The sequence below is a fragment of the Rattus norvegicus genome, chromosome 7, assembly GCF_021556685.1.
Source record: "Rattus norvegicus strain SHRSP/BbbUtx chromosome 7, alternate assembly SHRSP_T2T, whole genome shotgun sequence".
In the NCBI taxonomy this organism is placed as follows: domain Eukaryota; kingdom Metazoa; phylum Chordata; class Mammalia; order Rodentia; family Muridae; genus Rattus; species Rattus norvegicus.
The window spans coordinates 131,065,776-131,137,864 of record NC_141540.1 but is presented as its reverse complement, the minus strand read 5'-3'; the positions used below and the strand labels follow the sequence as shown (position 1 = coordinate 131,137,864).

The window sequence follows — 72,089 nt, the reverse complement described above, 5'->3', positions numbered from 1 at the left end:
GTTCCGGGATTTCTTTTTCTTGATCCATTTTTTGACAATTTATAACAGCAGAGAGCTATTTTATCTCTGTGAGCAATAGAGAGTTTTCTGCCCTCAACTATCCCTTTAAATTCTTTCCACTATTTCTCAAATGATGTTACCTGAACCCCAGCAGGGGTAATGTTTAAGGCTCACTGCCATGGTCATTATCAATAGCACTTCTGACTGAGGCTGAGGGTAGCTGTAATCTGTGAGCGAAACCACAAATATTTGGAAGATGGTTTAACACCATGTCCATGAAACAAAGTAACAGCAGTAGATTGCTGCTGTGGCCTAAGACATGCCAAGCCTTGGGCTTCAACAAGACAGGAACTCCTTCTGTGGGTTGAGCTTTAAAATCAGTCACAAGGGACTTGGTTGACAGCCATGCCATTACTGCATGGGTGGGTACATCTTTCATTTCAGGTTCTTATCATAGCACATAGAGCCCAGTGCTGAGAAGCACTGACAGCCATAAATATAGCATGTGGCTCTCTAGTATCCTGAAATCTAGAAATCAAGAAGGAAGCTTCTAGCTCCATTCTAACTGATTTCTCAATTTCTTGTAACCAACTTGTGTGACCTCTACAGAAATGCAACCTTATCACCTAGTGCTGGCAAATGATCAAGAGAAACTGTAAGTGCACAGATTGTCTGGGGCCCTCTCTGACTAGCAGCTCTTGAGGAAGTATCTCCCACCAGGCATTGGGACATTGGGATGCTTTGTAAATAACCTAGGTCTTGTAGGAGCAACATTATTGAGACAGCAGAATATCTCCCTCAAAAAGCTTTTGAAACTTTTATTTTTAAATCAACATAAAATAGTAAAATTTCATAGGGGTTTCTCATACCACCTCTGTTTTGGTTAGTTCCTTTTTTTTTTTTTAAGATTTTATTTATTTACATGAGTACACTGTAGTTGTGTTCAGATGCACCAGAAGAGGGCATCAGATTTCATTACAGATGGTGTGAGCCACCATGTGGTTGCTGGGATTTGAACTTATGATCTGTGGAAGCACAGTAAGTCCTGCTATCTGCTGAGCCATCTCTCCAGCCCCCTTGGTTAGTTCTTTACCTACTCTCTACCCTACTCCATCCTCCACCCATCCTTACTGAAACTGTTCTACTCCCAGTATTCTCTCTTCTTACCTTCATATCTGTTGGGGTCTGAGAGTTGTTCAACAAACCATATAAACACCGATCTCAGTCAAACATGGGTGGTTTACTGAATGTACACCCTGATACTGGTAAGATCAGGACCACAAAAAGCAATCAGGTGCCTAATTGTGGTACCAATCTATTTTCAGAGTAGACTTTTTAATGGAAACCATGTCCAAAAATTTAAAGGCAAGGAAGGGAACAGTTGGCTTACTAGACAAAGTATTATGAGCCAATCTTTAAGCTGATTGGTTCTGAGTGAGGTAAGAAGGGAAGTGAATGGGGGTGAACAGGGAATTTCAGAATGTTGGGATAACAGAGCATGAGTATTATAGTCATAACTTTTGTCTTAGTAGTAGCATTCTTCAGTGTCAGCCACAAAAACCACAATGAGTTTATACATAGGTGAGGAGGTTCTGCCTGGTGGTCAGCTCTGACTTAAGCCATAAAAGTTCATAGTGACCTTTAATTTGATGGGTCCTATGTAAAGCCTTGTGGAATTCCCTAAGATTGACAAATCTCAGGACATACAGAACAGAACAGAACAGAACAGAACAGAACAGAACAGAACAGAACAGAACAGAATATGTGATCAGCATGACCTTGTTCTGAGTAAAGTTATTTTTCTATTTTCTATATCAATAACTGGCAGGCATGTTACAGCAATGAAATAGCTGGTAGGCATGGAACAAAATGGCCACAGCTAATGGGTAGGATGGTCAGACCACAACAATATTATCTATATTCTACTATACTCCTTCTTGTCACCTCTGTCAATGGTACCATTCTAGCTTTCTGGCAGCTACAGGTACTCCAAATTAAAGATGTAACCATTAAGTTCAAAGTTAAAGATCCCAAAAACATGCAATCTTTGTCTTTCTGGACCTATATTACCTCACTTAGTATAATAGTTTCCAGCTTCCTCATTCATTTGCAAATTGCATGATTTAGCTTTTCTTTACAACTGAGTATGATTTCATTCTGTATTTATACCTGACAAATGGGTGCATTCATCAGGTATAGACATCTAGTACAATGGCTAGTTTTGATGGTCATCTTAACACATTCTAGAATCATCTGGAAATTGGTTTTAAGAAAAGATTTGCCTAGATCAGATTGTCCTGTGAATGGAACTTTAGGAGATTATCTTGATTTGCATTTACTGAGGTCAGAAAACCCACCCATTTGGAGTGACACCCTTACTTAGGCAGAGAATTCTGAATTGTCTGATAAGAGTAGAGAAAGCAAGGTGAATCTATGTGTACTTGTATTAATTACTTTCTGCTCCAGTGGATGTAATGTGACATGTTGCTTCAGGTTTCTGCTGCTTTGACTTCCTGCTGTGGTCGGCTGCTCCAAGACTTTTGAGCTAAGACAAACACCTTCTCCCTACTGCATTGTATTTATACAGATTGTATTGTTGTCATTGCATCAAGAAAGGAGACTAAGACTTCTAGTCTGGTTCCATTTCATAGTTATTGTGAAATGAGGAGCAATTAACAAGGTTGACCAAATGTCAATGCCTAGAGTGTGTATAGCTAGATCCCATGGCAGCAAGACTCCTCCCACTGATTTTCATAGTTGCTACAGCAGATTAAAGTCTCAACAACAGTGAACAAGGACTCCTATCCCACTTCCTAGACAACATCTGTTGTTGTTTGAATTCCCAATGATGTACCTTCTGACTAGGGTGAGACGGACTCTCAAAGTAATTTTAGTTAACACATAGCTGAAAGGTAATGATTTGGGGCATTGAAAGTAAAATATTTACTAGCCACTTATATTTCCTCTTTTTAACAACTCTCTTCAGAGAGAGTTCTATAGGTTCTATAACCTATTTTGCAGCTTGCATTTTTGTTTTCTTAACCTTGAGTTTTCTCAGATTTGTAGGCAGCTTCTTCGTTCAATTAACTGTTGCCCTTGTTGCAGAAAAACCTTCTAATTTTGTGAATCTCACTGGTTAATTGTTGACTTTTATGAGAGGTCAGTGTCCGTCTAGAAAGTCCTTATGTTGCTACATCTTGGAGCATGCTCTCCCGTTTTGTTCTATATATTCCAGGTTTTGCTTTTAGGTCTTTGTTCCATTTAGAATTGAGCTTTATTTAGGGGAGAAGTAGAAGTCCACTTTCATTCCTTTATGTATAGACATTTAGTTTTGCCCCTAATGTATGTTGAAGATGTTGTATCTCCTCCAGTGTATGATTTTGGCATCTGTGTCAGAAACCAAGTGGCTAAAATTGCATGGGACTTGTATTTGTGCCTTCTATTTCATTCTACTGGTTATATAATATCTTGGTTTTTGTAAGCACATGCTGTTTTTATAAATTATGGCTCTGAAGTAAAGCTTGAAACTAAGTATGAAAATATTCTAGCCTAACACTTTTTTCTGAAGATTGTTTTGGCATGGCTAACACACACACACACACACACACACACACACACACACACACACACACAGACTCACAGCCTCTGTGTGTCTTCAGGAAGAATAACCAGTGCTCTTAAGGCATTTCACCAGACCCTCTATTTTCATTTTTACTTTTATTAATTTGGGTTTTCTCACTCTCTTTTTGTCAATTTAGCTACAGTTTAGGAATCTTTTTAATATTTTTAGGAGAATAAACTTTTTATTTTATTGATTCTTTGTGGATTTTCTATACTTTATCTTGCTATACATTTCTAGAGTTGTTTTATTTTTGAGTAAATATGCACTATGCTATTTTAGATCAATTTTAGAACCGGCCTCATGAAGAATGTATTTTATGTTGTTTGTGTGGAATGTTCTGTCAGGGGTTCAAGTTCATTTGCTCTACAGTGACATTTAACTCTATTGTTCCTCTCTTTACTTCTTTTTTGAATGGCCTACCCACAGATGAGAATTGGGGTCTGAAGTGACCGCTGTCACTATGTTGGGGGTTCATCTGTAACCTCATATCTACTACTTTTTAAAAGAAACTGGATACACCTGTGTTTCTCTCTCAGAGTATACATTGTACTTCCTCTCACTTCGTCAAGTAGTTTTAAACTTTTGAAGCTGTATATTGCCCAGCAAAAGCCTTTTAACTGAGTATCAGTAAGTTAATACTCTGTCTATTTTAAAACCTCATTTTCTCAGTTTACACTTTGAACTGGTAATAATGAAGGGCAAAAAATTTAACCCCACTTGTTAAGAAAGAGTAAGATAGGCTTCATGCTCAGAGAAAGTAGCGTAAGGAGGACAATGGTTATAATGGTGAGGCTCTGAAGCTGGGAGACGAAATGGACTCAACTACGGCAAAAGAAGAAAGGAGATTCATAGCCGAGGAATAGTGTGTTAGTTAGGGCTTTATTGCTGAGAACAGATGCCATGACCATGGCAGCTCCTATAAAGGAAAACATTTAGTCAGAGCGAGCTCACAGTTCAGAGGCTTAGTCCACTATTGTCATGGTAGGAAGCATGGCAGACATGGTCCCGAAGAAGGAACTGAGAGCTCTACATCTGGCTCCTCAGGCAGCTCGGAGAAAGAGTGAGCCACTGGGCCTGGCTTCAGTTCCCGAAAACTCAAATCTGACCCCAAGGCCCCAGCCCCAGTCACACACTGCCTCCGACAAGGCCACATCTGCTCCAACAAGGACAACCTCCAATACGGCCATTCCTGATAGTCTATGAGGAACCATTGTTATTCAGACCACCAAAACAGAGTAGATATCTATGGTGGAAATGTCTTAGGGTTCATAACAGAGATAAGAGGGTCCCGTTAACTGACATTTAGGATTCTTGCTCTAAGATATTCCAGGTTGAGCAGACACCTGTGGATGTTGGGGGACAATGTGTAGACTTCATAGAAAGACTGAGGGATTCTGATTAAGCTGCTGGAGAAGACTTGATTAGACTGAGCAGTCCAAAAAAAGCAGGTTCTAGTTAGGAGCTCAGAAGGATCTGATCAAAAATTGGTCAAAATAAGAGTATATTAGTGGGCAGAAAGGCAGAGATAAGTAAGGCTTCTAAAACACACATGGGGAAGTAGCTGAGTATGTGAATAGACAGCATTTCCTATGTTATGTTCATAACCTGTGTGATGTGTTTCTTTGATGTGGGCTCTTCTATAATATTAAGGAAACTGAAGACAAGGAATTGTGCGGGGTGTCTTTCTGTTTGTGTCATAAAAACTGTCTTTTCTACATTGATTTTATTTTTCTGAGGAAGCACTATGCCATATCCTGGACTGTGGTAGGTCACATATGCCAGCAATTCATGGTCAACCAAGAAGAAAATGTATGTTGTATGGATGTCACAGTCACAGCCACTGAAATCAGTGAAGGAAAAACATACTTCGGACCTGAGATGTAACCCCAGGACATCTTGCCAGCATGAATTTCACCTAAAAGATGAAGTGCCGTGAGAGAAGAAGCACATTTGTTGGCGATACCAACAGTTCGTCTCACTGAGAGGGGTTGGGCTGTAGTTAATAGCCGATCTGCTTTTGCTTAGGACCTACATTTAATGCTCAGCACCCAAGCCAAGTGGCTCAGTGGTAGGAGATCTGCTGCCCTCTTCTGAGTTTCTTGAGCAACTGTCCTCACCCTTGTGTAGACCACAGAGACAGACAGACAGGCAGGCAGGCAGGCAGGCAGACACAGGCATGTGTGTGCATGCATACATTCCTCAACACACACACACACACACACACACACACACACACACACACACACTAAAACTAAAACAAACAAACAAAAAAACCAAACAAAAAAACCCCCCATTTTTCTAAAGGCCTTTAAAAAATGAGTAGTGATGATTTATTTCTCCCAGCTGAATAAATTTAACACATCTCAGATATTGCAAAGACCCTAGGAAGCTTGATTAAAATATGCTGTCTTTGATAATTTTTTTCCTTTAATTTCTTTAATAAAAGCAAGGGGAAATTGACTAGAGAGATGTAGAGAAACAATTTGATGCCCAATCAAGGGCAACACAATTTCTTTGTGCTTGTTCCACACTTTCTGGAAAATTAATACAGCAATTTACTGAAGCAATAGTCACAGTAAGAATTTTCCGAAGAAAGACCATAAAAATGTGTCTTAAAAGAATAGTTGAGTTAACAGAGCATTAAGTACATCGGTTTATGGAACAGATTCCCCTCTGTGAATAAATATATGTTGATTAGCTAATTGAGTACATTGGCCAAACTGTAATAAAAGAGAATTAAAAAAACATAGTATGGAGATGCCAGATTAGGACAAATCCACTAAAAAAAATTAAACATATTCTATAACCCATGGCCACAAATACCAGGCAAATGAGGCCTGGTATTACTTCACTATTTATTAACATTACTGGAATTACTTCACATGTTGTAAAGAAAACATCCCAACTAAACTTTTCTGTGATCCAGAAATTTCTTAAAATCAAAGTTTGTTTTGTATTGGTTTCTTTGGTGTTTTTTTTTTCTGAGCAGATATTTAATTTTTTGCTACCAGGATATTGTTATTTGCACAAGACTGACCTGATCACTATGATCATAATTGTGTGCCAGGGATCCCAACTATGATTCTGGTTTTGTGAATTGAAAAGAAAGTGCCCGAGGCATGGCCTGATATCATGTACAGAACAGAAAGTAAACAAGAATGGTTTCTCAAAAAACTATAAAACACAATAGCACCTTTGGACTTGGTATGATATTTTAATATAAGATTGATGATTATTAAAATGTATATAGAAAGAATTTTAATATAGGTTTTTGAATTAAACATTCTTAAATTGTTGAAGGCAGGGTCACTCTGGCTGTATGATCAGGCACATTGCACTGTGGAGCTAGAGGAAGTGTACTCTGATAACTCTTGCTTATAAATATGAATACATATAAACCTGCACGGAACAACAGCAGAGCAGATGATGAAACACACAGTTCTTTCCACATACACAACAGGTGTATGTTTTCTGCTTTGTGTGGATGTTAGCTTTTAAAATGTTAACACATGTGCTTCTAACTGAAAACAACCACAGAGGTCAGGTTTTAAGTAAAGGACTAGTGGGGAGCTGAGAGTCTCTCAAGGAAGGAAAGATAGGACATATTGTTATGGAGAGACAAAGGAGAAACTAGAATAAGAGGATTAGATAGGGAGGGGGATGGAAGAGAACTGGCAGAGGAAGGAACACGGGGAGGCACTGCATTTAAAAACATACGGAAACCCACTACTTTATAAACATCCCAAAATCTATACATATATGAAAGAAATGTAAACGGAGTCGTCAAGTAATAGGGTGGACATTCCACAACTAGTCATCATGTGTTACCAAGTTTAATAAACCTCCAGTGGTAGAACTGATTTACATCTTGTTGAGTGTTTGGCCTCATGGAAAACCCTACATTTATGAGCTATTGGAAAGGCGATCAGTTACTCTCCACCACCCAATGGTAAGACCTTATTGCTGAAGACAATACTTCCGTATGTCATTGAACACAGAAAAGCAGAGCTGGTGTTAACTAGAAGGTTTGCTACTACTAACTAGCATTCATTGCATAGGAATGCCTTCTGCATGCTACCAGAGGAGAAAGGTAATCATCAATATTTTCCAGCCACCAACCCTGCTCACCTGTAATGGTGACTTGCCTGCAAGGTGTCCTGCTGCAACAGTGGCACACATGTTATGGAAGTAACCAATCATATTGTTGTTGAACTTAAGGGCCCACTCCATGTGCTAAAAGCCATACCTGACACTGGTAAAGTGGTCATTGGCTTAGGGGGAAACCTACCACTAGTATTCTGCTAAAAGAAATAGCAATAAAATGTCTCCTAAGGACATACCACTATATACATTGATCAATGCTTTGCTCAATCCTTGCCACATGAGTGGAGCTTTTTCTTACAGTAGATGAGAATCAACATGGAGATAAAAGGCTGGGTAATATGCAGGCAGTGAGGGACTTTGGAGCAATTGATCCTAAGTGGGCTGTCTTCATCAAAGCCTTCACCTCAAGACTCAGGGAGCTATGTAGAAAAGGAGGAAGAAAGCCTGATGGACTAGAGGTGATAGATGAGTCCAGGGAAACATTACCTTCCAGGTACAACAGGACTGATGCTCATATGAACTCACAGAAACTGTGGTAGCACACACAAGGCCTGCACAAGTTCAAGCCAGACAGAACCGCAGCACAAAGAGGAGGAAGGAGACATAGGCTCCTACCATTACCCAAGAAGCTATTTTTAATTGATACTCTCTGTAAAATCTATTTTCTTCCATGGAAACTCATTTCCATGGAGGGCATACTAAGCGCACTCAAAGGCAGTCCTCCTGCCTAGGAGTAGTTAGCCAGCATACTCAATGTCGTCTTGTAAAGTTTGTGCCTCATATCTGCTTTTAGAGGTGGGTACTTATATTGTCTTATTGGTCTTTTGCTTGTTTATTTGATTTCCATTTTCGTGTTTTAATAGGTTTTTTAAAATGTTTCTTTACTTTTTGTTTGTTTTAAAGAGGCAGGGTGTAGTGGGTTGGAAATTCCAACAACAAGGAGGAAACCAAGTTGGATGTTGGGAGGATCTAGAAGGATTTGCAGGAGGGAGAAAGATAATTAAAATATGGTTCATGAAGAATGTTTGTTTAAAAACAAGTCAAATAAGAACCCTCCCCATCCTCCAAATTTTAAGCATACTCAATCAGAAATTTTTGTGAAAAAATCACATTTTTTTATTAAATAAATATACTGAGCTGAAGAATAAAAATAAAAATGTAGATAAAACCGGTCACTTTTGATATCTTAGAATTTTAGTTTCTACGGCATCAAAGTTCATCGTACCAATACTTTGACTGAATAAATTCTCTTCTCAAAGATAATAGTATTTCCTCTTTAGCAAAAAGGAAAGAAAGTCCAGGGACTAAGCCACTACCTAAAGACTATACATGGACTGACCCTGGACTCTGACCTCATAGGTAGCATTGAATATCCTAGTAAGAGCACCAGTGGAAGGGGAAGCCCTGGGTCCTGCTAAGACTGAACCCCCAGTGAACTAGACTGTTGGGGGGAGGGCAGCAATGGGGGGAGGATGGGGAGGGGAACACCCATAAAGAAGGGGAGGGAAAGGGGTTAGGGGGATGTTGGCCTGTAAACCAGGAAAGGGAATAACACTCGAACTGTAAATAAGAAATACTCAAGTTAATAAAAAAATGTTTAACTAATAAAAGAACATAAAGTAAAAAAAAAAAAAAAAAGAAGGAAAGAAAGATGCTCAGCCACTGGCTCCAATCACCAACCAGCATTCATGGCTAACGCAATGATGTCGTCCCTCAGCCACAAGCACTGCGGAGCTTAGGGCCAGGTTTCCTTCAGTGATGGTCAACGTTCACTCATTGTTCAGTTTGTGCTGAGGTTTCCCCACTATTCTCATTCTTTCATGCTTTGATCTACCTTCATCCATTGCCCCTGTGTTGTTAAGAAAAACGGAGGAAGTCCTCTCAGAGTAGGACAACTAGAAGACCGTTTTGCCTACTCCATGGTACATAGAAAATGGAATGCAGAATAAAAATAAATACAGGTTCAAACAAGAGCTTACATCAGTGATATCTTTTATAGGTAGCCACATTGGTTTTCAGAAAAAAAGCAAGATTTTTAACTTACATGCATGTTCATAGACTATCAAGTCTTGAAATCAACTTCTCTTTTGTATAATTCGAAAGAAACTAAAGTTCGTCTTTAACCTCTACGCTTTTATCTGTGAGCCCACACTTTAATTATCTGGCTCGTAAGAAGTGAGTCAAGAGCATTTGGGGAAAATTCATATTGTTTATTTCCAAGACGTCTGGGAATATAAAAATGATTTAATCTGTTTCCTGGGGCAACATTTGCCAACATTTCCACACAGTAAGACAAAGAATTTCATAAACAGATGGGTGTTAAATTTGCCCAAATAAAGTGGTACATTAGTTCCAGAAAGAACAAGCTTCCTTAGGGAAAGGCAAGTGGGATGATGTCAAGCAGGTGTAAGGACCTCCATCCAGGTGAGATGGCCATGTCTTTGGCTGGGTCCCACGCTTACAGTGTGGTGTGAATTAAACAATTCTCAGCCCTGACCACAAACACACGGAAAGTGCAAAGATGACAATACGTATCTTATTCTACAGAAAAAACTACGTCCATTTCTAAGTGCCTCCTTCGAAGACCATAGAAATGCTTGGTGACGGTTTAAATACAGTAAAGTCACAAAATACAATTCGCATTCTGAGGTCAGATGACACAGCACAGAGCCTTAGAAGTACCGAATAAAAGAATCCTTCGGAAACAGGAGGCCACGTGCTGGCCTCGGATGGAGAACAGCAGAAGATGTCATTCCTAGTCAGACACAAAGCTAACAGCCAAGTAAAATAAAACCTAGATTTAAGCAACCTTAAGTGGATGACAGTTCAGTCTGTAGGTGAAAGGAACCCATTGCACCATAGGAGAAAACAATTTGTAAATTCTTATAACGTTCTGGTACTTTTTAATTATTTAATTACAAATTCTAGAAGAATTGCCAGAAAGAACGTAGTAACTTTTAGAATGTATGGAGTGTAAGCAGATGATGCAGGGTATGCTACAGAAATGCCACACTTACTGAAGCAAGGATCACCTACTCTTGATCGTAGAGAGAGTCACGTGTCTTTACCCCAAACGTTACATTTCCAAGTCTTTTCCAAAGTCTTATTTTTATCACACAGTGTATGCCAGGTCTTCAGAAAGACATGGATGAGGATTTATACTGAAGCATTCTTTGTTAATGCTTACCAAGGAGGGAAGAGTTTAATAAGCCAGGATATATGTATATGTAGAACCAGTAACATTTAAACATTTAATGTATAATCATTTAAATAAAGCAATAAAGCTCTGAATAGGCAGAATTTGTTTAAAAACAAATATAAATGGGTTGGAAGAAGTAAGAAAATCATAGATCAAGATTAAGCAACAATTTGGAAGTCGCAGTCAGTAGTGAAACAGGAGGGTGAAGACAGGGCTTCCATAGTTTACGGCACGTCCATACAGTCTGTCTAGAGTTTTATGGATGTTTCCCAGATTTTATTATGGGATACTTTTGTGATTCAAAATGAAACTTACAGTATGCTCCTCACCAAGAATGTTAACATCGATGATAAAGGTGGTAGTTTTACACTTTACATTAGTAGTACAGTTTGGAAAATCTTGACATTTGTTATTTGAGACCAGACAGTGGTGGGACACGCCTTTAATCCTAGCACTTGGGAGGCTGAGGCAGGTGGACCTCTGAGTTCAAGGCCAGCCTGGTCTACTGAGCTGGTTCCAGGATAGGCAGGAGCACAAAACAAACAAGCAAGCAAGCAAACAAACAAACACAAAATTCTCTCTCAAAAAATTGTTTGGCATACGTTCTTTCCAAATTTTTATATGCACTCCCACAACGATTTCAATTAATCTCCTAAAATTCTGTGGTACTATTTTCATCCTTGTAATGATTACAATTCTGGGGTTGACAGAGCAAGTAAATGACAGACCAGGCTGTGAACCACATGCTTAAGTGCCTTTAAAGTTCTAGAATACGATCCCAGGCTGCCCTGGTCTCTTTTGCCTTGTTTAGAAAGTTCCAGACCTTACATAAAGTTGTGCCCTGTTCACAGTAGAATGTGCACAGATGATGACATGTGCATAAACACATCACAGCGCTTTGCTAGATGCTTGGGTCCCACACACTGGCTACATGCAGATCCTTCAAAGTAGCACAGTTTTCTCTTCTTTCAATAATGTCACTACAAAGATTAAGTAAAGGTTATTATACCTGCCCAATATGAAATGTGGCCTCACTCCACTAAGTTCTGTGTCCCAACCTGCAATCCCAATAAAGAAGCAGGTAGGTACTTTTGAATGACAATGACCTTTGCTTATTGTTCTGCATGAATAAAGGCACATAGTGCTTTAATTTTCATAAGAAAATTTAGGTGTATGTGCTTCAAAATGACATTTTAGTGATCAATGAGACTCTAAACTCTTCATGTTACCCACCCTCACAATGTGTGTGGCCTATTCTTTTCTATTTTCAGTGTGTATATCCCTTCAGAAAAGCAATAAAGTGACGTTAAAAACATAAATTAAGGCAGACACTAGGCTCTGGAGGACTTTTCGATATTATATTTGACCACATTTCAAGGGAAGAATGTGCTTCAGGCTCTGAATAAAAGCAAATAACAGAAAGGCCAGAAACTAACAGAAAGGCCAGAAACTAACAGAAAGGCCAGAGGCACATTACATTCATCTCGTGGACTCAAGTGAGGATTAAATGGGTTGGAAGACGGTGGACACCCACAAAGACTCTGGTAATGAGAAGTTTTCTCTTCCAGGGAGCTGCCCAAGGAATTGGTGATTGCCTCACAAACAACTGAAAATATTCTACCTTCCAGTACATTGATGGCAGAATCACCACAGCGCATGCGTGCGCACTGTTGTTGCTGAGTCCTGGTGTCCACTGAACTCTGAGTTTCCAGTCTGCAGGGATGGCCTGGGTGAGAGACTAAACTGCTTCTCAGGTTTCCATGAGTGACACTGATTCTCATGAGTTACAAACTAAAGTCAAATTTAGGTGCTGACTGAATGACTATTGATAATTGGGGAGAGGTTTCTCTTTAATACGTTTATCCACATCTGTTCGTTTTTTATTTTACCTGGGTAATTGGGATATATATATATATATATCCATACACACACACACACACACACACACACACACACACACACACGTGTGTGTGTGTGTGTGTGTGTGTGTGTGAGAGAGAGAGAGAGAGAGAGAGAGAGAGAGAGAGAGAGAATGATTGTTTCATCCTTGCCAAGAAAATACCTGTGAAAGTCAACTTGGAGGGAAAAAAGTTTACTTTGACTCAAGATTTCATAGGTTTTTGTCAATGGTCACATTACACCATTGATTCTGGGCCCGTGGTGAGGCAGAACATCAAGGAAGGGAATGTGTGGTGGAGTAAAGTTGCTCATGGCAGGAGGGAGGGAAGGAGAGAGGAAAGGAGGGAGAGAGAGAGAGGGAAGGGAGGAGGGAGGGAGAAAGGAAAGGGATTGGGGAGGGAGAAAGGGAAGGGAGGAGGGAGAAAGAGATGAGATGAGAAATGTGTCCAGAGGCACAGGCAGCCAAATTGTTGAGGTATTCATAAGTGAAGCTCACAAGCCATTGCTGGCTGGGCCTTTGGCTCTTACGGACTTTCTGTCAATGTTTTCAGCGGTGTAACCTGGACCCTTCGGTGGTAGGTTGTGTCATGCGTGTTTCATCAAGGGCTGGGCACACCATGATCCTTTGCATTTTGACTAGTTTGGGGTCTTTGTAAAGGTTTATTCATGTCTGCTATATAAAGACATCTCACCGATTACAGGTTCTTACTATACCACCCTGGCTGGCCCGGAACTCTCTATGTAGACCAGGCTGGCCTTTAACTCATAATGATCCCCCTGCCTCTGCTTGAATTAAAGGCATATGCCACCATACCTTGCTAAAGAACAACCAAGGTGTTGTCTGGGAATTCAGCCTGGGTAATCTGCTTGGAAGGCAGCTATGCCTACCACCACACCAGCAATATGCATTCAATTCTTAAAGATTAGATTTAGTTTTGGAACTAATAGGTAATAGAAAAAGTGCTAGCAAACAGGCAATGCCATAAAATGCTGCATATACAGCAAAAGGGAAAACTCTCCTCTGAATAAAAGATAGAAAGTGGCACAGTAAAGAGTCCTTAGGAAGGCTGCGATGGTGCATACAGAACCCGGGTTTTAGCATCCATCATATCTGATGCAAACACTTAACAGTGGTGCGTTTAGATAGCTAGCTTTCATTATAATCTGGAGAGATTCTCAAAATTCAGGACTGATTGTCTCCTTTATTAAAAATGATACAATACAGTTGCATCTCACAAAGATGATTAACTAACCCAGAGTTAGTCATGGGCCAGAGTGACAGATACAGTAGAAAGGCAGGAATGCAAGTCAAGTAAAGGTGAAAGGTTTCCTTTTGGACGGCATGGGAAAGACAGATAAATGCCAAATATGTTTTAGGGATAAGGGAGGTACAATTTCATTAGGAAAAGTCTCACTTTTAAGGGGGCATTAGTGCTCAGTCTTGAAAGGGAAGGAAACCCAACTGTGAGACTTTCTGGCCAACATATCACAGCCTGCAGGATGTTTGAAACTGGGGACATGAAGGGAATGTATCGGAGGGGTAGTGTGACATTTGGTAAGAGGCTAGGTAGATCGTATATACAGGCTGATTAAGAGTTATGTACTGATGAGATGTAAAAAGGAAATTGGGGTAATGTCTGTTTCACAAGAGTTAACCTTGTAGAGAGCTACCACAACTCTAAGCAGAGCTCCTGGGAACTCCCCCCTCACACACACATGAACATATACATGCATACACATGCACTAGCACACATGTGCACACAGAAAAGACAACTAGAAACTAGAGTAATGAAACCCAAGCACATGGGTAACATCTGCAACTTAAAGGAGAGGACAAGGTTTTCACACACATCATAGTATGAGTAAATGCATAAACTACATTCACAAGACGATCCTCAGAGCGTCAGAAACTACTCAAAAAAAAAAAAAAAAAAAAAGAATTGAAGCCTGGTCCCGAAAACCCACACTTAGAAGATGCCTTCAATGGAAGATACAATAGGTCGATTTGAGGTAGGCATCTAAACCGGAAAATGGCCTCAACCAGCTCCTACTCAGGAATAAGAATGAGTTTGTTAAGAGGTGGATGTCTGTGGAGCTTGAGTATCCAAGCACTCATCTGAGGAATTGCCTCCCCGGGATCAGACTCTTTGCAGTGAGAAGCTACTGAGTAGCTGAGTCTGAGGTAAACAGGCAGTGCAGGAGATGGACAGCCCAAAGCAAAGAAGGTCAGAGTTTCCACTTCCAAACTTTTCAAAATGGCCGGAGAGGCATCGATGAGACGTAAGTGCTCTCCTGCCCACTCTTTCCTTTGAGGGAAATGAAGGCTCATTTCACTGAAGCAAACAAAGCAAGAAGTCTTAATATGGTTTGGAAAGAGGGCTGGCGTTTTCAGACTAGAAAGTCCTGTCTCCAGTTAGCAGCGTTCACTGAAAGTATGGAGAGTATTGCGAAACGCCCGATTCAGATTTTATATTTCCTCCCATGAGGGAGCAGGGACGGTTGAAGAGATGCTTATTCTAGTTCTACAGAAGGACAAATAAATCTGAAAGATTTGCCATATCGGAAACTTGAGGAAATTAAAATACATTAGTCTTATGTCAAAAATGACTGAAAAAGCAATTCTGTGAGGTCCTACTGGCTAACTCTGTCACAGCTTGAACATCAATAAGAATAATGACGCCAATAACAACCGATATGCTATAACGCGTGACAGACTTCATCAGGATTTTTTAAAAATCACTACAAGTTTAAAATTTGCTGGGAACCCAGAGATTGTTGTGCTACCCACATGGAAATGCACCATCTATAAGTCATTCTTGCTCAAATAGCAACGTTTTAATATTTTAAACTTCTGTATCTAACTACAATTGCAAGGGAAACTCTAGATTGAGGGACCTGTTACGCCCTATCTCAGAAACGCTGAGGCAAAGCTGGAGGGTCTGCTAAATCATAATACACAACGAACCCAACCCCTTTAAGGTACACTGTGAAAACTTGTTGTCAGAAACTCAGAAGTACATCACGAAAAGACATCACTGTAGTCCTCATTGGAGTCATGAGTCATGATTCACACACACTTGTGTGTGCCCTCATGTAGGAGTATATTTATATAAACATGCAGGCACATACATATACACACACACATGCCAAGGAATGATGGCGAGGTATTGTTTATGCTAATGAAAATATTGTAATATTATGGTGAGTCGAAACAGAACAAACAAAAGTCAAACTGAGGGCTGGAGAGGTGGTTCAGAGGTTAAGGGTTTATGTTGCTCTTCCAGAGGTCTCAAGTTCAAGTCCCAGTACCCACATCAGGAGGTTCATTCTGCCGATAAATCCCAGCTCACGGTTTTTTGTAACTTCAGTTTCATAGAGATCCAAAACCTCTGGCCTCAGTGGGTGCTTTCATTAGTGTACACGTAATCACAGAGAGACCACACACACATGCATAATTTAAAATAATAAAAGTAAATCTTAAAAAAAAAAACCTCTTCAAGAATTAGAGACATACTCCAAAAACATTTCTAAAGGAAAGGACACAGTAGGAAGTGAGAAAATTGCTAGGAAATAATTCAGGTGGTTAGGAAGTGGGGACTGGTTAAAGATTTACATGGCGTAAATGCGATTATAACTGACATAGCATGGCCCGGGGCACAAAGCCTCAATCAGAATGTTCTCTTTATTAGATTTTGTATTTGAAATCTGCTAACATATAAAGTCTTCCCGTATTAAAACCATAAAGCTTCACTCTGTCTACTGGATGAAATGTGTGCACAGAAAGGGGGTGGGGGTGGGGCAGTTAAAGTGGTTCCCTGTGACTCACACCAGTGACTCTAGAATTGTTATCGAGAACCCACAATTTCTGGAAATATTTTACACATAGAACTAATAGGGTGTGGTTTTAAGGATATGCAGAGAGAGAAAGAGAGAGACAGAGACATAGAGAGAGAGAGATAGAGAGATAGAGACAGGCAGACAGACAAGTGTGTGATCTGAAAGTGGGAGTTTCTGTCCACCAAATTCTGAAAGGCAGACACAGAAAGGGAATGAGATGTGGGAAAGACGAAGAGATGCAGGTGCCAGGTGCAGGTGTCAGGTGCAGGTGTCAGGTGCAGGTGTCAGATGCAGGTGTCAGGTAACCACTGGAAATGCAGACAGTAGAGATCCACAATAACCAGATATACTGGCTGCATTTGCATTTGCTGGGTACTCAAATCTTTGCACATGCTTTATTGCCTCGTAAAGACAAGGCCAAAGAAATAATCGATGCTTTTCTTTTCTTGTTATCCAGTTTATTCATTGTCATTCAGGATTCTGGGGCTAAGCTGCTCAATGTATTTTGACTATAATAAATGTTTTTTTTTCTTATGTGAAAAGAAGTAACATCCTAGAGTAGCTGAATGTTGAATAGAAACAGTGACACTAAAATCTCAGAGTATTCGGCTTGCCAACATCTGTCTGCTCAGTGAACTAGTTGGTTTTGTGTGTCAGCTTGACATAGCTGGAGTTATCACAGACAAAGGAGCCTCCCTTGAGGAAATGCCTCAACAAGACCCCGCTGTAAAGCATTTTCTCAACTAGTGATCAAGGGGAGACAGCCCAGCCCATTGTGGGTGGTGCCATCCCTGGGCTGGTGGTCTTGGGTTCTATAAGAAAGCAGGCTGAGCAAGCCAGGGGAAGCAAGCCAGTAAGAAACATCCCTCCATGGCCTCTGCATCAGCTCCTGCTTCCTGACCTGCTTGAGTCCCAGTCCTGACTTCCTTTGGTGATGAACAGCAATGTGGAAGTGTAAGCTGAATAAACCCTTTCCTCCCCAACTTGCTTCTTGGCCATGATGTTTATTGCAGGAGTACAAACCCTTCATAAGACACTCAGATTTCATAAAACTAGACAAAGACTCATTTAACAGTAAGTTAAACATCAATATTTTTTGACTAAAGTTGTGCCTTTTTTGTGTCCACATTTTAAGAATACTTTTTAAAACACCCCTGCCCTTTTTACTTTACCTTGGAAGTACTGACTGCCTCATACAGACAGGTCTCTCATTGTAAGAGTTTAAAGGACATTAAGAGAACGGTGGCACAACCCAATATTTAGAAATACAGTGCCCGTGGTAATTGATTTTATTTAAGGAATTTGTTCTGTTCTGCACTTAACAGAGGTATAGATTGTCTTAGTTCCAGTTATAGCACAGTAGAATTTGCAACCTGATCCAAAATTATATAAAACATGCATACTTTTAAAATATTGTATAATCTGGTCATCGTTTTCAGCATCATGTAATCTACTAACAAGTAACTTCTTCTCTTTCTAGCAATTCCTCTGCCGTGCACACTCTCATATTTTTTCTGTAGAATTAAAAGGGCCTCTTGGCCCTGCTCTCCTTCCTTTTAAAGTCGTATTGATTCTCTTAATTATTACCTAGAACCTTATTGATAAATTTTTATTTCCTCTTGCAAACTTGATTTCAAGCTGTTTAGCACTTAAAAGTCTAGGTGTTCTCTCTTATTAACATGTAGGCCTCCTTCATATTCATCTTTATCTTACTTACTTGAACATTTCCCCCATTTCAGCCACCAAATTTTCTTTAGCAAAGAGCTCATAATTGATTCTCTTAATTACACAAAACACGACCTGACATAAATTACTAATTCTCTGCACACCTTCCTCTACCTCCACTACCTGAAATTTTGATATTGTAGTCTACATTATGCATCGGGTGAATTTATCCCAACAACCACAATTATTGCTATTATGGCCAACATTTATAGCAGTGGTTCTAAGCCTGTGGGTCGAAACCCCCATGGGGTTGCATATTAGATATTTATTTACATTATAATTCATAACGGTAGCAAAACTATAGTCATGAAGTAGCAATGAACTAATTTTATGGTTGGGAGTCACCACAACATGAACTGTGTTAAAGGTTCTCAGCATTAGGAAGGTTGAGAACTGATGATTTATAGAATATTAATCAGGTATAAATACCTTCCATGTGCTAAAAGTCATTGATCGCCTAGCACAAACATATGGGCTAAATATTTAGACTAATCATGTCAAGGTTCCCATTGGACAATGTAGCTACAAAGGTACTAGAAGAAGAGATACACAGTGCAAGAGTTAGTGCTTTTGGTCGGAAGCATTAGCAAAGCTTTCGAGCATCCAGTCAATTTGTGAGCAGGAGCAGGATCTGCACGGTGAGACTCCTCTTCTGTTGAGATGCAATGGCCTTTGCACAAGAACTGGCCTTGGCCCACTTGAGTGTTCTTTGCAGTAATCTTCCACTGTGCTCCGATGATGTACTGTGTGTCAGGTTAGATGAACTCGGGCTGTTGGAAAATTTTGAGTCCAGCCATGTTCCATATAAAATACTCTCACTGGGCTCTTTCTTTGTTGAATATAAACAAAACTGCAAGCGGAGACTGACCTCCTTAACAGCTCTTTCTCTGGCTTATCTGGAATGGAAAATACGGAGCTCTGAAGTGAATGCCGCTGAGCATGAGAAAGAAGATTTGATCTCCTGATGTCACTGGGAGTGAAAGTGAAATGCATATTTTTAACCTGACTTGGACAAACTTATCAGATAAGCAAAACTGTTTTGAAAGAGTCTCTAAAGCATGATCCAATTTACATGGGGAAAATGGTTTGACATTGTTGAAAGCTGAAATCCTAAGTCTGGCATTTATTAGTTCTCCTTCATTGAGACTGAAGTCCATGACCAGTTTTCCCTATCCTTAGTCGGGAGCACACTGGGCACTTCTGAGGTGAATGGAATGGTCACATGATCATATCCAGCGCTGCACACATGCACTATTTGAGCACAGGCTTTGCCCTGGATTTCCATCCACTCTGGGTTACACCAAATGGTGCATCTACGCTCACAACTATCTGTAATGAGGTCCAATACCTTCTTCTGGTGTTTCTGAAGAGAGTGACAGTATACTCACATACATAAAACAAATACATCTTAAAATAAAAAAGAATCAATGAGAAGAGTAGGATCCTTGAGAGAAATCAATAACACTTATAAACTCCTAGCCAAATTAACTAAAAGATGGAGATAAAAGATCAAAATTAATATAATTAAATATTAAGAGTAGGCATCACAATAGACATTGAGGAAATATTTTAAAAATCTGTACCCTGTCAAACTGGAAAACATAAAAGACTTGCTTATATTTCTCGATATATACAATCTACCAACATTAAATCTAGAGCAGATATTCAATGTAAGTAATCCCACATGAAACAGATGGAGGGGAAAGAAAGCGGAGGCAGATTGACTTAGTGCAGAATTCTACCAGACCTTCAAAGAAGAATTCATGTCAATACTTCTCAAATTATTCTTCAAAATAGAACCTGAAGGAACATTTCTGTTTTATCTTACAAGGCCACCATTTCTATGATCCCTAAACCACAAAATAAACCCAAAAAAGCAATAAAATTTCAGATCAATTTCCCGTATGAGCATTGGGGTAAATATTCTCAATAAAATATTTGAAAACTGAACCCAAGCACACATGAAAAAAGATTATACACCATGATGAAGTATACTTCATCTCAGAAATGCAGGAATGTTTCAAAATATATAAAGAATACATGTACTCTACCACATTAACAGACTAAAAGACAAGTACTACATGGTCATCTCATTATATGTAGAAAAGACTTTTGACAAAATCCAGCACCCCTTCATGATAAAAAATTTTTGAAGAACTAGTGATACAGGGACATATATCAACATAATAAATGTGATTTACAACAAGTTCACAGTCAGCATCAACCTAGAGACATCTCAAAGCATTTCCACTAGAACCAGGAGGAAGTCAAGGGTACCCATTCTCTTCATAGCTACTTAATATCTTCCTTGAAAACCCTAAACACTCCACCAGGAAACTTCTACAGCTGATAAATGCTTCCAATAAAGTACAGACATACAAAAGGAATTCACAAAAATCAATAGTCTTATATATAATTGGAAAGACTGACCCAGAAATCAGGGGGAAAGTACCTTTTACCATAACCTCAAAAAAATCATTGCATAACTCTAGCCAAGCAAGTGAAAATCTTGTAAATATAATACACTGAAGGAAGAAGAGAAGAGAAGGTGAAAAGATTTCCCAGGTTTATGGATCAATAGGATTAATATAGTGAAAATATCCACAAAATCAATCTACAGATGCAATACAATCCCTATCAAAATTCCAGCATAATTTTTCACAGAGATTGAAAAACCAATACTCAGCTTCTTATAGAAACACACACACACACAGACAAACCCCCAGAACAGCTAAAATAATGTGGATAATAAAGGAACTGCTGAAAGTCTTAATATCTACAATTTCAAGTTGCATTACATCTAAAGTTATAGTAATAAAAACAGCATGATATTAGCTTAAAAATAAGTATGCTGACCAATAAAATTGAATTGAAAACTGAGACATTAATCTACATACCTTTTGACACCTGATTTTTTTTTTTTACATAGAAGTGAAATACATACTAGAAAATGGACAGCATCTTCAATATATGGTGCTGTTTTAATCAGGTGGATGCATGTAGAAGAATGCAAAGAGATCCATACTTTTACCCTGCACAAAAATGATTCCATATGGATCAAGGACCTCAATATAAAACCCATATTCTGAATCTGATGGAAGAGAAAGTGTGGAAGAATTTTGAACTCATTGACACAGGAAAACACTTTCTGAATAGAACACTGATGCTAAGCCTTCATTTTCCAAAGGTTCTCAAAGTCAGACATAAAGGCTTTATACTACATATCACCACATAGCAGTTCCTCAGGAAGCTGGAATAAGATCTACTTCAAGACCTTCCTATGCCACTCTTGAGCATATACCCCAAGGGGGCTCATCTTACTACAGAGACACTTGACTCATCCTTGTTTATTGCTGCTCTACTCATAATAGGCAAAACTTGGAAACCACTTAGATGTTTATCATATATAAATCTTTTGCTATAGACATTTCTTAAAATATGTACATATATGGAAATACTCTCTATGGAGTAACCAAATAGTGGGAATATAATGACTACAACTAGGCTTCTTTCCCTACCAACTGAAACTTCCAGTGCTAAGAATTGGTTCTATCCAGCTGAGACATAGTCCAAAGGGACCCTGTAGTCACTGTCAAACTTCTCAGTCTACTGCTAAGACTATGACTACTCCCCACACACTGATGTTTGACCTTATTGCTGGAGACAACATTTACATATCTCATTGAACAAAAAGAAGTTGAGCTGGTGCCTAAGTAAAGCCTTCACTATAGCTGACAAGTGTTCACGGTACTGGAAAGTGCTCTGCATGCTAACAGAAGCTAAAGGATAAACACCAACACACCTACACACCCTTTGATCTACAATAGTGATCTGCCTACATGGTATATTGGTACCAATGGCATAAAAGTTGAGGAGTAACCCACCACTCTCAAATCAGATTTAAGGCCGACTCTTTGAGCTAAAACACATCCCTAAAATGTTAGTTGTCCAAGAACCCTATACTGTATAGAACATAAATTTAAATGAAAAAGACACGTAACTATTCTGTTAAAGGAATACATCAATAAAAGGACTCAATCGAGGTTTGATTAGATATAGCCTCTATAGACTCATGTATTTGAATGCTTGATCCATAGAGAATGGCACTTGTAGGAGGTGTGGTCTCATGTATCACTATGGAGGCAGCCTTTGAGGCCTCTTGTATGCTCAGTCTCTGCTCAGGGTGACACACAGTCTCCTTCTGCTGCCTGTGATCAATTCATAGGTAGCAATGAATAGCCTAGTAGGGGCACCAGTGGAAGGGGAAGGCCTTGGCCCTGCCAAGGCTGGACCCCCAGTGAACAGAATTGTTTGGGGGAGGGCGGTAATGGGGGGAGGGTGGGGAGGGGGAACACCCACATAGAAGGGGAGGGGGAGGGGTTAGGGGAATGTTAGCCTGGAAACTGGGAAAGGGAATAACATTTGAAATGTAAATAAGAAATACCCATCTTTAATAAAGATGAAAAAAAAAAGATGTAGAACTCTCAGCTCCTCCTCCTCCAGCACCATGTCTGCCTGGACACTGCATGCTTCTTACCATGATGATAATTGATTGGAAGTTGCTGTGGTTATGGTGTCTCTTCACCCCAATAAAACCCTAAGACAGACTCCTGATGGCATTTTCTGTACCCATAGGTCAGCCCTTTCTCATCCATGATCAAATAAGCTTTCTCCTGCAGTAGATATGAACTAACACAGAGTCCCAGAGCTTGACACCATGAAGAGAGATAGACACTTTGTTGTGTTCAGTCCTTAACTGGGTTATCTTCCTCAAACCCTCCCACTGAGGAACCTATGTGGGAAAGGAGACAGAGATGACAAGACCAGAGGTGATAGATGACTCCATGGAAATAGTATCCTTCAGATACAGTAGAAGTGATACACATAGAAAGTCACCAAGATTGTGGCCACACATTGATGGTCAGTCTTATTGCTGCACAGATTCTTGACAGATTTGGTTCCCACAGCTAGAGGGAGATGTGGTCATATGCTCTCATCCCTAACTAAGAAGCTATCTCCAATGGACAAGTGCTTATAAATTAAAACTTAGTTGTCCTGAATGGAGTCTCACTATGTATATTAGCCATGCTTAAGAGTAGGCCCCATGCTCGGAAGTAGATGGCCAACACCTACAGAAACCCTCAATGGTATTTTTGTAGACATTGGTCTCATGAAGCTTTGATTGGGCATATGTTGTTTCTATGTTATGGTGTCTGATCTTTGTGCTTTTGTCAATTTTGTTTTTTTCTTTGTGTTTGTACATACTGTTCTTCTTGTGTTTTGTTCTTTTAAAAAACATTATGGATTGTTTTGTTTGCCTGTTCTTTTATTCAAGAGGGAGGGAGGGAGCGAGGGAGGGAGGGAGGGAGGGAGAGAGAGAGAGAGAGAGAGAGAGAGAGAGAGAGAGAGAGAGAGAATGGAGGAACGGAGTCGGGTAGATATATACACAGAGAAGATGTGGAAAGAATTGATAGAAGGGGAACCATGGTCAGAATATATGGTGTGGATTTTCTTTTAATTAAGAAAAAGAGTATAAATTTTTATTACACTAAAAACAAACAAACAGGAGCTTAAAAAAAAAGAGTAACTTCCCTAAATTAAGAAGTCATCATTGACATGCAGATGTAAATGGGATGTTGGGACTTGTATGTAACTATTCACCAGTGAGGACACCACCTGAACAGAGAATCACATCATGGACCACTCAGGCTAACCACAGGGGTCTATCTGCACTGTGATCAGTGGAAACTGATAGGAACAGGCTGTCTATGCAGATTCTTCCCTGCCACTTCTCAGTGTTCCTCCCTCTATGTATGGTCAAAAGCTTTTCTAGAGGGCGAGATTATATACTGTCTGGTGAAGTGGTCAGAGAACTTCTCTATAGCAAACCTAAGAATATTAAATATTCTATTAAAATATAAATATTTTAATAGTCTCAGTAGACTATTAAAGTAAGTTCAGGATTTATGTCTGACTATAGGAGAATTTGTTACAGTAGTCTTGAAGTCCATTGAGGATTGATATCAGGGTTTTACCACAGTCTATTAAGGGAGAACTATTTCCATGTGGTTAAATAAAGGTCATTTACCCTTCTTCCTAGGTGAAGACATGATATTTTGACCTTTGCCAAAGGTTAGAACACTACACACTGGTGCGTTTTCCTGCAAGAATTAACCTAGGGCCTAACAATAACATGAGCCAGACACCGTCTCTCAGGAAATCTGATTCACCTGAATACACACTAAGATGGGAGGAATAATAATTGCCTTAATGAGGTATTCGACTTATCCTTTCCAGAAAACCCTCCCTGTTCAATGCCTTACAGAGCTTTTATCATGTGATATCACAGCCTGCCAGCTTTCTCCAGTTCCTTAAAAACCTCTTTCTTTCTTTCCTTCCTTCCTTCCTTCCTTCCTTCCTTCCTTCCTTCCTTCCTTCCCTTCCCTTCCCTTCCTTACCTTTTCCTCCTCCTTCTCTTTCCCCTTCCTTCCTTTCCTTTCCTTTCCCTCCTCCTCTTTCTCTCTTTCCCTCCCCCTCCCCCTTTCTCTCTCCCCCTCTTTAGCAATCGGCAATGTCTGAACATGCTATCCTGGATACTCTGGCCTGTCCAACTCTTTTCTCTGAAATACTTTGCCTGCCGTCGTGCATCTGCTTGTCTGCCCTGTGGACGCTTGCTGCTTGCTTGTTTCCAACCCCCCAATCCCCACCATCCCACCCCTGTGAGACAGGGTCTCACTATGTACTTCTGGCTGACCTGAAATTCTTGCTATTTTGACCAAACTGGCCTTGAGCCAACAGATATCTTCCTCCCTCTGCCTCCAGAGTGCTGGGATAAAAGGTGTGCACCGCCGTGCACACATTTGCCTGCTCCTCTTCCTCTTTGTTTCCTCAGAAGCTGCAGAGCTTAATATAGAAAAAGGAAGAGGAGGAGGAAGAGGAGGAGGAGGAGGAGGAAGAGGAGGAAGAAGAGGAGGAGGAGGAGGAAGAGGAGGAGGAAGAGGAGGAGGAGGAGGAAGAGGAGGAGGAAGAGGAGGAGGAGGAGGAAGAGGAGGAGGAGGAGGAGGAAGAGGAGGAGCAGGTGGTGCTTCTTGCTGTTTCTTCTGAGTCTGTTTCTAAATTATTTTGTTAAGGGGACTAAAAAAATTTTAAGAAGGAATCCACATTTCCCTGGTAACAAAATGACTTCTAGTTCCTAAGGCGTGGTATGCTTTGGGAAACACACACACACACACACACACACACACACACACACACACACACACACACAGAGAGAGAGAGAGAAAGAGAGAGAGAGAGAGAGAAGTTTAAAGACAAATAGTTTTATTAAATGACATCATTTCATATGACATCATGATGAAAAAGTATCCCATGCAAATTTATCCAAATTTAAAGGAAGGAAAAATATTGAAATAAAACAATAAAATCTAGGTCCCAGGTTCTTTTAATTCTTCTAGAGAAATTTTAAGTTTATATCAAACCTGAGGAAAAGGAATTTTTCATACATCTGACACAAGTTGAAAATGCTCCAAAGATATCTAATATCATGTGTATGGATTAAAAATTGTTTTCAGAGGTAGAAAGTATTCTTGTTTATAACCCCCTTCAAGGGGGATAGAAAGGGAGAAGGAGAGGGGGAGGGGAAGGGAGAGGATGAGACGGGAGGGGGAGGAAGAATGGGGGGGAGAAGGAGACAGAGAGACAGAGAGAAAGAGAGAAAGAGAGAGGGGGAGAGAGAGAGGGGGGAGGGAAGGAGAGAGAGAGAGAGAGAGAGAGAGAGAGAGAGAGAGAGAGAGAGAGAGAGAGAGAGAGAGAGAGAGAGAAGAGTAAAGGGTAGAGGTCAGAAACAAACTTTGCTTCTCAAGGTAACACGTTATAAGTCCCAACGCTTGGCTCTATAGTCAGTCACATTTAGATGCTGGTTAATGACTGCTGTTTATGGAAAACAATCACTAATACATCATTATTCACCAGTGGCTCTTTGCCTTTGACAATAATCAATTTCCTGCCAGATTTAAGCAGATGGTTCTGTGGGAGGCATTTCCAGGGTTTCTCTGTGGGTGTTCTCTATTGGCTTCCTATGTCTTCCCCTAAATTGGTGTGCAGCTCTGATTTCGTGAAGCCCATCCTCCACCAGCATTATAAGTAGGGCCAGTGGGAGGTGAAATTCCTAGAGCATTTTTCTGGAAATTGTAACCTAATTTTATAGTTGGCTGGTTTAGCTGAGATGGTACAATATTCCATACCTTTTCTGTCTTTTTATTCCTATGGCTTGATTTTTCTTTTGGAAATTAAAAAAAAATGTTAACTGGGGACCAGAGAGATGTCTCAGCCATTAAGAAGAAATGCTACTCTTGCAGAGAACCTGGATTTGGTTCCCAGTCTCTATGTGTTTGTGCAAAAACCATCTGTAATTCCAGTGACAGGGAACCAAACACACTCTGACCTCCACAGACACCAGGTACTCATGTTGTTCATCCACATACACACATGTAGGTTTATAGTCCCATGAGGATAGGAACTCATAACCACCATGAAGGGAGGCTAGAAACAGGCAGACAGGCATGGGGCTGGAGTAGCCACTAAGAGCTGAGTCCCAATCCACACACCAAATGTTGAGATCTTACTGGGAATGATGAGAAGCTTTTGATGCTTTCAGCCCACCCCTAAGTCACACTGCTTCCAAAAACCACACCTCTAATCCTTCCCAAACAGCAACCAACTAGGATCCATGCTTTCAAATGCCAGAGAGTTTTGGGGTCAAGCCAGTCAAAACACCAAATATTTAAGAAGGAGTTTGGCACCATGACTTTTTGGAAAAAAAAAAAAACCATCAATAAATTCTACTCTAGGCTTATGGCTTCCCTTGCCTTAGTATTTGAAAGTGGTTACAGTACAAAGCATGAATTCCTTCCTGTGGAGCAGGCCTCAGGTCTAATCAAGAGAACAGGTGGTAACCCCCTAAACCGCTGTACCATTATTGCACCAGCTTGCTTGTCATGTAGGTACTGTAATCCTCTCTGGATTAGTATTTCCCCTCTCCACTTTCATCTGGCCTATCGTCTATTATATTATCCTCTCCTCTCAACATGTATCCTCACAAGCACTGGCCCACTGACTTCTGCCACACCCTCAGAAGAAAAAGTGGGAAATGCGCTTCAACTTACATCACAGAGAGGAGCGTACTTTCACGTAGAACTCTAGCACAGAAATAAACAAGCAACTGACAGATGGGATCCCACAAAACTCAAAAGCTTCTGCACTGCAAAGGAAATTGTTAACTGGATGAAGAGACAGCCTATAGAATGGGATTAAAGCTTTTCTGCATAGTCATCTAACAGAGGATTAGTGTCTAAAAAATACAAAGAACTAAAGACGGGAAAACTAATAACCCAATTACACAAAATGGGTTATGAATCCGAAAGCAGAATTTTCAAAGGAAGAAATGTAAAGAAATAATTAACATTTTAAAAGCGCTTGTTGTCCTTGGCCAGCATTTAGAGCAGAATAAAACTGCTTTAAGATCCCATCTCTCACTACAAAGGAAGCCTTGTACACATTGTTGGGCATGTAAACTACAACAGACACTTGAAAAAAAACGCTGGATGTTTCTAAAAGAATCAGAAATAAAATTAACTATATTGCCTAGCAATACTACTCCTGGCAGATACCCAAAGGTTATCTTTTTTTTTTTCCATCTTTATTAACTTGAGTATTTCTTATTTACATTTCGATTGTTATTCCCCTTCCCGGTTTCCGGGTCAACATCCCCCTAACCCCTCTCCCTCCCCTTCTGTATGGGTGTTCCCCTCCCCACCCTCCCCCCATTACTGCCCTCCCCGCAACAATCACATTCACTGGGGGTTCAGTCTTGGCAGGACAAAGGGCTTCCCCTTCCACTGGTGTTCTTACTAGGCTATTCATTTCTACGTATGCAGTTGGAGCCCAGGGTCAGTCCATGTATAGTCTTTGGGTAGTGGCTTAGTCCCTGGAAGCTCTGGTTGCTTGGCATTGTTGTTCATATGGGATCTCCAGCCCAAAGGGTATCTTAATATACTTGTACATCCATAGTTGCTACTATGGTGGTTTGGGTAAGAATGGACCCTCTATCTAGGCTCATATATTTGAATGTATGGTTTACAAGTGCTTTAGGAAGAATTACAAAGTATAGTCTTGTTGGAGGAAGTGTACTATTGAGGGTATTAATATCTTTGAGGTTTAAAATCTCCACACCAGACCCAGTTTCCTCTCTCTTTCTACCTGCTGCCTATGAATCCAAATATAAGCTTCCAGCCGCGACTCCAGTGCTACCCCTGCTGCCTCCTCCCAGCACCATCATACTCAATGGACTCACCCTCTGAAACTCTAAGCAAGCCCTCAATTAAATGTTTTCGTTTATATATTGTCTTGGTCATGTTATTTCAACCCAGCACTAGAACAGTAATTAAGACACTGCTCTACTCTGGACAGCTAAACCATGAGATCAAACCAGTTATCCACTGGCTGATCGATGGATAATAAAAATGTAGCACATATATATAATGAACTATTACCCAGCTGTAAAGAAAAATAAAATTATAATATTTTCATGTACAGAAGAAGGGAAGAAAATTATTCTCAGTAAGATAATTTAGCCCCCACCCCTCCGCCCCAAATACTAATATTCTGATTTTTTTTCTCATTTGAGAATGCTATACTTTTTAAAGGTGCAACAGACATTTTTTTTCAATTTCTTTATGCCCTTTTGTAATGTTTCTCTCAATGTATATAAGTCTGGCCAGGGGACCCATTTCTCCCTATACATACCTATGTTAATGTTAATTCTGAGATTCACAAGAGAAAAACCAGTTCCACTGTTTTGAACCAAATTTGAAGTGAACTTTAATTACATACTGACCAGCATGGGCACTGGTGAGGTTCAGCCTTTGGAGTTCCCAGTGGTTTACCAAAAGATGTGTTGTAAGGGCTTTTTAAGGTCAAAACAATTTGGCCACCATATTTCCATGTGGCTTTGTTATTTTCCAACAACTACAACTCCCACCATTCTCGGGAGTTACTTTTGTCCTTGGTTGGGTGGAACTTCCTGGGTCAAATCCTTGGCTATATGATGGGTACTTTTTTAGACTGGAGTTTAGTATCCATCAGCTTAATGGCACCCAGACAGGAATTTTTAACCGGTTAAGGCATCAATGATGCAAGAAACATTTGTAATTGGCATAAACAGAAGAGCCAAAGGCCCGGTGATGACTGACATCAGAACTTGATCTAAAAGGAGCCTAGAAATGGGCTTTTGTAATGTTTCGTTTGGTACAGCCAGATTGTTATCCTGAATGGTTTGTATAGTAACAAAAACTTTTCTCTTAAAGCCATATAATACCTCTTTGTTCCGCATAAATCAGGACAGGAACCGTACCCTACATACAGTATAACTATTCCAGTTAATTAATTACCTGTCGATATATCTGAGCCCATTTCCCTGATATGCCAGTTGACATTATAGGTAGCCATTTGGGGGGGGGGTATTTTCTTCCTTCCTTCCTTCCTTCCTTCCTTCCTTCCTTTCTTCCTTCCTTTCTTTCTTTCTCCCTTTCTTTCTTTCTTTCTTTCCTTCCTTCCTTCTTTCTTTCTTTCTTTCTTTCTTTCTTTCTTTCTTTCTTTCATTCATTCATTTTTTTTTACTTAGTATTTCAGCCTGTTAGGGAACACGGAACAAAGAACAGGACCAGGAACAGCCAGGGCACAGACAATGTGCTCTTTTCTGTACCTTCTTCCAGTTGAAACTAGGGCATCATTGTCACAGGGCCCAGGAAGGCTGAAAGGTTAGTCAAAGGCTGGGCAATTGGGCACTCAGCAGAAGCACCCAGTGAGTTGACCCAGCTGAAGAGACAGGGAGTAATCACATCAGCTGGACTGGTCCACATCAGCTCGCAGGAAGTCGAGAGAGCAGCAGTTCGTAATCTGCAGGCGATCCCTGAATGGTGACTGTCAGCCCAGTGGAAATCTTCTGAGGCAAAGATAGACTAGGGACAGAAATTAAAGGAAAATCTTACATTTGGAACTTTCAGGCCTGTGGTCCTAGTAGCTGGAGAAGAGGGGCAGGAATCACAAGATCAGGGGAGAGAGATCTCATCCTCAGAAGGAGACAAGTAGGGAATCTTAGGCTCCATTTATTTGGTGTCCCTTTGACCTATGACAAGTGGATCAAAATCTTATGACTTCTTTGGCTCCCTGAAGCTTCCACGAACATCTAGTTTTTACAAAAAAGAGGTAAATTTTCTAGATATATTAGCAGCAATCTGCCCCAAAATCCACACTGTAAAACAGCTAGAATAGACTCACTCCTGTGAGCCCCGCAAAAATTATAGCTTCGGGTTAAAATAGCACGACCATATTTCCTCTGTTCATAGAGCCAGATATATAGATTGGATGGATATGTTTTTAGCCAGATGAGAAGCACCTGTAAGTCTATATTTAGAAGAGAACCAAAGGAAATTTAAAAATCTTGAGCTTGTGATTGAAATAGTAAGAAGACCTGATTAGCAGAACTCCACTGATCAATGTTAAAACTCTGAACCTTTTAAATCTGTGAAATCATGGTAAAAATAGCACAGAAAAGGGGAGAAATCTAAAGCTGTTATTCATATACCTTAAATTATTTTATACCTTTATAACTCATACAGGCCTCTTCACTCCATCTAAGCATTTATCAGAGATATGAGTAGCTATTGGTGAGAACAGCTGTTGCAAGCCATGCTCCTGTGGTAAGAAGTTACACCCTGAGACCTGTTTATCCTTTAACGTGAAGCCCATTAGCAAGGCGAACCTGCTTGCCTTTTCTCAACAAGAGACCTAGTTGCTTCAGATGAACTAGCAACATGGCTGCAGGCTTCAATGAAGGAGCTGACTGTCTGCTGCCGCCAAAGTGACAAAGCTGCCGTCGATGCCAGAGATCTGAGAAGGATAAATCATAACAGAAAGTATAATCCAAGTGGTCTATGCATCAGTCAAAATGACAGAGCCTAGTCCATTAACTAAATGGTCATCCCAAGCTCCCATGGTCTCTATGACACTGGGGGTAGAGGTACCAGAATGGTAATAGCCTTCTGCCACCAAGGCCAGAAGCTCTCCTGTGGAGGAGGACCCTGGGGGACTGATGCTACTTAGTCTACACAGAGTGAGACAATCAACGTTCTAGTGTCTTTTTGTTCATGGTTTGGGCCAGGTCCTGGTGGCAGGAGAGGCATTGGGGTTTAATTAATTTTAACAATTTGTAATAAATTAACAATTTCTGAATTGAAGCTCTTTTCATGAATAAAGTCCATAGGGAAACTGGCCATTCATTTTGCTAGTCTTTACATGGTTTACCATTATAGCTATAACAGTTTCTCGCAGGAGTCAGTTTACCAATATAGCTACAGCTTAACAATGGTAGCAGAAACAAGGTGGTTGGACATTCTTCAGTCATTCTCTGTTCGTCTGACTAGACCTTAGGTGAGGAGAGGCCTTCTGTTCTTGCCACATCATAAGACAGGAGTAACTCAGCCTCTGGTGATCAGTGTTTGTTGCTTGTAGCTGTGACCCTCATTTTTAGCTCTTTATTTATCTAATTATATCTTTATTATATCTATTAATTTGTGATCTATACAGATCACATATTAATAAAGACATTATAAAAAGTATTTTATAAATTTACAATGCTCCCATAACCTTATGAATTTAAATATCTTTAAAAGCTGATCCTTAAAAAAAATCCAGTTTTTTTTTTTTTGGTTCTTTTTTTTTTTTTTCGGAGCTGGGGACCGAACCCAGGGCCTTGTGCTTCCTAGGTAAGCGCTCTACCACTGAGCTAAATCCCCAGCCCCAAAAAATCCAGTTTTTAAAATACTATTTAAATTTTCAATCAACCTCAAAAATTTTCTCCTGAGGAAGTTTGACATCTCTCAACTGTGTGCTTCGGCAATGTCAAAATAAAGCACTTTTTTTTTTTTTAATTTCAAGATCGAAGATACCACACATGATCAGTTCCAACAGTGGCAGGCCAGGTTTTAGACAGATTGAATTATTTCCAATAACCTAACTACAGAGCCAGTTTTTAAATAAAGTAGAATATCATAAAGCAACTTTAATGTTATTCATACACAAATAATGTTTGAAACACTATTACATTAGACGCAGTGGCCAGAAAACCCAGAGATACATTCTAAGTCCCAGGTCCTCTCTGGCTACAATAGTAACAGCTGATCTATAACCAAGAAACACAGTAAACTTACACAATCAAGGTCAGAAGGGAACAGGCAATGGTCACATTCATACATTCAAAACAGGCAGACAAAACTTTCCTTACCTCCTCTAATATTGTAATTGTGTATATGGGCAGGGGGTTGCCATGGCAGCCTCTGCTGCTGAGTTCAAAGTCTAGCAACTTGGGGAGGAAGTGTTTATTTCATCTTCTGCTCATAGTTGCAAACTTTTATGAGGGAACTCAAGCAGGGCAGGAACCTGGAGGCAGGAACTGAAGCAGAGACCATGGAGGAATAGTCCTTACTGGCTCATTCCCCATTGCCCGGTTAGCTAGCTTTACCACTCATAACGCTCAGGAATGCTGCTGCCCATAGTGAGCTGGGCACCTCCGTATCGATTGTCCTGGAGAAAATGTCCTGCAGACTTGCCTACAGGAAATATGATGGAGATACTCTCTCAGCTGAGATTTCTCTTCCTAGGTAACTCTAGCTTGAGTCTAGATGACAAAATGTCACTAAGACATAGATCATTCGGAACGCAGAGAAACATCTAAGTGGAGGATGTAACTGGTTTGACGTCAGCTTCTTTTTCTGTGCCATTCCAAACAAATATTTACAAGTGGTTATAATGCTAGAAACAATAAAATTATTCTTTTGTTGTTGTTGTTGTTGTTGGATAGAAAGAAGTCTGAAGCAGAAAGATACTTCGAATTAGGAAATTCCATAGAATGACTATTCATTTCTTAGCTATCAGAGGCATTTGCACCTTGCACACAGTGGCTAGAACATTCCTTTAGGCCTCTTTTATTCCTTTAGTCTAACCCTTTTGCTAGTCTCAGTGATGCCAGAGTGTTGATCAGACTTCACTTCCTCCTGCAGTGAGGAACCTCTGGGTTTCTTTCATTTGACCTGGTCTTTTACATGTCTTCTCTATCACACTGTTCATCCCTCCCCTCACCCTGAGGAGAGCATGAAGCAGAGACTACAGAGCAGGGGGTTAGGGGAGGGGACCATTTTGGCTATATATTGACACTGTGAAGTAAAAAATTTTTACTGTCAAGTAGAAGCTATACTTTCCTGGAAACTAATACAGATCTTTGTGTAAATGAAATATCTTTAGTGTGAACGTAGCAGTAAATTAATTTGGCAGGTGTATTTCTTTTCCTTATGCTAGCCCCCAATAATTACAGAGAGAAACCAAGATTTGTTTAAAACTATAACTCAATAACCAAGTAAATGGTCAACTTTAATTTTCTATGCCAATCTGGCTGCCTCCCAGAGTCCATCCCATGACACTTGCATATTATTATTGAACTTCTTGTTTGCGTCCATGATCTCACTCCAGACACTTTCCTATGGCTTCCAATCCCCATCCTCCTTACTGATCTGAATTTCCCTCTCTCCCTCTGTCCTTCTCTCCTTCCTCTAATTTGTGGATGTCCCACCCGATTCTGTATTCTGCCCAGCCACTGGGTGATAAACATTTATTGACAAGGCAGAGAATAAATGCTAAGAATTGTTTTTTTCCTTTTATTCTATTGGATATTTTTTTAAATTTACATTTCAAATGTTATCCCCTTTCCAGGTTTCCCCTCTGGAAACCCCCTATCTCATTCCCCTGCTTCCATGAGGGTATTCTCTCACCCGCCCACCCACTCCCTCCCCGTGTCCCCACCCTGGTATTCCCCTACACTGGGACATCGAGCCTTCACAAGACCAAGAGCCTCTCCTTCCATTGATGTCCAAAAAGGCCATCATCTGCTACATATGTGGGTTGCTCCATGTATACTCTTTGGTCGCTGGTTTAGTCCCTGGGAGCTCTGGGGGGTCTGGTTGGTTGATATTGTTGTTCTTCCTATGGGTTGCAAACCCCCTTAGCTACCTCAGTCCTTTCTCTAACTCCTCCATTGGGGACCCAGTTCTTAGTCCAATGGTTGGTTGCCAGCATCTGCCTCTGTATTTGTCAGGCTCAAATACTCACAGGAGGAAATATGGAGACAAAGTGTGGAACAAAGACTGAAGGAAAGGCCGTCCGGAGAGTGCCACACATGGGGATCCATCCCACATGCAGTTACCAAACCCAGTTACTATTGGGGATGCAAGAAGTGCATGCTGACAGGAGCCTGATACAGCTGTCTGAGAGGCTAAGAATTGTTTACACAAACTTGAGACAAGAGATATTTCTTATAAGCATCACAATGCCCTGCTGATAGGATGGCAGAGAAATCAGCATTTGGACAATGAAAGGGTAAACTTTGCACACTGTACAAAAACATTATGGCTACATCTTTGTGTATATGTTTCACGATGGATCTAATTATAATCACATCACACACCAAGAGCAAGCCGTCTCTACAATTGCTATGATATCCCAATGGTGATGATAAATTTTCTAACCCTAGTGAAGCTATCTAAGTACTTGGACCAAGCTCAGTTTTATTAATACTGTTCTAGGACTGTTACGTCTTATACCACAGACTTGGCTATCAGTGGGAAAACGCAAAAATAAATCAGGACCCCAGGGCTGGGGAGCCAGGAAGTTGTTAAGAGAAGACATAGTTTGAGATAGCTTTCGAAAGATGATCAAAGAGTGTAGAACCCAGTCCGTACTGGGCATAAGCAGTCCCGGGGTAAATCAGGGAGCACACAGCATGTGTCCCAGAGGGAGACTCTGGGACAATGCAGTAAAGGCAGGGAACAGATCAGTTCTAAGATAGGCAGATGGTTTGTGAAAGCCCTGAAGTGTTTCCATTGGGCAAGCAGATCAATACAGACGAGGTGGACGAGAGACAGGTACAGTACACGTTACGTAACTCCTGAAGTTTAAATTACGACTTGGCTCATTTAGAAAAATAAATTAGACGGCTTTCTTGTTTCCCATTATATATTTGTAGAACCATAAAGTCTCTTCAATGTGTTTGATATTTGAAATGCCTTGTTGGATGTCTTTGTAAGCCAGGAGCCACTTGTGGTGTTTTATAATTGACCGCAGCGGGTTACACCAGCAAATCTGAGAACCGTTCATTAGGCCTCTTCATGGCCCAGGAGCAGTGCCAGGCTCTGCCAGCTCTCAGGATTCTAACATCCACCATGTGGTCAGGGATGTGTGTACAATCCACACTTCTCTCTCTGCTCCCCGGGATATTGGTCTCTCTGAGTCCACAGCTCTGTGTTATCGGATTCCTTACAGATTGGGTTCCCCAGAACTCCAATCCAAGTCTTCCGTTTCCATGCCAAGAAAACCACTGCATAACCAGGGCTTTCTGCTGTTGCTACCTCTTCCGATCCAAAGGACTATTCCTGGGATGTTCCCCAGATTTCAGTCGGTGCCTAACAAAGGCAAAATAAACAAGCAAGCAAGCAAACAAACAAACAAACCAAAACAAGAGCCCTGACCTGAAGTGGTTTATCTTCTACTAAAGATTTATCTGCTAAATGGAGGCTCTGATGTAGCGCTCCCTCCCCTCAGCCCCCAACACACACACGCGCACACACACACACACACACACACACACACACACACACACACACACTTTGGATCTGTCCCATGTCTTCTACTAATTTTTCCATTTTCTGAGACGAGCAGTTCTCAACCTGTGGTTCGCAACTCCTTTGCAGTCGAATATCAGCTATCCAGCATGTGAGATATTTACATTACAATTTGTAACAGGTTCAAAGTTAGTTATGAAGCAGTAGCGATATGATTTTATGGTTGGGAGTCACCACAACACGAGGAACGGTATTAAAGTGCCACAGCAATTGAGTAGGTCGGAGAAAAGTGTCCTAGACCCTCTCAGCCCACAGAGGGTAGCATCTGAGACTCTTTGCAGTCATAGTCACCCAAGGCTCACAAAAACTACTTCTCAATGTGAAGTGAATGCCTTTCCTCATGTCATCCACAGTTAATGGTCACCTCCGTTGCTTGTGCAGTTCTTTGAAAGGTTACTGGCTTTGCCCTTGCTTCGAATGGTCTGTGGTTCTTTTCCTGATTGGTTTTGATGGCTAACATGTTCTGGTTTGTTAATTAGATTATTAGCACTGGGGCTGCTACTTTAGAGGGCTCTTGTTTCAGGTAACGTTGTATGTTGGATTCAGTGGTTGTGGTGTGTGTGTGTGTGTGTGTGTGTGTGTGTGTGTGTGTGTGTGTGTGTGACTGTGTGGTGTACAGAGGAGCATCATGGATAGGTTTCTATTGCTGTGATAAAACACCATTATGGAAAACTACTTGTGGGAAACGGAAAGGTTTATTTCCATTTCTAATTTGTAGCTACCATGAAGGGAATTCAGGACAGGAACACGAGGCAGAGGCTACAGAGGAGTGCTGCCTATGGCTTGCTCCCCATGGCTTGCTCAACTTGCTTTATTTTAAATGCAACCCAGGCCCAACGGACAAGAGGTAGCATCACTGTTAGTGAACTATGCCCTCGTGTTATCTGTCCTATCAATCATTCATCAATCAAGAGCAATATCTCCAAAGATTTAACTATCAGCCAATTTTATGGAGACATTTTCTCAGTTGTGTTTCTCCTCTTCCGAGATATATGCAGCTTGGGTCAAATTAACAGAGCAACTACCCAAGAGGGCAGGGGCCGGGGGTACCTGTTGGCCCCATCTTGGCATTAAGCTTCCAGAGAGAAGCGTTTTATACTTTAGGTGATAGCTCATTTAAATGATTACTTGGTTACAGGGAACCGGTTTTCTCATTGATGTTCTAACAGCCTCTTTCTGTTATTGTGTCCATTAACCTGTTTTTCTGTTTCTTTTCATTGTAATAAACCACTTTTCTTCCACTAGCCACTCTTAATTTTCTTCCAACCCTGCACTGCGAATTTTTTTCCAGAAATACCTGTATTTTTATTTTTATTTTATTTTATTTATTCTTCTCTCATATAATATACCCCAACCACAGTTTTCTCTCCCTCCACTCCTCCCAGTCTTCCCCCACCAAGATCTGCTGCTTCTTCATTTCCCTTCAGAAAAGAACAGGTCTCCCAGGGATATCAATCTAACAGCATAAAAATGATGCCAGGAAAGCAAGAGGCTCTCAGGACCCAACATGGATGAGATTACCTGAAATGCCCAGCAAAGGGGAGGGAGAACCTATAGAGACCATATCCAGAGGTTAGGCAAGGCCCCCGGTTGGGGGGTGGATTCACCCACTCATCTCTAACTTTTAAGCCCAGAATTGCTACTATCTAAAGGAAATACAGAGACAACTTGTGGAGCAGAGAGTGAAGGAAAGACCATCCAAAGACTGCCCTACCTGGGGGCCATCCCATATATAGACACCAAACCCAGACACTATTGCTAATGCCAAGAAGTGCTTGCTGACAGGAACCTGATATAGCTGTCTCCCGAGAAGCTCTGCCAGAGCCTGACAAATATAGATGTGGATGCTTGAAGCCAACCATTGGATTGATCATAGGGTCCCCAATGGAGAAGTTAGGGAAAGGACTAAAGGAGCTGAAGGCATTTGCAACCCCAGAGGAAGAACAACAATATCAACCAACCAGATCCCACCCACCCCCCCAGAACTCCCAGGGACTAAACCACCAACCAAAGAGTACATATGGAGGGACCCATGCTTCCAGCAGAGGTAGCAGAGGATGGCATTGTCTGGCATCAATGGGAGGGGAGGCCCTTGGTCCTGTGAAGGCTCAATGCCCCAGGGTAGGGGAATGCTAGGACAGTGAGGCAGGAATGGATGGGTGGGTAGGGGAGCACCCTCATAGAAGTTGGGGGAGGGAGGATGGGTTAGAAGGGATGTGGAGGCGAAACCGGATAACATTTGAAATGTAAATAAATAAAATATTCAATAAAAAATGTTATAGTAAGATAAGGACAGACCCACATATCAAGGCTGGATGTGGCTACCCAGTAGGAGGACAAGGGTCCCAAGAGTAGACAAAAGATAACAAAAGATAACCCCGACTCCCACTGTCCTACAAAAACACCAAGCTACACAGCCGTAACACATATGCAGGATTTGTGATTGCCACTTAGGTCTCGGTGAACCCCTATGAGCCTTGCTCAGTCCTTTATAAGTGTCATCGGACCTGAATGTGTCAATATGTCTCCCAGCAGTGGTAGTTAAATATTAGGCATTTCAGCTATTTGCATGTCTTAAATATCTTTAAAAGCATCTGTTTTTCTGCACTCGAGTTTAGCTCCTCTCCTGAACCCGGGGACTCAACAACCATGTTTTAGGTTTTTGCTGAGCCTCTGAACCGATAGTCCATCCGGTGTAAGCTAACCGATTAGATTAATAAAACGTAAAGTTGCTCTCATTGATTTTTTTTCATCATAATCCTCCTAAGAAAATTTCAATCTCCAGGCACTGCAAAGAGTCTGCGTCAAGACAACACAACTGCGATGGAGCCCCTCGATCAGCTTCGGCAGTTCCAGTCTGAGAGGCACCCAGAGACGCTGGGAAACAGCAAATCCAATCAAGAACTGTTTAACACAATTTGACAGCTTTCCAATATAAACCCAGCTTCGTTGCTACTTGGGAAAAAAAATTCGCAGAATAAAACCCATAGCTTTGGGGAAAGCAAGCGGTAGACTGCGACTTTTGCCGATAAGATTGAGTTAATGGATTGTTCACCCTTCAAAATTTATATACCGCAGCAAATTAGAAGCGATCAAAAGAAATATGAGATAGGAAAAAAGGAGTCTGGAGTTTTCACTGCACACAAAAAGCTAAATGTTTGGTGAGCTGAAGTTTGCACTGAATGATTAAACGTGTGCACACCGTCTTTGCATAGTTCCAGGACTGAACAGCAAAGGCATTTGCTTGAAACACTTTCGTCTGATAAAATCACTGAACACAGTCGCTGCTCGAGGACTTGGTATCATGGCAGAATCACAAATGGAAAAAAAAATAGCATTCTAGACAAAAGCATGATATATCTGAGTTTTGTGTAAGTCTTGGGTTTGAATTATTATCTCTTCAGTTGATTAGTATATTAATCTATTTTTCATTTCTATAGCAAAGAGCCTGAGACAAGAGTTAAAAGTTCAAACTGCATTGGGCAGACTCTGGTGAAAGGCTGAGTTAGCTGTGTACCTTATGGCAGAGAGCAGAGGTGGGAGGATAGGTGGGAGGAACAGACCACATCACTAAACAGGATGCTATAGGAGGGGAGGGTATCACAAGCCCCGCTGAAGGCATATCTTAAGTGAACTAAGCCTCTTGCTCTGGGCCCCACAAGTTGACATTTTAATACCTTCTTTCAATACTGCCTTCCAGAGCACAGCATCTCCACACAAGAAACATAGGGGCACACATTCATACTTGAGAAAGCAAAGCATTAAGTGTCAGACTTTAAAAATAAAAATAATAATCAATAATAATAATAGTAATAATATAGACCTGTATACCCTACTAGCACAGGGTAAATTTGGCCCCACTGTGAAGTTTCAACTTTTCAAGAGATATGGGGAAGACTTTCTACTTGGAGGCATTAAATACTCAGTGTCAGTTTAAATACAGAATAGAGCAAACTCTTCTTGCGTTGGGCTGTGGTGCTGTAGAGTTACGGCTCCAGCATCTGAGTCACAGCCTCATTTGTGACAGGGCTAATGTCTGCTTCTACAGCTCTTTACAAAATTGGCTGTGATTACCCATGAGACCTGTGCAAGATTGGCCCATTAACATTCATTCCATCAGAGAGGCTCGAGGAGGGAGTCACAGGATCTGCCACTACCTGAGGGTCTACAGCCAGTCTTCTCTGCCAGAAGACTGAAAGGTTTGCCTCTGTTGTTCATGTTCCTGCAAGCAGCTCTTATTAAACTCATAATTCCTAATGAGTAGCTCCTTATTAAACCCATCTATTTGCCAAGCTACATTCAAACGGAGTGTGTGTAGGTCTCTTCTTGCAATCTTCGCCTTAATATTTACACCAAAGTCTGTACCTTTTATTTCCAAAACCATTAAAATCTGTTCTGTGGAAATCAATCCAATTCTATGTTTGCTGCAGTAACATACCGCTGGTGAAATTTTGTAATGTGTATTTTATAAACCAGAGAAAAAAGCACAGGCTTTACTTTCCCAGAAACATGTCTTATCTCTAGGAATACTTAATGGACATTGCCTAATGGGGGTGGGGGAGGTAATGTAGTCATTTCTGATAAATGTTTACTCTGCTGGGAGATTAAGAAAGCTGTATATTTGTGGTATTGGGTTTTCCTTACCAAAATAAATCATAGGTTTCTATACAAATATATATCCCCCTTAAAAGATTTTAAGAATGTTTTACATAAAATGTGTAGATATATTGGTATACCTTCACTGAGATACTTTCTTACTAAAATTGCATCTTTTATAGTTTACATCAAAATTCTCCTTGAGACTGGAAGAGTTTGAAGGGGCTTGAGATCCCATACACTCGAGATCACAACAATGCCAACCAACCAGAGCTTCCAGGGACTAAGCCACTACCCATAGATTATACATGGACTGACCCTGACTCCAACCTCATAGGTAGCAATGAATAGCCTAGTAAGGGCACCAGTGGAAGGGGAAGCCCTTGGTTCTGCCAAGATTGAACCCCCAGTGAACGTGATTGTTGGGGGGAGGGTGGTAATGGGGGGAGGATGGGGAGGAGAAGCCCATATAGAAGGGAAGGGAGAGGGGTTAGGCGGATGTTGGCCTGGAAACCGGGAAGGGGAATAACAACCGAAATGTAAATAAGAAATACTCGAGTTAATAAAGATAAAAAAAATTCTCCTTGATGCTTAATGAGCCTCTTATTTTGAGTCTCAATATTAAACATTCTTGCACATGGCTTTACATACATGCTCTTATTTAACCTTAATGGAATAACGAGATAGTGACTTCCAGGCATATAAAGTAAAGTGGTTTGAACCAGAATGGATTCCATAGATTCATGTTTGAATGCATAGTCCCCAGTTAGTGGGACTGTTTGGGAAGGATTAGGAGGTGTGGCCTTGTTGGAGGAGGTATGTCATTGGGGTGAGCTTCAAAGTTTCAAAACCCCACAACAGGCCAAGTCTCTCCTCCTCTTCCTCCTCTTCCTCCTCTTCCTCTTCCTCCTCCTCCTCTTCCTCCTCTCCCTCCTCCTCCTCTTCCTCCTCTTCCTCCTCCTCCTCCTCCTCTTCCTCCTCTTCCTCCTCTTCCTCCTCTTCCTCCTCTCCTTCCTCCTCCTCTTCCTCCTCTTCCTCCTCTTCCTCCTCTTCCTCCTCCTCCTCTTCTTCTTCTTCTTCTTCTTCCTCCTCCTCTTCTTCCTCTCTCTCCCTCCCTCTCTCTCTCTCTCTCTCTCTCTCTCTCTCTCTCTCTCTCTCTCTCTCTCTCTCCCTGCTGCCCATAGATCATATGTAAAGCTCTCAGCTCCTGCTCCAGCATCATGCCTTCTGCTTCCTGCTATGATAATCCCCTAAAAATATAAGCAAGCTCCCAGTTAAAATGTTTATTTGATAGGAGTTACCTTTGTCATGCTGTGTCTTCATATCAATGGAAAAGTAACTAAGATAAAAGGACTTTTAACTTGTTGACTACTAATTTTAGAACTCAGTGAAATGAATTCCATTTTTTTTCACACCTGGTTTGGCGAAGTCAGCAACTTATATGTCTACAAACACACATACGCACACATACTTATGTAGTCTTAGGACCTCCATTTATAAATCAATATTATTTAAATTGTTTTTTCAGCTGCATGAGATAATTTTTGGTTAACATAAAGGACTGAAGCAACCCTCTCTTCGGTAAGCCTAATAATAGGCCTGCACGGGTGGCTTAGCTACGCGAGGTGCTGGGCCTTCTCCGTCTGCTGAACATTGAACCCACAGCTCTAAAATTAAACTGGGATTTATCACAAGTTTTTCAGAGCACAACTGCGTCTCTGAAGTTGTGTGTGACATCTTTGTGTCTTTCACAGAGATGAGATAGAGTATTGTTTTTATTTCATTAGTATTTATTTTTTACTTTCCATTGCGTGACATTCTGCACGCAGCCTCGTAGTAAGTTTCAGGATCACTTACCTTCATGTAAATTAGATAAACATTGGCAATAATGATGGAGGTTTCTTTATTGGGATGGGAGAATTTGTTAGTGTTTTGCAGCCAATGTCTTTCTATTTCCTCAACTTGCAATACTGTCTAAACAGGGTTTCTTTACAAAAAAAATCACAAAGATCCCACACTTATGAAATTTGGGTGTCACTCCCTATAGATATTGCTATAATTATTATAGCTATTATAATCTAATAATTTAATTTGGAGTACTTGGTTTTATAACATTTTATACGATTATTTATAATTTCATTATTACAATAAGCACATAACTTGTTTAGAAATTATAGAAATCATATAAGCTCTGTTCTCAATAGAAACAAATAAAAATAAATGACTAAAAGATATCACAAGAGATATTCAACTCCTCTTAGCCACTGGAGAAATGTAAATCAAAGGGACTTTGTGATTTTATTTCTATTCTATCTTGTCAAAGTGGCTCCCATCTTTGAAGGTAAGATAAGTTTGTTGTCTGCCACAGTGAAACACACCTCTAATCCCAGTACTTGGGAGACAGAGAAAGGCAGATCTCTGAGTTCAAGATCAGCCTGGTCTCCATAGGAGTTCCAGGACAGTCAAAGCTACCTAGTGAGACGCTGTCTCAAACAACAACAACAACCAAAAAAACCCATACAGTGTGTGTTGTTTGCAGTCATGGCAGTCATTTTGTTTTCCCTTGTTTGTGTTCTCTTCTGTAATTATATCTTCCTTTGTTACCTTTCCATCATCTCTTGGCTGTGTTTCTTCCTCTCTTCATCAGAGTTACTGCTCCTGATGTATTCTCTGTAGAGCTAGTTAATTGGAAATAGATTCTTTTAGCTTATTTATATCACTGGAAAAAGATTGCCTCCCTCTCTTTCAACTGTGGAAGATAGTCTTGTTGGATGCTTTAGTGGTTGGAATGTCTTTAAGGACTTGAAGCACCTTGCACCAAGGTCTTCTGGCTGTGACAGTTTCCACTGAGAAAATAGCTGTTATTTTGAGAGTCTTTCCTTTTATAAGTGACAAGTGTCTTTTCCCTTGATGTTCTCAACAACCTCTCTTTTTACATATACTTAAAACATTTTACTGTAATATATCCTGGAAATGTTCTTTTTTTGGGGGGGGGGCTCTGTTTGGTGTTCTGTGTGCTTCCTGTGTCTGCATGAGTATGCCTTTCCTTAAATTTGGGGGATTTTCTTCTAAGGTCTTGAAGATCTGACCTATGCCATAGACCTGGACTTTTTTTCCTTCCTCCATGCCTATAATTTGAAGAGTTGGCCTTTTGATGAAATTTCACAGTTTTTGTACGTTTCTTCCACGTGTGCTGTAATTTTTTCATATTTTTTAAGTAGTTCACTTCCTCTATTTTGTCTCCAAGTCCCGAGTTCTTCTATTTGACCCATTCACTTCTAAGGATTTCCCCTCAGTTTTCTTTTTTTTAATTGGTTATTTTGTTTATTTACATTTCAAATGTTATCCCCCTTCTTGGTTTCCACTCCAAAAACCTCCCGACTGCACCCCCCTCTCCTGCCTCCATGAGGGTGCTCCCTAACCCACTCCCACCCCACCACACTATCATTCCCCAATATGGGGCATCAAACCTTCACAGGACCTAGGGCTTTCCTTCCCATTGATGCCAGACAAGGCCATCTTCTGCTACATATGCAGCTGGGCCAAATGTCCCTCCATGTGTACTCTTAGGTTGGTAGTTTAGTCCCTGGGAGCTCTGGGGGTACTGGTTGGTTGATATTGTCGTTCTTCCTATGGGGATGCAAACCCCTTCTGCTCCTTCAGTCCTTCCCCTATCTCCTCCATTGAGGTCCCTGTGCTCAGTCAGACGGTTGGCTGCAAGCATCCGAATTTGTATCAGTAAGGCTCTCACAGAGCCTCTCAGGAGACATCCACACCAGGCTCCCGTCAGCATGCACTTCTTGGCATCAATAGAGTCTGGGTTTGGTGACTGCATATGGGATGGATCCCCAGGTAGGGCAGTCTCTGGATGGCCTTTCTTTCAGTCTCTACTCCATTCTTTGTCCCTGTATTTTCTTTAGACAGGAGCAATTCTGGGTTAAAATTTTGTGAAGGGTGGGTAACCCCATCCCTCAACCAGGAGCCATGCCTAACCTCTGGATATGGTCTCTACAGGTTCTCTCTCCCCTTTGTTGGGTATTTCAGCTAATGTCATCCCTGTGGGGTCCTGAGAGGCTCTTGCTTTCCTGGCATCTGAGATTCCAGTTGGCTACCCCCAAGGCCCCCCCCCCCCCCCAGTTTCCTATTGAGTGTTTCAACTCATTGCTTTTTCAGCTTCATTTCTCTTCAACACTGCTATCTCCTTATCAAATTTGCTTTTCAGATCCTGAATTGTCTTCATTACTTCATTCAGTCAAACATTTATATACTTTTTAGACATTATTCGGGCGTTTCTTGTTATTCTCTTGAAGTTCAATAGTGTTTGTGTCTTTTTTAAATTCCATAAATTCTTTGATAAAGTTTAGGATGATTGTTTTTTTTTAATTATGTTTCCTGGTGTTCATCTAAGATATTTTTAGTTTAAAATAGATTTTTTATACAATATATTCTGATTAGGATCTTGCCTCCACCAAATTCTCCAACATCTTCCCCGCTCCTACCCCCTCTCTCTTGCTCTCTCTCAATAGAGAGCATTTCTTTAGGACTAGTGGGTTAGACTTATTAGTTGACAAAAGGATTAAGGACATATACCAAGTTGAAGTTGGAGACAGGCTATTGATTTGTTTACTGGGACATGATCTGGGCAAGTGGATGTCTTTCTTCCATTGTGTGTCTGATAGGAGATTTTAACCTGCTTTGGATTAGGCCAGTTTAACTGCATTACCAGAGCAAGGCCAGGTAAAGCTGGTAGATGAACTTCTTCATTGGACTTAATTCAGGCAAAACTAGCACATATGCCTTGTCCCTGGAGCTGTGGTTGTGGAGACGATAGAGGGGCCAGATGGAGGTGAGTAGGAGGGAGACTCACCAGTTCATGAGCCGTGGATCCAGAGCTAGGCCTGGGGTTGTGGAGATGACCAAGGGAAATATAACTGCACTCTGCTTTCTCGTGAAATCTTTGGTTTTGCTTTGATTTTGTGATGATCCTGACTCCTCATACATACTAGGAAGTTCTATAGATGAACTACATCTCCAGCACTCCTTTCTTGTGTTTAGCTTTCCTGCATGAGAATGTTTCACAGGATAATTCTACACTTGTTAAAATATGTTTTTAGTCCTTTTGCCAGTATTGATCTCAGAGAAAAATTACTATCTCATTGTTTCAGTTCATGAAGAAAAATTCACTTTGACTTGTTGAACAGAGTCTTTGCAACTTACATATTACTAAAGTACTACTTAGTGCAAACAGGCTTAGTAACGGCAGCATAAATCAGTAACAAAAGAATAATATAGAACAAAGACACACACAGAAAGAGAGAGACATAGACATAGATACAGAAAGAAAGACGGATCCTACACACACACACACACACACACACACACACACCTCACAAACACAGGCATGCATAGACGCACATACAACCCAAACCATACAAATATGTGTCACACACCACATAGATGCACATAAGGCACACACATATGTCACACACCCACCCACACAGGCTTGACTTCTCGGTAATGGTCTCTCTTTTTCCTGACAGAATCCACCTGACCTCTATATCACCTTGTACTCTCAGTGCTTCTTTTACATGCAGAGACACCGGAAACTGAAGGTAGAAAATAGTTGGGCAGAACTTAGGCATAAGTGGCTTGGTTCTGCAGTTTGCGCCAAGCCAGCAGCTGTAGTATTTCACCATTTTGGAGAGCCCATGTTTCTGCTAGGTGTGCAGCTGCATTCTGCTTTGATTTCATAAGCCACCAGATAAAATAAATAAATTAGTCCCTTAAATCTTCACAAAATTCTCTGTAATCATTTCTCGAAATAAAAGGTGTTTTGAAAAGACCAAATAATAATCATTATAGCTAATCCCCGCCTTTTTTTTTTCCCTACAAGCTTCTAAATCTTTACATGGTAAGTAATTCCTTTTGGGAGCTTTTTGTGGTCAGAAATTGAAGTAAGGTATTGTAAAAATTAATCACAGACTTCATTCCTGTCTGAAACCCATCGTATGCAGCGACCCCATTGGCTCTTTTTTCAAACTACACCGCCAACATCAAATACATCCATACTCTATTCCTGACCCAACTTTTATCGCCTCTAACCTCAGGCCCCTCTGTCTGGAGCCCTGCACTGCTTACAAATGCAAAAAGCAAGCACACATTCCTCCGTAACTGCACGTGCAACATGTGCAGACAGTGAGCAGTCTGAGGAATTCCTTAGAGCTAATCACCCTGACACAACAGCAGCTACCACTTCCCTTCTACAGAGGTAACACCCATGGCTGTCATCTCTAGCACCACTGAGGAAATTTCCTTTTCTCCAAGCACATGGCTACACTCAAAGCTTTATTCTAATAATACTCAGTTGCCGTTTGTGTGCTTTAAATATCATTTCGCAGCTCACCCGTCGGCCATTCCGTTATGCTTCATATCTTTCGGTTTTGGTGTGAACAGGTTTTATGGATAGGACTCTCTTTTGACTTCAATCTGATGGTTGTCTGACCTTAGAAAAGCAACTTAAGCTTTCTGAGCCTGGGTGCTCATGTCTATCGATGGGACTGATTATCATTCTAACACACAGTTACTATAATGGCAAAATTGGATGGTGTGGAGGAAGTTATTGATAAACAGTGTTTTCAAGCATAATAAATGTTTAGTGATTTTTCTCTGGTTTATAGCTCTTTATCAACAAGTCAGCTCAAAGACTTACTCCACACTTGCTTCTCCCAGTGTTGTTTACTTGTGATACAAGAAAAAAACCCCTCATGTCCCTGTATCTGTGTATGTTCATATCAATTATTGCAGAGAATTAACGCAGTCTAGCCAGGTTCAACCAGCAATGGTGTCAGTGGTCCCTAATTCTTGTTTTCTGTTAAAAATCAGTTTCTTCTGAATATTGAGTACGCTTTAATTTTTTGTCCTATGTTACTAAGATACCTTTAGCACGTTTTCCTACCCAGAACAGCAAACCCATACACAAAGCAGGGTAAAATAAAGACCCTTCTAAAAAGGAGGCAAATGTTAATGCCTGGAGATATGGCATGATCATCCTGCCACGCACCTGCCACCTTTCCACTTCTCAGATCATCTGCCTGGGGGCAGAAGAGCCGTATTACTGTGTATACTTTTACTTTTTAACATTTAATATTAATAAATGCAGTTATGGATGGACTTTTGTATCTTCTTTGATTATCATTAAAATTACCATTTTAAAAGCCCCCCCCCTTTTTTTTTTGCTGCGTCTTTAGGGTTTGTTATGTCAAACTAAAGTCACTGGAAGTTAGTCTTTGTATGGTACAAATCAAATGCCTTATGCATCCCTTTCTGCTCCTTTATGGAGCTAGTGGGCAAGGCCCCTAGGAAGGGATGCCCAGCTCCGGTGCTGAGCCTTCCCCATCAGTGTCTGAGGTAGCTGGTCACAGCAAGGGCTCAGGTACCCGAGCATACCCTCCCTGGTCCTTCTCTTCCAGAAGCATAAGATGGCGTGCCTCAGAACGTACGAGTCACATTTCCAAGGCTATTTCCATTATGGCTGTTTGTCTCTGTAGCTTGAAGTGCAGGTCATCATCGCCATGATTCATTTTAACTCGTAAGCTTCGTCAAAGCTGGAAACTTCCCGCACACAGTTTAAAAAAAAAATCATAAGCCATCTACAGCGCTGGCTCTGGCAGGAAAATAGCAGGCACTTTGATGAGCTTTTCGGGAATCCTGAGTTGAGTCAGCTCTGTCCATTTTCCAAGATTGGAGGTGACGCAGCTCCACCTCAGAGCCTCTGTGAGAAGGACAGTGGTTTGTGAAGTAAGATGCCTGTTACAGGGTATGTTAGGAGTTATCTCCACACTCAGGTCTTTAGAGAGAACTTAGGCAAACCCCACACTGTCACGATGACGTGTCACCTAACATGGTCCATCTCCTAATTCAAGTGCACCTAAGAAAGCCCATAAATGGACCGCACGAGCTCCATCAACATCTACAACTTTGGGTGTATTTGCCCAGGCCCATTTTCATACAGTGTAACTTTAATGGAAACCTCAGAGGGACTGTGACCCTAAAACTTTTAAGAGCATTGCTTGAAACCTGTGTTCTGAGCACTGTACAGTTCTAACTCACTCTAGAGAATTAGGGAAGAGAGAAACTGCCAGGAACTGGGGAAGGTCGACAGCGATTTTCATAATGGAAGAGACGTTTCCACATGTTTTTCCTACAGCTAAAAATGACAGAGAATGTATCGCTCATTATGTCACGCTAAGACAGAGGGAGAGGGGATTTTATTTAAATGGAAAAGACAGACCATTCAAGAAATAGAGATACTTAATATTTCTAAGTCCAGGTTTAAAGGAGTGAATAATAATCTGTCCATTTTTGTTCGCCTGAAGCTACTGTGTGTGGGAGAAAACGTGAGCAAGTGGTAGGAGACATTACCTGCAACTATAACAGGGTGTTCTCTGAGTGCGCACATCACTGTAATAAAATATCAATAAAATACCACAGAACAGATGGCTTAACCTGCAGAGGTATATTTTTCTCAGAGTTCTGGAAGCTGTGTGCACAAGGTCAAGGCGTTTGGCTATTTGGTTTCTCTCTCTGTAGTTCATGGCATACAAAGAATGATGTTGCATCAAATTTTTGTGGAATCCCACCTCAGTACACCTTGTTACTAGAGAAACATGTTTCATTCTTGGTGTCTCTCGTCTTATTAATATTATTATTTAAGAATAGATTCAGACAGATACAGAGACCCATAGCCAAACCCTAAGTAGAACTTGGGGATCCTGTAGAAAAGGGGAAGGAAGGATTGAAGAAGCCAGAGAAGTCGAGGATACAGCAAGAAAACCTACAGAATCAGCTAAACTGGGCCCATAAAGAGTCATAGAGCCAGGGATCATGTTCTGGAAAAGACCTAGGCCCTCTTCACATATGTAACAGTTGGGCAGCTGGGTCTGTGTGTCTCAGACTACATTACCTACCTTTGGATCCCTTTCCCCTAACTGGGCTGACTTGCCTAGCCTGCATAAAAGATTCACTTAATCGTACTGAAAAATAGAAAGGAGATTAGATTGAGAAGAAAGCTAGACAGTATTATTACAGTTTAAAAGAAAAATTGTAGGACAAACAAGATGTCAATATCAACAGGTACCTGGAGGAGAGAGATGACGAGAAAGAGAGGGATCATGCTCCTCTGAGTTAAGGATGAAGGCCTGGTAAATAGGGACTTGGTAGACAAGCAACTCCATGGCACAAAGAGGGACTGTAGAGAAAGAAGGAGAAGTCCCAGAGTGTGAGGGCATCATCCTCAGAAAAGAGATGGAAGGAGGGTGTGGTGGCCATTCTTGGTTATCATCTTCACTGCACTGGGAATGAACTGCAATCCAGAAGTGGAGGGTACACTTGCACGAGATTCTTTTCCCTTGGATGAATCTGCTTCTCATCCAGATCCTCGAGGTAGGAAGATACTTGCCTCAAGATATGGGTCAAAGGTGAGTATCCTCAAGACCTGGAAGGAGAAAGTAGGTTATGCTTCTCCAAAAACTTCTGAAAAGCTAGCTGACGTATGAAGCTGAATGGTCACGGCTCCAGGCTCCATAGTGACCACACTTGAGTCAGCCTTCTGGGACTGTCACACAACACTACCTATGTCCTTATTCAACCCTAACCACCTGTTTATAGATCTTCTGTCGAAATGCAGCATATAGGGAGTTGGACCTTCAATGTTTAAACTTGAGAAGGCTTAAAAACCAAACATTCGTAACTGATCTTTGCGAGAAAGATATACAGAGAAAAAGAAGTCAGGAGCAACAATAGCTATAGAAAACTGTGTAAAATAGATAATATTCAATCTGGGCTTCCATGATAACCTTATTTCAAAATAGTGTTAATGTTTAAAAGGAGTGCTGAGATTGCAATGTGCGAGCCACTGGCTCTGGCTGTCTGCTTAGGTTATGGGGATTGTCTCCATTGACATAAAAACTAGGGTCATCCAAGAAGAATGAGTTTCCATTGAAATAAAAGAAAATGCTTCCATAAGATGGGCCTGTAGGCAAGTCTGGGGTTATTTTCTTAATTAATGCTTGCTGCAGAAGGCCACAGCCCACCCTGCATGGTGCCATCCTTGAGCAGATAGATAGTCTGGAATGTATACAAAAATTTAGCAAATCAAGAGTTGTGGGGAGCTGACTTGCCTGAGACCCCAACATTGAACTAATTAGGACAGAAAAAGAACATCCAAAAGTTCTCCTAAAGGACACGCTCAGTGGAAAAAAACCTAATGTCCTAGCTAAAGTGCCAATACCAATCTGGGGGTCAGCGTTGCTCAGTAGCAAGGCTTGCCAGAATTGTTGATACAAATCTGGTCCAACAGGTTTGCTGAGCAGAGGCTCCCACCTTTTGTTGAGAACTCGCTTCATACAGACCTAGGGCTCGTGGCCTTTGCAAAAGAGCCAGCTTCCTACAGGCCCCTACAGACCCAGAGCTTGTGACCTTTTTGCTGAAAGCCAATTTCCTACAGACCCACAGATTGTGACTTTCTGCTAGGGGCCAACTTCCTACAAGACCTAGGCCAACATCCCCCAGGAGTGAGCCAGCTACCCTATTGGCTAGCACATCAAGGTCTCCCGGCCCCCTGAAGACTTCCTCCTCCTCCTGCCTTGCTACTGTATATAACCAGAGCCTGCAAGCATTAAACTTGTCGCCCTGATCAGACTCTCTCTTGTCTTGGAGTCCTTTGTGTCTCTTGTCCCCCATTCTCTTCCAGGTACCCTCCGGAACCTCTTTGATTGTCCTGCTAGACGGGACAAAGGATAGAAAACGAGTAGCAGTGTCTGCATAGCTTCTGCTTAAGCATCTCTCTCCAGGATTCTGACTTGACTTCCTGCTCTGACTTCTGTCAGTATGGAGTGTGACCTGGGAATTGTAAGGTGAAATAAACCCTTTCCTTCTGAAGTAGTTTATGGTCATGGTGATTACCAAAGAGCCAGAAACCCTAAGTAATCCAAACTCATCATCAGCCTTGCATGGCAAATGCTTTTACTCAGTGAGCTATCTCTGCAGACTCGAGGGTCACTCAGTTTAGATAGAGAAATAGCCTGAAGAAAGCCATAGATCCAGGGCTGGATGTGAGCATACACATGTCTCTGCTTTGGTAGGCCCAAAGAGCTTTATGTAAGTCCTCTCCCTTGCCTCCCCAATGAACTAGAGACCACAGGCTAAGCTTGTGAGCCTTACGTCGTTCTCCTCGTGTGTAAATAAGACTGTGCAGTGCACAGGTTTTAGATATTTAACCTCTGTTTGTATTTTTCATTCTCCAGAAGATGATGAATAAGAATTGTAAAACATGTGGCTTTATTAAAGGAGTTAAAGTTAGCAAGAACCCAAAAGTAATGTTCAGAAACATGAATATCTGGAAGCAGACTGTTTCCTCAGGAGAGGCCGCTGAGGGGAAATCCCTTTGTCTCTGGTGTGTGCATGGCAGAAGGTTCAGCATGCTCCCCAGGGTCAGCTAACTAGGTGGAATCGCAGCTCACACAGAGCCTGGTAGGCACTGTGAGGACTGTAGGTAAAATAGACACGGTGATCATATGAGGTACAAAATCTGATCTTTGCTTTGAAGGGGATCATAGGCTTCAAGTTGGGGTGGATGGGGCTGGAAATGAGAAGAGTGTACAAGAACGGATGCACTCAAGTGGGTTAATCTGGAGGAGGTAACTGGTCCTTTGAACCATGACAGTAGCTATGGAGACCATAGGCGAATGGCTCACTGAAGGCAGAACCTGTATTATTGCCTCAGGGATGTTCATGGATTTGGAGAGAAAGAGAGGAGAGTGATAAAATGTGACTCTGGATGAAGTGTGTGTGTGTGTGTGTGTGTGTGTGTGTGTGTGTGTGTGTGTGTGCATATGTGTGTGATCTCTTAGGTATAATTACGTATGCAATCTTTTAACATAAGTGCACACATAATTTACTCTGCACTCTGGAGGTTAAGATGATGACAACTGAATGATTTGGCATGGAAGAAACACAGAGCTCCTGCTTGGCATGGAGCAAGAACCTAGAAAACGTTAGGCGTTTCTAATTGACGCTTGCATTGCTGCACACGTGTCTTTAGGGTGAGTTTGTTACTCTCCTCGTGGACTCTGGCTTGTAAACAGCTTCTGAAGCAGAACAAACCTACCGTGTGACCTAGAAACGCAGCTGCTATCAACTGCAAAGGTACGTGCAAGGCTGAGGCAGGGACTTCAGGCAAGCCTCCTGCCAAGAGCAGGCAGTCACTTTCCTACAGGAAGTGCAGGCACTCAGTGGATCAGAGCTCCCAGCTCCCTAGTCTGAACCAACTGCCACAGTCCTCAGGAAGGGGGAGGGGGAGCTGTAGGGGGATGCACAGCTCAAAGGGCAAAGCCTTGAAATGAGCCATTGAATTTTAAAAAGGCTGCTAGGGGAAGCCAAATAGCTTTGCATTTGGACAGAAAGCTAAGACGTGTCCTGCCAAGAAGCTGAAAAAGGAGTGACGTCTGAAGATATAAAGGGCCCGATAAAACGCCCGTTCACAGCTCGGTTCACTGATGTGCCCTCCCAGAGTCCCGCCTGTATTTTGAGACTATCTCTGTCTCTAATCCTTAGTTATTGAAGAAGAAGGGGGGAAAAAAAGGCAGACCATTTTTCAAACTCCCAGGAAAGGTAGGGCTGGAAAACCTTTCAAAAGCACACCGTGGTAACTTGGAAAAGAACGCAGTGTTTGAAATGTCAAACAGGGCTTGAGCTAGATAAACATTACCTGGAAACCAGACGTGGGATCTCAGGCGGACTGAAATGTTCTCCCGTGAAATCGCTAGAGCAAAGCTGGTGTGCTTCCTCTTTTAAGTTATTACTAAGCCAGAAGTAACAAAGGAACCCCCTGTTTGAGAAAAAAAAAGTTGCAAGTTAGCAGCTGGCAACAAAAATGAAACAGATTAGAGAGGTTCAGGAGACACTTCCGCTAAAAGGACAGCTCCCAAGGCAGACACCTGTCCCAGAGGCTGCGCCAGGCTGTGGATTTTACTGAGAACCATGTTTATTCCTCTTGACATTTTAGTGTCATAATGAAGGGTCAATTAAAACTTGAGCCACCTGCAAAAAAGACTTTTTTTTCCTCAAAGAATTGAAGAGAACACCTGGAGGTTTCATCTATATTGACATTGGTGTGTTTAAGAAAAGGAAGAAAAAAAAATCCTTGACCAACATTCTGGAATCCCATTGCAATGGGAGTAGTACTGTTTGTTGACTAAGCTGAGCTCACAAAATCGCACAATGCTCTCACTTCTCTAAGGGTTTAATGCAGTTTCATGTTTCAAAATATTACACTATGGTAGCATGCACATGCAGTATGGTTTTATATGTTTGAAAATCAAAAATTCTAAGTATTTAATTTCAAAGGATTCAAATTGCTATCTTAAGTAACAAGTATTAATTGGCTCTATGGTCCTGTCTTAGCCAGGGTTTCTATTCCTGCATGGACATCATGACCAAGAAGCAAGTTGGGGAGGAAAGGGTTTATTCAGCTTACACTTCCACATTGCTGTTCATCACCAAAGGAAGTCAGGACTGGAATCCTTCCTCCCTCCCTCCCTCCCTTCCTTCCTCCCTTCCTGCCTTCTTATGTTCACTCCTTTTGGAACTTACATTACAGCTTTGTTTCTGTAACTAGTGAGCTCATAATGATTGCCAGCACACCGTTCTAATTAATTCAGATACGCGGAGGGAACCCTGACACTGCTGTAAGCTCTGCCTTTCATGTCTCCCTGTGAAGGTTACCCTCATTTGCTTGCTGCCATCAAATGCAGCCTGCTGGTCACTGTATTAATTATAACTCTTTGGAATGATTTTGATGCCAGAATAGGGGCAGCCCATGCTTTATGAGGGGTGTGATTAAAGCTGTCAGTTCCCAAATACCAAAGTACAAAATCGGTGTTTTATGTTACTGTTTCAGTGAGTCACGGAAAGGATTAGGTACACATGTACTTTATTGGCAAAATGCTAAGGATTCTTTTAGATGAAAGAGGCTATGAGTTATAGATATTGGGGGCGGGGGAGAGAATGAAGGGAAATATTTAGGATGTCCACACAAAATGCTCAGCTCTCATCTTAAAGGGACTAAGAGTTGGTTTGTTCTGGAGGCATTTTGAGTGACCATGGCCTAGGCAGACAGATTCACATGATCTCAAACTCAGTGTTCCAATGTGGAAATGGTCTCATAAAGTTTTTATAGTTTGACAGAACAAAGAAAATCGTAAATCAAGGCAAGTTTAAATTATACTGGTGAGTATATCACAGAAGCGGGTACGCTAAGATGGGGACTTCTCTATAGGCTCAAGATGCCGTATGAGGGCGTTCTTGGGTTTTAGATTGGTGGAAGCTAGAGGTCAACCAACTTAACAGATTCCAAAAGTTTTCTATTAACTACAAGATAGGAGCTTGGACACAGAGGTGGGTAGGGAATGGCTCTGCTGGAGGACTAGAACTAGCCCAGGATAAGATAATTCGCTTATGGACCTGCAACATTCCAACCTCCCTGCAGGACTGATATTCTAGCCAGCCAATCCAAAGGCACTGCTTGTTTTCAGGAGTTTTTGTTCACATGCAGAAATCGACTGGAAAGAGACGCATGCTGTCTTTGTGGAATTTATCCTATTAGCTCCACAGGCCCACACATAGACACCAACATCCTTGTCAAACTCCAGGTTTACAATCCAAAGATCTGGGCCTGGATTCTAAGATCAGCGACAATCTTCTTAAGGCCAACTTTGAAAAGAAAAGTGAATTCTCCTGCTGTTAGAGAAAGACAAGAGACATGTAAGAATCATGTTAACTCACGTGAGTGTTGGAATAAAATAGCAAGGAGAAGGGATCAATCATTAAACAAAAATCAATCATTAACTAATGTTATTTGGTTGGCTGTTAGCTGTATCAAACAGGTGAGCTTTCATGCTAAGACGCAGGCCCAAAAGTCATCACCCTCAAACGGGAAAGCTCCACGCAGATGATATAAATAGAAGAAGAGTTAAAATTTAAGAGTTGCTTCCGTGGAAGTCTATTTCTTGTTCTGGCTAGTGCTGGTTTTTCTGAGTCCAACTTTCCAGCTTATAGTTCTCCAAAAAAAAAAAAAAAATTAAAAAGTGAGAAGAAATGATTGAAAATCACCGAAATTCGCAGTGAGAAAAAAATCTTAAGCTGTTTCCCTCCTCAGAAGAAACGTAACAGTACCCCTCTGGCTAACATGGTTGCAGACCCAGTGGTTACAGGGGAATAAAATTTTGGCTTGGTCTCCACTCTATGCCTCATGTTTGTAGGGCATGCTAAGCATTTTCCTTCTGGTTGTCACACAATGAGAACCAGACCGGCAGGCTTCTTCCCCTGTATCAGCTGCTCCCAGACAGATCAGAGATTTTTGGTTACTGTCAAGAAGGTTACAACTAAAACTGGCATGAAGGCTCTTCACTAACAGAGCAATGTTAGAGACGACCATGTTTAATCTTTATGACAACCTTACATGAAGAGATCATCACCTTCGCTTTCTTTTTTTTTTATTTTTATTTTTTTTCCATGTGCCATTCGTTTATTTTTCAGAACAAATGGTCAGTCAAATGACTCATCTTCCTCTCATGGCACTAGAATGTGATAACAGATAGAAGGAATAGTCGGGAAGTTACACATCACATCTTCACGGACTTCACTTACGTGGTGCTCAAAAGCTACATTTTTCTTCATGTGCAGATGAGATACTGAGACTGAAAGCCCTCCTAGCAACTGGGGAGGAAGTTATAAAGTTCAGTCAGATTTGTGGACAGTCCTCTGGGAATGGTGGTATGTTGATGATTGGTGGAAGCAACTGTTAAACAGGGAGCAGGCGTAGGGCTTCTACATGTAAACGCTCTCATACCTGTAGTTCGGTCTTGGTGGTGAGGGGTCACTTGCATATGTTCCATGTACAAAGCTTCTTTTGCTTGTGGATAACATCATGTAACCAGACTTCTGAAAGGTTATAGAGGCCTTTAAGATACTTGATACAGATAAAAGACCACTCCTTTCTGTATTCTTTCTGGTGGGCTAAAAAAATGCTGGGATACTTGAAGGTTTAGGAACATTCATCAAATATAAGCGTCCTGAGCTCTCCCTAGAGTCTCTCTAGGGTCTCACATGTGTATCTCACTTCACTATTCTGAAAAAGATGTACAGGCACAGGGTGAGGCAGGTCTGGCCTGGAAGAGAGCCCTAGTGCCTCCACTGTAACATCTTCAGAAGAAAGTGCCTTCAGGGCTCTTCTCCAGACCTGGAGGTTCTCTCAGTTGCTCTTGTAGAGTAGTCCATGATTCCACGTGAAACACTTGTCTCTTCAGGCTCACGATACTCCTCTATCTGGAGAAGAAGAAGGAAGTCCACCTCATTTCCAAGACTGCTAACACCAAATTTACCTCGCTAGCATTCTAGTAAGTGCTGCTGGTCATCCCCCTTGTCTTCACCCTGGTCTGGCCTGTCAACAAATCCAAGTGGTGCCTCCATAGGGACAGCTTCAGAGGACAATGCCCTCGGGAACTCTACCTGGTGCCTCAAAGTGTTTTGGCTTGCTCTGCTGTCACCCTGGGGGGACATACACAAAACAGCACCCCCTTTAGGAATATTAATCTGTCTGGATGATAAGGGGATCTATCTCACTTATTATCAGTATCCCTATTTACTTCACTAGAGCTCCATGGAATGTTGTAGTCATCTTTACTGTCTTCACGCCCTGCTGCCAAGAACATGACTTGTGGAATCTGCAATGGTATCCTTTCATTCTCTAGTATTGCTGATTGCTGTTTTAAAAGCTTGATGACTTCTTTTAAGAGTATGTTCTCAGAAAAGAGTGCTTTCTGTCCTGGCATGGAGATACAGGCAGTCTGAAGTCCAATTCCCCAACCATGGTCAGCAGCAGCTATGAATGGAAGTCCAAGGATCTAGCAGTTGCCCGGTCCCACAAGGCAGGCAGGCAAGGAAGAGAGACATCTTCACTTTCAAACTGTAGCAACCAAGTCACAGAAAAGTAGATTGTTTTGTCTCAGATGAACAACGCCACTGTATGGTAAAGAGGATTTCAAGAACTCGGGCTCAACTATCACCCATATTTTGCTAAAATCTGTTGTGACTGGTTTTATTTTCTCAACAAATATTAATGAGTATTCATAGACACCTGAATTAGGAAGGGAAAAAAAGAGCGAGCTAAGAGGTGTTTTCCTGTTTTCCCTAAGAATAAACTGTGCCCAACACAGAAAACATACATCAATTTGGCTATGTAACGTACTCACCTTCATTTCTAGGATATTGACCAGGGCACAGACAAGTCAGTGTGTATTTCTTTCTTGGTGCCAGAATCAAGGAAGTGAAGATATATTATATTACCTTTAAAAAGGCCAAGCAATTCTCTTCAAGACAGGTAAAATCAGACTAGTAAAAAATGGCGATTAGGAGGTCCTCCGTAGATTTGAGGTAGATCATATAAACCAGGTATAACAAATCTGTGAGAAAAGAGATTAGTATATCCTATGTTTGACACCTCACTTTCCAAAATTAATGAAAGCAAAAAGATTCTGGACACCCACTCTCTAGGTGAATGGAAATGGCAAGATCAGAGAGTTGGTTTTGGTATCTAACCTTTGATTAGATGCCATCTGGGCAACGCTAAGCTTGCAACCGAAAAGGGAATGCTTTAGAAAGCATGACTGTTGCTGTACTTCTAAGCACTTGAGATTCAATATGGCGAGAGAATGAGGCAAGAAGCTCAGAACAGAAATGAAGCACAAGAACGGATTCATGGTTTTCAACCTCATATTGAAATACAGAATAACATGAGTTCTTTAAAGGTTTGGGGTAGCTTGGTCCATCCTATGCTATTATGACAGAATATCAAGACTAGGTAATTTATAAAAACAAGCTTTATTTGGTATAGTTTTAGATGCTAGTATGTCCAAGGCCCAGGCTCTGTCACTTCATGGGATCTTCTTCCTGTGCATTCACAAGAGCAAAAGTATAAGCAAAGTGAACATTGTGAGGAGCCTTTTGTAAGAGCCTTATCTGCTTGGGAGCCTGCCAAACTAATTGTCTAATCACCACTTACAAGTCCTAGCTACTAAGCTATAGGTGAGTTGGAGAGAGAGCATGCTGTACCACGGAAAGTGCGAGGTACCAAAATAAGGAGCATTGCTGGAGGGCTGCCTGGATTTACTAATCAGAAGGGAAAACAACTAGAAGGAATTTGTGTAGCTGATAAAATGGAGGGAGAAGACTAAACAGCAATGGTTTGCTGGAAGGTAGATGTGTAGAGGACGCACTGTGTCTATCTTGACTAAGTCGGTTTTATTTTTTTGGAGATGTATTTTTACATTTAACGTTGCAATTTATCCAAGATAGCAGCTCTGAATCTATCTATCATCTATCTATCTGTCTGTCTGTCTATCTACCTATGTTCCTTCCTTCTTTTTTTTGTTTTTTTGTTTTTGTTTTGTAAAGGGTTTCACTTGGTAGCCTTAGCTGGCCCAGAGCTCCCATGCAAATTTTAAACTTATGGCAACCTTCTTGCCTCTGCCTTCTGGGTGCTAAGAGGCATGGACCACCATGTTTAATAATTATTTCTATTTTGGGAAAGAAAAGTCATAGACAGGCATACAGTGAATTTAAAATTCAAATCTAGAGTAAGTTCTCTTCACCATGATTGTGTGATTACTATTACACCGAAGAGACAGGCTGAAAAACGAGCTTTTTATAGTCAAAGAAAGCGTTGAAAATACCCTTAAGCATTTGATCGTTAACATGTGAACTATGCACAACTGTTTTACCCCTAATTTAATGGCCAATTAAAAAAATTGAATTCTCACTGAAAGTTATACACTAATTAATTTTTGTCAACTTGGCTGAGGCAAAGGTGTTGGGAGAAAGTATTTCAATTGAGAAAATGTCTCTATCAGTTTGTTCTGTGGGCAACTCGAGAGTCTGTTGGGCGCTTTCTTGATGATTGGGAGGGCCCAGGTCATGGCAGGTGGTGCCATCTCTGGTACTAAAATGTTTGAGCAATCCATGGAGAGTAAGCCAGGAAGCAGCAATCCTCTATGGCTTCTGCTGTAGTTCCTGCCCCAAGGTTTCTGCCTCGACTTCCCTCCACGTATTCCCCACTACCCCCCTCTGTATTTACCTCCATTTCTCATTTTCCCTTCATATCACGTATGCGCCTGATAAGTCACTCAGCTCCTGTGTTATGTGGTAATAGCAGGAAGCCAACACACACAATCCAGTCCAGATCCATTGGTATGATTTTAGCTATATTATGTAACCTCTGCAATTTAGTTTTCTCATATATATGTGGAATAGCAATAGTCTATGAACGAATGAATGACTGAAGGATTCAGTGAAGCTATGAATGTACAGCCTTGGTCTTAATGACTGGGGACTTCCATTTTTACTAAAAAAAAGTCATATGATTTTTATTATATTAAAGTTTTATTATATTAAAAAGTGAATCCACCATATGAGTCTATGGGTTTCAATATATCTTATCCTCTAAAACAAAAAAAATCAATAAATTTAAATTATGAAATATTCATTGCAGACACTTTTAATAGAGGGTATGGCAAAGTTTACTAGTGGGTATTCCAATGTTTGAATTGAGAAGGGAAGTTTGAACCAAAGAAGCTTGTACCAACCCAGGATGAGATAGATCATATAAATTTAGAGAAATTAACTAATGCAAAAATAAAACAGAAACAAAAAATTCAAAGCACGTAGAATTAAAACAATAATATCCTGAGAAATTATCTGCATGGAACCCTACCAGTATCTCTGAAGAGTGATTTTTCTCCCTCGAATCTGAGGGTGTGAATGTCAGTCCTGCCCAACCCCCAGAGTTCCCAGGGTAATGGGATCCAAGAGTGCAGTGAAGTAGTCTATGTGCATGGAGCCCAGCCTCCAAATGCAATAAAAACCTGGCACTGCAATTTATGCAATTGCATTGCAATTTATTTATGCTTCTGCTCTGGTCGCTCATTTGACTCAAGAAGCGGGAAGGTCAACATGTTCCTGCGATGGCTTGCTACCAGGATTCCTCAGAATACCGATGAGCTTAGAAATGCAGTGTTCTTCCCTCTTCTCTATTCTCCCTCAGTTAAATTGTCTCAGATCAGGACACTAATCCTCCAGAAAGGACTGGTCGTGGGAGCAGGTCTGAGGTGCTAGATTTATGTCATTGTCGCCTTCTCTGTTGTCCTTGATTGCTCTGCTGGACAGCTACTGCCTATTTTATTCAACTTCGCAATGACCATACACTTTATTAGTCTTCTGCATATTTATCCATTATCTCTGGTCTTCTTTTTTCTACTTTGGGACTTTCTTCTGTTGAGTGAATTTTTACAGCATCCATAGTATAGCCAATGTTAGTGCATATTGCTTTTTTTTTCCTTTTTTCTTTTTTCTTTCTTTTTTCTTTTTTTTTCTTTTTTTCCGGAGCTGGGGACCGAACCCAGGGCCTTGCACTCGCTAGGCAAGCGCTCTTCCACTGAGCTAAATCCCCAACCCCCATATTGTTTTTTAAATCCATGGTGGGATCCCTTCTCAAAGCACAACTCTCCACAGAGTTGTCTGGAAGGAGGTAAGGAGCTGATCTACCTTATCACAAATCGCCTAAGCATATCTTATAAATCCACATCTCCTCTATAGGAATAGAGTCTCACTAGCTTACTCCATTAGAACTGTGTTTATTCCAAGTGTTTACTGTTTGTTTAATGCATTTTTAAATTTTGATCATTTTTTTTTAATTTGGGTGAATTTTGATTTGATTTGTTTTGTTTTGAATGAATTTTTTTACTTCAATAAAAAATTAAAACAAAGAGAAAAAAGACCAAAAAATGAATAAACAAAACAAAACAAAAAAAAACCCACAAAAGACAAACATGCAGTTCGTTTTGTGTTGGCCAACTACAACTGGGCAAGGGGCATGGCCTGGATTGTGGTTATGACCAGTGACACTTGATTAGACAAAGATAATTTTCTTTTCCCCCAGCAGGTATCCATGGCATATAGCGCTTTGGTTAGTGGTGGGTTCCGTCTTTGCCCTTCTAAGAACTTGGTACCTCATCCAGCTTGACCATGTATAGATTCTGTGCAGACTGTCATGGTCTCTGTGAGTTTACACTTGTGTCATCCACGCTGTGTCTAGAAGACCCTTGTTTACATGGAGACGTCAACTATATCTGGTGCTTATATCTTCTTCTTCATAGATTCCCCGAGCTTTGAGGAGAGCTTATTGATGAAGATCCTCTTAGGTCTCAGTACACGAAAATTTCTCACTCTCTACATATTTTCTAGCTTCCGGTCCCTGTGTTAGTTACTGCAGAAAGAAACTTCTCTGAGGTGAGTTGAGTAATCATCTACAGACATAGTAATATGTCCTCAGGAGTATTTTATTACTGTGTTCCTTTTTTGTTCTTTTAGTGAAACAAGATTATGCTCTCCTCCCCTAGGCCCATGAACTATCCAGTCTCAGGTTCTCTGCAGTGGGCCTTAACATGGGGAAAAGGGGGCCGGTTACTACCATAACCTCTTTACCAATATGGTGTCAGTATATTTTGCAGGAAAGCAACTTTTGCGAGGTTTGTACCTGGTTGAATTTGATGGTGATTTTTCTTCCCTGATAGCAAGCTCTGAACATTGCCGCATCATAAATGCTAATTAGAAGGGATAAAGCTTCTATGTGGAAACCAGCTCAATTTCTCCGTGTCTGATGACATAAGTGGAGGTGATGCAGGAATGTTTCATCATAAATGGGTAAATGTACTCCATCACAGACACTGACTGAAAAGGTCTTCGTAAATTCACGTGATCCTCTCATTAGGTGAAGAAAAAGCCTTTGACAAAACCTAACACCCCCTCATGAAAGAGGAGACTGGAGATACAAGGGCTATAGCCCAGCATAATGAAGGCAATTTACACTAACCCCACAGTTAATATTATTTTAAATGGAGAGAAATGCAAATAAATCTAATAAAATCAGGAACAAAACAAGGTTGTCCACTCTCTCTGTAGCTACTCAACACACTACTTTATATCTTCTTTTTTATTAATCATATAAAGTGCTGAACAACAAGAAAACAAATAACCCAATCAAGAAATAGGATATAGAGTGAAAAAGAAAGTTCTCAGAAGAGAAAACACAAATGGTAAGAAACACGTAAATGTTCTACATCCTGGTGGCCATGACGGAAATGCAAATTAAATAGTTCTTTGAGAGTCCATCTTACTGAAATCAGAATAACCAAGACTAGGAAAGCAAGTGATAGCACATGCTAGTGAGGATATAGGTAAACGGAACACTTATTCGTTGCTGGTGTGAGTGCAAAGAGGTACAGCCCACTACGGAAATCAGCACAGAGATGCCTCAGAAACCTGAAAATCGTTTTAGCTCGAGATCCAGACACACCACTCCTAGGTGTGAATCCAAAAGATTCTTCACATTCTGTCATGTGTAGAAATGCAGACACTTGTTCACCCATGGTCACTGCTGTTCTAGTCCTACTAGGCAGAAATTGGAATTGGAGCAGCCCAGGTGTCCATCAACTGATGGATGGGCAATGAGAATGTGTGCATTTACACAATGGAATTTTATTTGGTTCTGAAGGAAAATAAAATTATTACATTGGCTGATAAATGGGTGGAGCTTGAAACAATTACCCTTAGTGAGGTCACCCTGACACAAATATAGCATGTTTCTCTTATATGTGGATATTGGCTTTTAAGCTTTCAATATGTGTGCTACAATCTAAATAAACACAGAGGTTAGGTAGCTGGTAAGGGAACGGTTGAGAGAATGAGATCTCCCTAGGAGAGATAGAAGGAGGAATAGAATGCACTGTTATTGAGAGGCATAGAGAAAGTAGACTAAGACTATTAAATGGGTTTGGGGAGGTTGGAGAGAAGGATAATAGATGGGACATGGGAGAGACAACTCATGCTAATGGCCATTTGAAAAGCTATATGGAAACATGACTCTAGAAGCTTTATAAAATATACCTATATAAAAAGTATTTCCTTGGAATCAACAGATGCTTATTATCATTGTAATTTTCTGGTGTTCTTGAGCTTGAACTGAGGGCTGTGTACGAGCTACAAGTTCAGCCTTCTGCTCAGCTTTGCTCTGAGCCCACAACTATATAATCTTCATACCCACCATATAAACAAAAAGCATGCTGTCTTCTTCTCTTGGGTTCATACAAATCACAGAAGCTATCCTAAACAGCAAGGCACATCCTTCACAAGGAAGACACAACATGGGAAACGCTCCAGGAATCCCCAGGTATCTCTTCCGCAGTTCCTTGTGTCTTTAAGTTGTGCCAAACCGATGAGAGTTCACGCCTCGAACTGTGCAGCAAGAAAACTGGGAGGCCACTCAGAAAACAGCCAAAGAGCCCTAGTATTCAGTTCAAGAGAGAAGTGAGACTATGATGGACTTCGATTTAAAAAAAGACATGAGTTGGGGCACCCTGAAGGTCACAATGTTAAACAGGACAAGTGTTAGGATATTCACACAGCCAGTTTAAAGCCTAATTCGACTTAACCATAAAAATGGCTCTATCCAGTTGGGAAATGGAATTTCTATGATTTGAGAAGTCATGGTGGGAATACTCATCACAAAATATGAAATACCACTCCGTTCTAATGCTGACGCCTCACTGAGGCATGCATTAATAATCTCCCCTTAAATGGGGAGAGTTGTTGAGTATCCAGTACCTCAAGCCATCTTTACTCAGGTAGGAAAGGTGCTTTGACAAGGTGTCAGTCTTCGGTAGTCCATATAGAGCTGGAAGAGCTATTTCTAATAAAATAGAAGAGAAGAAGGCAGGGATGTACCTGAGTGCAGAACTTGTGCCCGAGATGTGCTAGGTCTTTCCTAAACTGCGGACCTAATGTTTCCTGCTGCCCAGGTCTATGGTCTCTGCCCATGTTTTGTTTTACCCCAAACTCTTAGAACTATGTAAACCAACAGTAATAATTATTTACTCTTCTCTGTACATCTGGACCCTTTGGATTTTAATCAGATTATCATTGTTCTTCCAGAAAGTGCCTCACAATCTATTTATTGAAGACTCTATAAAAAGATTGCAAACCGATGATGTTTAACATTTTCAAGATAAGCGTCCAGTTACAACTAAAACCAATGGCTGCAAATAATATCGGTCCTAAGTTTAAAAAAAAAAAAAAGGAATCCCAGGTGTGACTCTAGAAATATTTCATTGGATTATGGTTTATTCATATCTAATCAACTCAATTTTTTATGATCAGCTCAAATGTTGTGATGATTTAGAAGAGTAAAGTTGTACTCAGAAAAACACAGATATGCACATGCCCTATTGCTAAACAAAATAAGATTAGAAAACCTTTCCTGCCTTGTAAAATCACAGGGGTGAAAAGAAAAACAGGAAACCACAGGCACTGCCATGGTTAGATCGTGGTTCTCAGAGATCTGCGAAATACTCATTATTTTTGCAGTGATGTTCAAATGTGCTTTTAAAATACTGGCAATAGAAAAACTGTCCTGATCTGTCCCTGGATTTGAAATAGCTGCATATTTAGGATTCACTAAAAGTCTCTAAAATTGACTACTGCCCTATTATTTCTCTAAGCAACACGGCCACTGCCTCCTATTTTGGGATGACTAACGCCTGACATTTACTTAATACAGCGTTTCTATCACATGGTGAGTAACTATCCCTGCCCCTTTCCACTCAGAGCTCCCATCCTGTTGTCTCCCCTGTTTATTCTAAGAATAGCTGCTGCGAACACTGCCTCCGTAAAATCGGCATGGAAACAGTGCGTGTGGGCTTGAGTGCACACACGTCGGGGAACAACAGCGTAGCTTTGAGAATATCCGTCAGTAGAAATAAAGTGACTTGTGCAGTTTTTCTCCAAGAGGTGATGTCACTTTGAGACAAAACGTAGTTCATTAAACATTCATGATTCAGAAAAAACGCAAGGCGTTTTCTGATAATGATATAAAAAGATTTGACCTTTGGCATTATCTTATCAAATACGGGTTTATCTCTCTTTTCTTTCAGAACTCCCAGAGAGATAAGATAATGCCAAATTTTAATCAATAGTTAAAAAAAAAAAAAACCTACTTCTTTGGTTATGCCCCTAAGTTCTGTGTAATACTGCTTCTCTACCCTTTCCACTGACGTTTCCTCTAGGGATAGGGAAGGTGAGGAAGTGGGGAAGGACAAGAGTTGTGTGGAGGGTGGCAAATCTGTTCAAAATACATTGTATGAAATTTTCAAAGAATCTATACAAATACTTTAAGATCCCTGATCTGCTCGCCCTTGAACACAAGATCATTTAGAATACAATGCCATGAAATTTTGTGCTGTGTAAACGGAAATCAATGAGTTTGAATGATGTTACAAAGCACTCGATTTGGGCTCTCAAAAAAGTGTCTTGTCGTAATTAATGTCACTCTGCATTTGTCTTCTGGATAGCTTATACAGACAGAATTACTGAAGTACTGACTGAAGCTAGGGATTAATCATTTGGGTTTCAAGTGGTTTTTCAAGATGACGGAGAGGACTCTTAAGCCTTGGGATATGCCTGGAAGCAAGTTTTCAGAGGAAAGCAGGGATGAGTTGGACAGGGCTGCCTACTGGTTATAACTAATATTGATACTTTTCCGGGAGAGAGATAATTGGCATTTATAACTGCCAAAGGGAAAAACTGAAACACAATATCAGAAACTTTGGGGAAAATGGTACTTGAAGTAATTTATGACATTCTAAGATTTAGCTCTACAGTGCTTCAGCTTCCTGGGGGCCTGCAGAGCCATGCTGACTGGGAAAACATACAGCACTTAACATGTACATGCATGTATGACCTGAGATTCCTAAGCAGTAACTATCCCCAGGGCAGTGCACCGGGTCATGATTGACCCTGTCAGCTCTCCTTACGTTCCTTATATTTATAATTCTATAAATAGTTACATATGTATAAATATGTAGTTTATAAATATCAGCATTTATATTTATGTATTTATAGATTTCCTTGGCTTTATTTGTTTTTACTACAGCCACATGTAGCAATACAACAAAAAGATAATTGATACAGGATATCTGTGCTCAATATCGATTAACTTAGGCAATACTCCAGGAAAAGAGGAAATGTGTGTGTGTGTGTGTGTGTGTGTGTGTGTGTGTGTGTGTATGTGTGTGTGTGACAATATAGAAAAGAGAAGAAAAGAGAACATTTGTATCCACTGGTGTGTAGGCAGAAGCCAGCTACAGCTCTTCAGAGGACTTTCTCAGCTGGGTGCTTTGCACCTCAATAGCTTTCTAGTCAGAACTCAGAATTAAAAGCAAACAGAACTCAGCTGTTTCTACTGCCTCTGATTTCTCTTAAGTCTATAAACAAGCGACAGTCAGGAGAATGATGACCATATGTTTTATTTCTCAACTGATGGGCTAAACTTTGCCTTGCCCTGGGAAGGTTCAACCGAAGTCTTCAATAAAAAAGCAAAAAGAATATTCGGCAGCTAAACAGTGTTTATCGTCTAAGGTTTTTAGCCACTTGGTGTTATGCCCAGGAAGAGCGTGGAGATAGCTGTATGTTTTGAATATCCCACCAAGATTTATAAAACAGTAAGTCCTTGACCAGCCATTATCGCCAACTTCAGTGTGCATACAGTCCAAGCCAGCGGCCAACCCAAGACTGTATCTCCTTACACTTGATTAAAAGTTTGCCATTGAACATTGACTGTTCGAGTAGAGTCCGGACATCTTCCAGAAAGGATTTTTCATCTCTAATTTTTTTTTTGGCGTTGCTGTTGTCATTGTGTCCAATTCATTCCGAAGGCTTGGAGAAAGCCCTGCTGAGCATCTCCAGCTGAGAGCACAGCTGTGCGGGACACCTGCTCCTCATTAGCGTCCACCAATTACCTCCTTAGCACAGGCTTGTCCAGTGGATTTGCACTAGGTTTGATTGATAATTTTGCTATGTTCTTGTAATCAACCTGGCATTTTACAGCAAATTCAAAACAAAGAAGAGGTATGGTTTGCTTCTTAGTACTAGAACCATGATTTTCCTAAGCTTCGCTGGACTGCCGGCATCCTACGTAAGATTTCCCTGTTCTATTCCTAAGGGCCTTTGAGGTATAAACGATCCGTAAAGAGAAACTGACATGACTGATATAAACTCAAATGAACTGTAATCTGGAAGAGCCACATTGACCACAAGATAGGTTCAGCCTTCCTGATTTCCAAAAGGATGTTATTTCCCTATGCCTCAAACATATTTTTCCCCCCAGGAGCTGAGGCCCAAACCCCGGGCCTTGGGCTTGCTAGGCAAGCGCTCTACCACTGAGCTAAGCCCCCGACCCCTCAAACAATTTTTTATCTCTTCAAGATGAAATCCATGATTTGACATTATTTCAAAGGTAAACAAGCATTCATCCCTGCCTGTAACAGTGGAAACCCCTCACGTGTAAATGCACCAACACAGTCCAGTGCTCCCAACCAGACAATGGGTGCAGCAGAGCCTAAATCACTAAGTTATTGAAATTCTTTCGCTTGGCACCAGTTATGTTCTGCCAAGTAAGTCTGAGGACTGATGCGGAAGTGTACGCTGTCTCAGCTCATTTTTCTTTACACATTAGGAGTGGTGGGGTAGGGAAGGACCCAGGGCTTACTACGTACCTGAGGATCTCCTTAAACTCACAGCAACCCTGCTTCCACTTCACAAACGCTAGGGTTACAGGTGTGGGATACCTCTAACAAGTTTGCTCGTGCACGCTAAAAGCAAAGGTTTCTGGGAATAGAAACGTAATCTATATATACATTCTAGAGAAAATGTTTCTGAGGTACCTCTCCATTAAAAAAATAACTAAATTAGTGGTCAATAAACAATCAGTTAAATCTTAAATCTGGAGGGAAAAAAAGTAGTTTCCTCATATTGGGATAATTTTGTTTTTCCGGTCAACACCAAGAATCTTTCAAGATGAAAAGATTTGATTATATGATCCCAGTTTTAGATCTTCTTTACGTAGCCTGGAATTAATTAGAAGGCTTCAATCACTGGGTTAGGTAAGACCTTAGAAAGTATGCTTGAGAGCAATATACAGAGTGGTCCCATTTTTAGGCTAACCGGTGTGATATTCCTTCATTCAAGTTAAAAATAGGAAACTACCGATAATCTCACATGACTATTTTGTATTAAATATACTTCATCCTTCTTTGAACTTACTCCAGAACATAAGATATTGTGCTTCCTGTACATTTTGCACATAGGCAGGATAAAATTGTTTAAATAAGATTATTCTTCACGTCACTAATATACATAGGTCCTTCAGTTTCAATGTTTCAAGCTACAAACATTACATAGGAAAACTGCAGCATAGTGAGGCTGACTTAGCTACTCACACAAGAAAACAGCAGACGCAGCCCATCTTGGAAGTGCTGTGCTGAGAATACCTGGCCCTAAATAAAGTCAGAAATTCCAGTTGCTCCTTTTAATCCAGTGTCTGGCGTTTGATATTGTTGGATGTTCGTGTTTATCATGGTTTCTTTAAGGTAGAACTTTCATTTATTGGAAGATACACAAATTTCAGTTTCTTAACTTTGCTGAAGTATTACTGTGCACATCATAAAGTTCTGTCTCACATTCTGCTTCCAGAAACTAAGCACGTGTATCCCACCCCAGATCAAGAACATTATGATCCCAATACTGCGAAGGCCCCTCTGAGGTATAACCTCCAAGAATAATTGGCACCCAGACTGGCTTCCCATCTGGTGTGACAGAGACCATGAAGTACGTGCTCTGGTTTCTGAATGTTTGCTCAGTATCATTCTTGTGAAAGCCCTGCCTGTCTTCTGTATAGCTGTAGTTACTTAATAATGAGTGAAATTGTATACAACCCCTTTATGCAAAAATGACTTTATTGTCTTTTCCACTCACTTTGGAAGCTGGGTATAGTCTGTGCTACGTGGGTCAGCTCTGGGATCATCCCTGATGGGTGTGCACCTAGAAGTAAATTGATCTTTCATAAAATGCCAATCTATAGCATTGATAGAAATTATCCCCTTCCTAAGAGTTTTGAGAAATTTATGCTCCTGTCAATGCTGTGTTTGAATTCTATTGTCTCATATTCATGAAGGATTTTCTGCAGGTTTTGTTTAATCCTCTGCAGTGGCTGTGGAGTGGCATCCCATTTCAAACCAATGATTGATCATATTGAGCCCATGAAGCTGTTGGCTCCTTGGAGGCTTTTGGATTTATATAAAAAGTCCTTGTTCTGTCTTTATTTAAGAATAGTCACTCTTTTCCCTTTACCAGGTTGAAAGTTTCCATTTTCAATGGCTCCCCTGTCACTATGGAGACATCAAATGCCAGTGATATGGCGCCTCTTTAGAGGCAACACTCTTGATGCTTTTCTACTTCCCTTTGATTTTTTTCAAACATTTGGCAATGAAGTATGTTATAATTTGCATTCTCTTTATTATAGTAGAAGCTATTGATTCTTCAAGTGTCTATCAGCTGTCTAATGAATTGAAACTTATCTGCCATTGCTTATTTCAATAAGATTTCTGCCCAGTTTCTCTCTCTCCTGTTTTTATAACTTAAGTTGTGTAAAACCTTGAGAGTGTGTTCTGTATTTACATACTCCCTGCGTGTCTGTTCAGATTACCATGTATGTGTGAGTGTCTGTGTTTGTGTGCATGTGTGTAGGTGTGTGTGAAATAAAGAGAGAGAATGTATGGGTGTGTCTGTGTGTGTCTGTATTTGTGTGCATGAGTGTATATGAGATTGTGTGTATGTCTGCCTTTGTGTGCATGTGTGTGTGTGTGTCTGCATATGTCTGTATGTGTGTGTCTATGTTTGTCTCTGTGTGTGTCTGTATTTGTGAGCATGTGCATATGTGTCTCTGGGACAGCATGTGTGTGTCTGTGTATATGTCTAAGGGTCTATGTGTATATGTTTGTATGTCTGCTTGTGTCTGTATTTGTGTGTATGTGTGTGCACGAGAGAGAGTGTGTGTGTGTGTATGTTTGTATATGTTGGGGATTTTCGTTTGATATATCACTAGTCGTGTTTTTAAGAACAATAAATTCATCCATTTAGCCCATAACTTCATGTTCTGTTTCCCCTGTTAAAATTTCTCTGATTCTTCCTACAGATTCACTCTCTCTTCTTTTATCTTCTGTTCCTAGGTTTCTTTACCATGAAGTGCATCTCAAGTTCAATCGGTGCATTTGTTAAAGTGTATCAAACAGAAAACCTCACAACTGTATCTCTGTGATGTTTTACAAAGCAATAAGCTCTCCGATTAAGAAATAAAATATTACTGGATGCCATAAATTGCTTTGTAATAATTTGAGTCATACCCATGACTAATCTCTGATATGAGAGTTCATGGCATTAATTTTTCCACTGTTTCAGCTTGCCTACTTTTGAATTTTAATGCAGTCTCATATTGGGTTTTTTATTTATACAGGACCTTGTAACATTTTCATTCTGAGATTCAGCATAGAAACATTTAGCCATTTGCGGTACAGAATTCCATTGTTCCGGCAGTGGGTCACTGAGCCGTTTCCAGCATTAAGGTACATGTAAACAATTTGCTGTGGTCACTTTCCTGCAGATCTTTTTGGTGTACAACTGTGCAAATATCATTTAGCACATAGCTGCAACTGTTGGGTTGTGACGCACACGTATTAAGCTTAATAAACAGAGTTAAAGTGGCATGGAACCCTATCACATTGTTTAAATGGGTCTTCAGAACCGCTGTGCCAATACCGTGTGAGCATCTGTGTGGTTCTCTCTCCCTCGGAACTCACGTTTTACAACAGCCTTCATTTCCAAGCTTTCCAGTGGGGTTTTTATTGCATTTAATTATTTCATCGAAGTTTGCAATTTACATTTCCTCAATTACCAAGGATACTGAGTGTATGCATGGTGTTTTCCTTTGTATATATGCTTTTTAAAGATAAAGTTCAAGCCTACTGCCTATCCTATTCATTGTTTATATTCACTTTTTACAGTTTTATTTTTTTATTCAGGATACGAAGCCTTTTCCAAGTATGGCAAGCATCTCAAATGTCACTTGCTTTGTATCTGACTTCACTTGGAAATAGGGAAACTTTTTTTTTTCTGAATTACCAAGACTAAACTCATTCACCAGGTTTGGCAGAATAGACGCTCCACTGAGTTAAGCTTCCAGGCCACCCTTTCTATAATCTGGGAAATGTTCTCAAAGTTACTCAGGCTGGCTTCTCTACAGTCCATGCAAGCCTGAAATGGCTGC

The 72,089-nt window shown here is 40.8% G+C and overlaps 1 long non-coding RNA gene across 1 annotated transcript; it reads right to left on the bottom strand.

Annotated features, from left to right (window-relative positions):
• Positions 1-47,098: 47,098 nt before the first annotated feature.
• On the bottom strand, positions 47,099-53,761 carry LOC148004931 (uncharacterized). Its single transcript, XR_015624948.1, has 3 exons — positions 53,535-53,761; positions 49,905-50,261; positions 47,099-48,539 (listed from the first exon to the last, which is right to left on the bottom strand). It is a non-coding gene; the product is annotated as an uncharacterized LOC148004931 (long non-coding RNA).
• Positions 53,762-72,089: the final 18,328 nt, after the last annotated feature.